This window comes from Triticum aestivum, chromosome 2A, assembly GCF_018294505.1.
Source record: "Triticum aestivum cultivar Chinese Spring chromosome 2A, IWGSC CS RefSeq v2.1, whole genome shotgun sequence".
Taxonomy (NCBI): Eukaryota; Viridiplantae; Streptophyta; class Magnoliopsida; order Poales; family Poaceae; genus Triticum; species Triticum aestivum.
Genome location: NC_057797.1, coordinates 71,791,389 through 71,863,477, shown reverse-complemented (window position 1 = coordinate 71,863,477; position 72,089 = coordinate 71,791,389). Strand labels below are relative to the sequence as shown.

Sequence of the window (72,089 nt, the reverse complement as noted above, 5' to 3'; positions counted from 1 at the left end):
TAACCCAGACATAGTGAGTATGTGCTCACTGACAGAACTGTTTTCCTCCATCTTACAGCTGAAGAACTTGTCGGAGACTTCATATCTCTCGACCCGGGCATGAGCTTGAAAAACCATTTTCAGCTCTTCGAACATCTCATATGCTCCGTGTCTCTCAAAACGCTTTTGGAGCCCCGGCTCTAAGCTGTAAAGCATGCCGCACTAAACGAGGGAGTAATCATCGGTACGTGTCTGCCAAGCGTTCATAACGTCTTGTTCTGCAGGGAGAGCAGGTGCTTCACCTAGCGGTGCTTGTAGGACATCATCTTTCTTGGCAGCTATGAGGATGATCCTCAGGTTCCGGACCCAGTCCGTATAGTTGTTGCCATCGTCTTTCAGCTTGGTTTTCTCTAGGAACGCGTTGAAGTTGAGGACAACATTGACATATTGTAAATATTTTAGACTAAGTTCATAATAATTAAGTTCATCTATTTAATGAACTCCCACTCAGATAGACATCCCTCCAGTCATCTAAGTATAACATGATCCGAGTTAACTAGGCCGTGTCCGATCATCACGTGAGACGGACTAGCCAACATCGGTGAAGATCTTCATGTTGATCGTATCTTCTATACGACTCATGCTCGACCTTTCGGTCTTCTGTGTTCAGAGGCCATGTCTGTACATGCTAGGCTCGTCAAGTCAACCTAAGTGTTTGCATGTGTAAATCTGTCTTACACCCATTGTATGTGAACGTTGGAATCTATCACACCCGATCATCACTTGGTGCTTCGAAACAACGAACCGTCACAACGGTGCACAGTTAGGGGGAACACTTTCTTGAAATTATTTATGAGGGATCATCTTATTTACTACCGTCGTTCTAAGTAAACAAGATGCAAAAACATGATAAACATCACATGCAATCATCAAATAATAATAGTGACATGATATGGCCAATATCACATAGCTCCTTTGATCTCCATCTTGGGGCTCCATGATCATCTTGTCACCGGCATGACACCATGATCTCCATCATCGTGTCTCCATGAAGTTGCTCGCCAACTATTACTTCTACTACTATGGCTAACACGTTTAGCAATAAAGTAAAGTAATTTACATGGCGTTTCTCAATGACACGCAGGTCATACAAAAAATAAAGACAACTCCTATGGCTCCTGCCGGTTGTCATACTCATCGACATGCAAGTCGTGATTCCTATTACAATAGCATGAACATCTCATACATCACATATATAACATTCATCATTCATCACAACTTTGGCCATGTCACATCACAAAACACTTGCTGCAAAAACAAGTTAGACGTCCTCTAATTGTTGTTGCAAGTTTTACGTGGCTGCAATAGGGTTTTAGCAAGAACGTTTTCTTACCTACGTGAAAGACACAACGTGATTTGTCAACTTCTATTTACCCTTCATAAGGACCCTTTTCATCGAATCCGCTCCAACTAAAGTGGGAGAGACAGACACCCGCCAGCCACCTTATGCAACTAGTGCATGTCAGTCGGTGGAACCGGTCTCACGTAAGCGTACGTGTAAGGTTGGTCCGGGCCGCTTCATCCCACAATACTGCTGAAGCAAAATAAGACTAGTAGCGGCAAGAAAGTTGACAACATCTACGCCCACAACAAATTGTGTTCTACTCGTGCAAAGAGAACTACGCATAGACCTAGCTCATGATGCCACTATTGGGGAACGTTGCAGAAAACAAAAAAAATTCTACGGTTTCACCAAGATCCATCTATGAGTTCATCTAGCAATGAGTGATCAGATGCATCTACATACCTTTGTAGATCGCGAGCGGAAGCATTCAAAGAACGGGGATGAGGGAGTCGTACTCGACGTGATCCAAATCACCGGAGATCCTAGCGCCGAACGGACGGCACCTCCGCGTTCAACACACGTACGGTTAGCATGACGTCTCCTCCTTCTTGATCCAGCAAGGGGGAAGATCTAGCAGAATGACGGCGTGGTGGTGGATGCAGCAGTCACCGCAGCAGGGCTTCGCCGTTCTTCTGCGAGAGGGAGAGGTGTAGCAGGGGAGAGGGAGGCGCCAAGAGTCAAGGGTGCGGCTGCCCCTCCCTCCCCCCTTTTTATATAGGCCCCTAGGGGGGTGCGCCGGCCCTAGGAGATGGGATCTCCTAGGGGGGCGGCGGCCAAGGGGTGGAGTGCCCCCCAAGCCAGGTGGGGCACCCCCCCCACCCTAGGGTTCCCAACCCTAGGCGCATGGGGTGGGCCAAAGGGGGCGCACCAGCCCACTATGGGCTGGTTCCCCTCCCCACTTCAGCCCATGGGGCCCTCCGAGATGGGTGGCCCCACCCGGTGGACCCCCGGGACCCATCCAGTGGTCCCGGTACAATACCGGTGACCCCCGAAACTCTCCTGATGGCCGAAACTGCACTTCCTATATATAATTCTTCACCTCTGGACCATTCCGGAACTCCTCGTGACGTCCGGGATCTCATCCAGGACTCCAAACAACTTTCGAGTTACTGCATATTCATATCTCTACAACCCTAGCGTCACCGAACCTTAAGTGTGTAGACCCTACGGGTTTGGGAGACATGTAGACATGACCGAGATGGCTCTCCGGTCAATAACCAACACCGGGACCTGGATACCCATGTTGGCTCCCACATGCTCCTCGATGATCTCATCGGATGAACCACGATGTCAAGGATTCAAGCAACCCCGTATACAATTCCCTTTGTCAATCGGTACGTTACTTGCCCGAGATTCGATCGTCGGTATCTCAATACCTCGTTCAATCTCGTTACCAGCAAGTCACTTTACTCGTACCGTAATGCATGATCCCGTGACCAGACAATTGGTCACATTGAGCTCATTATGATGATGCATTATCGAGTGGGCCCAGAGATACCTCTCCGTTATACGGAGTGACAAATCCCAGTCTTGATCCGTGTCAACCCAACAGACACTTTTGGAGATACCCGTAGTATACCTTTATAGTCACCCAGTTGCGTTGTGACGTTTGGTACACCCAAAGCACTCCTACGGCATCCGGGAGTTACACGATCTCATGGTCTAAGGAAAAGATACTTGACATTGGAAAAACTCTAGCAAACGAACTATACGATCGTGTGCTATGTTTAAGATTGGGTCTTGTCCATCACATCATTCTCCTAATGATGTGATCTCGTTATCAATGACATCCAATGTCCATAGTCAGGAAACCATGACTATCTGTTGATCAACGAGCTAGTTAACTAGAGGCTTACTAGGGACATGTTGGTGTCTATGTATTCACACATGTATTACGATTTCCGGATAACACAATTATAGCATGAATAAAAGACAATTATCATGAACAAGGAAATATAATAATAATCCTTTTATTATTGCCTCTAGGGCATATTTCCAACACATAAGCCTTGGAGTGACATTTCCGTAGGATTTGTCCCTGTTCATGCTTAGGTACACAACGTATAATAATACTATCTACTCCTTCTTTATAAAGATGTGGGTCATCCCAAAAGTAATGTCTTAATCATAGAAGAATTTGTTTTCTTTTGTTGGTAAGTAAAGCTAGGTGGTAAATATTTAGCAACAATGTAATTAGCATAGTCAGCATACCAAGGAGTACTATTAGCAACATTTATTGCAGCTAACTGCTCATCAAGAAAACTATCATCAATAGGTAGTGGGTCATCAAGCACATTTCAAGCCTAGACAAATTATCAGCTACGGGGTTCTCAGCTCCTTTTCTATCAATGATATGTAAATGAAATTCTTGTAACAAGAGAACCCAACGAATAAGTCTAGATTTAGCATCTTTCTTTTCCGTAAGATATTTAATAGCAGCATGGTCTGTGTGAACAGTTACTTTGCAATCAACAATATAAGGTCTAAATTTATCACAAGCAAACACAACTGCTAAGAATTATTTTTCAGTAGTAGCATAATTTCTTTGGGCACTGGCTAGATTTTTACTAGCATAATGAATAACATTAAGTTTCTTATCAACTCTTTGTCCTAGAACAGCACCAACAGCATAAGCACTAGCATCATACATAATTTCAAAAGGCAAGTTCCAATCAGGTGGTTGAACAATAGGTGCAGATATTAAAGCTTTCTTGAGTGTTTCAAAGGCTTCAAGACAATCATAATCAAAAACAAAAGTAATATCCTTTTGCAAAAGATTAGTAACAGGCCTAGAATTTTTTGAGAAGTCTTTGATAAATCTCCTATAGAAACCAGCATGATCTAGGAAATTACGAATACCTTTGATGTCCTTAGGACATGGCATTTTCTCAATTGCATCAACCTTAGCTTGGTCCACTTCAATACCTCTTTCAGAAATTTTCTGACCCAAGACAATACCTTCATTAACCATAAAGTGGCACTTCTCCCAATTCAAGACAATATTTGTTTGTTCACATCTCTGCAAAACTTGCTCAAGATTGCTTAAACAATCATCAAAAGACTTCCCATAAACAGAAAAGTCATCCATGAAAACCTCAACAATATTTTCACAAAAGTCAGAGAATATAGCAGTCATACATCTTTGAAAAGTAGCAGGTGCATTACATAAACCAAAAGGCATACGTCTATAAGCATAAGTTCCAAAGGGACAAGTAAAAGTAGTCTTTTCTTGATCAGGTTGAGAAACAGGTATTTGTGAAAAGCTAGAGTATCCATCTAGGAAGCAAAAGTGTGTGTGTGCTTAGATAATATTTCAAGCATTTGATCAATAGAAGGCAAGGGGTAATGATCATTTCTAGTTTCTTTGTTTAATTTTCTGTAATCAATTACCATTCTATAGCCTATAACAATTCTTTGTGGAATAAGTTCATTCCTATCATTAGGAACAACAGTAATACCTCCTTTCTTAGGGACACAATGAACAGGACTTACCCATCTACTATCAGCTATAGGATAGATTATACCTGCTTCCAGAAGTTTTAAGATTTCCGTTCGTACCACTTCCTTCATTTTTGGATTCAACCGACGTTGGTGATCAACAACGGGTTTAGCATCAAGTTCCATATTAATTTTGCGCTGACATAGAGTGGGACTAATGCCCTTTAAATCATCAAGAGTACATCCAATAGCAGCCCAGTGCTTCCTTAGAACTTTCAATAATCTTTCTTCTTCATGTTCTGAAAGGTTAGCACTAATAATAACAGGATATATCTTCTTTTCATCGAGATAAGCATATTTCAAAGTGTCTGGCAATTGTTTTAATTCAAACACAGGATCACCTTTAGGCGGAGGAGGACCTCCTAGAGTTTCAATAGGCAGATTGTGTTTAAGGAGAGGACGTTGTTCAAAGAAAACCTTATCTATTTCATTTCTTTCATGCATATGTAAATCATTTTCATGGTCTAGCAAATATTGTTCTAAAGGATCAGTAGGTGGAACAGCAATAGAAGCAAGACCAATTAATTCATCCTTACTAGGCAATTATTTTTCATGATGATTTCTACTAAACTTGGAAAAATTAAACTCATGAGACTCATCACCAAAGCTAGCACCGACAGTTTGTTTCTTACAATCTATCTTAGCATTAACTGTATTCAAGAAAGGTTTACCAAAGATAATGGGACAAAAGTCATCTTGTGGGAAACCAAGAACAAGAAAATCAATAGGGTATTTTATTTTCCCACACAAGACCTCAACATCTCTAACAATCCCAATTGGTGATATAGTGTCTCTATTAGCAAGTTTAATAGTAACATCTATTTCTTCTATCTCAGCAGGTGCTATGTCTTTCATGATTTCTTCATATAAAGTGTAAGGAATAGCACTCACACTAGCACCCATGTCACATAAACCATGATAACGGTGATCTCCTATTTTAACTGAAATAACAGGCATGCCAACAACATGTCTATGTTTATCTCTTTTATCAGGTTTAGCAATTCTAGTAGCTTCTTCACAGAAGTAAATAACATGCCCATCCATATCTTCTTCCAGGAGATCTTTAACCATAGCAATACTAGGTTCAACTTTGATTTGTTCATCAGGTTTAGGTGTTCTAATATAGCTTTTGTTAACCAGAGTTGAAAGTTTAGCATGTTCCCTAATCCTAACAGGGAAAGGTGGTTTCTCAAGATAAGCAGAAGGAACAACTGGATCAACATTATAAAGTATAGTTTCTTCTTTAACTGGTATTGGTTCTTTAATTTCTTCTTTAATAGGTGGGTGATATTTAAACCACTTCTCCTTAGGGAGTTCAACATGAGTAGCAAATGATTCACAAAAGGAGGCTGCTATCTTAGAGTTAAGTCCATATTTAGTGCTAAACTTTTGAAAAGCATCATTATCCATAAAAGATTTAACACAATCATACTTAAGTTTAATACCTGACTCTTTACCTTCATCGAGTTCCCAATCTTCAGAGTTGCGTTTAATTCTTTCCAAAAGATCCCACCGGAATTCAATAGTCTTCTTCATAAATGAACCAGCACAAGAAGTATCAAGCATGGTTTGATCATCATGAGAAAGCCGAGTATAAAAATTTTGGATAATAATTTCTCTTGAGAGCTCATGATTGGGGCATGCATATAACATTGACTTAAGCCTCTCCCAATCTAGAATGATACTTTCTCCTTCACGAGGCCAAAAATTATATATATATATATATAATTCCGATCACGATGAACTAGATGTTGGGGAACGCAGTATTTCAAAAAAATTCCTACGATCATGCAATATCTATCTAGGAGATGCATAGCAACGAGAGGGGAGAGTGTGTCTACGTACCCTCGTAGACCGAAAGCGGAAGTGTTTAGTAACGCGGTTAATGTAGTCGAACGTCTTCGTGATCCAACCGATCAAGTACCAAACGCACGACACATCCGTGATCTGCACATGTTTAGCTCGGTGATGTCCCTCGAACTCTAGATCCAGCTGAGGCCGATGGAGAGTTTCGTCAGCACGACGGCATGGTGACGGTGATGATGAAGTTACCGATGCAGGGCTTCGCCTAAGCACTAAGACAATATGATCGAGGTGGGAATCTGTGGAGGGGGCACCGCACATGGCTAAGAAATCAACTTGTGTGTCTATGGTGTGCCCCCTCCCCCATATATAAAGGAGGGGAGGAGGGGGCCGGCCGGCCTCAAGGTGCACGCCCCAAGGGGGGAATCCTACACCTACTAGGAGTAGTTTCCCCCCTTTCCTTGTCCAACAAGGAGGGGAAGGAAGGAGGAAGGGGAGAGAAGGAAGGAGGGGGGTGCCACCCCACCCCTTTTCCAATTCGGACTGGGGGCGTGCGCTACCTCCCTGCCGGCCCTCTCTCCTCTAAGGCCCATGGTGGCCCATTAACTTCCCGGGGGGTTCCAGTAACCCTCCAGCACTTTGGTTTTATCCGAAACTCCCCGGAACACTTCCGGTGTTCGAATAGCATGGTCCAATATATCAATATTTATGTCTCGACCATTTCGAGACTCCTCGTCATGTATATGCTCACATCCGAGACTCCGAACAACATTTGGTACATCAAATCACCTAGCTCATAATGCATATCGTCATCGAACGTTAAGCGTGCGGACCCTATGGGTTCGAGAACTATGTAGACATGACCGACACTCATCTCCGGTCAATAACCAATAGCGGAACCTGGATGCTCATATTGGTCCTACATATTCTACGAAGATCTTTATCGATTAAACCACATAACAACATACGTTGTTCCCTTTGTCATCGGTATGTTACTTTCCCGAGATTCGATCATCGGTATCATCATACCTAGTTCAATCTGGTCACCGGAAAGTCTCTTTAGTCGTTCCGTAATACATCACCCCGTGACTAACTCATTAATCACATTGCTTGCAAGGCTCATAGTGATGTGCATTACCGAGAGGGCCCAGAGATACCTCTTCGATAATCGGAGTGACAAAATCCTAATCTCGATCTATGCCAACTCAACAAACACCATCAGAGACACCTGTAGAGCATCTTTATAATCACCCAGTTACGTTGTGACGTTTGATAGAACACTAAGTGTTCCTCTGGTATTCGGAAGTTGCATAATCTCATAGTCATAGGAACATGTATAAGTCATGAAGAAAGCAATAGCAGTAACTAAACGATCATAGTGCTAAGCTAACGAATGGGTCTTGTCCATCACATCATTCTCTAATGATGTGACCCCGTTCATCAAATGACAACACATGTCTATGGCTAGGAAACTTAACCATCTTTGATCAATGAGCTAGTATAGTAGAGGCATAATAGGGACACTCTATTTGTCTATGTATTCACACATGTACCAAGTTTTCGGTTAATACAATTCTAGCATGAATAATAAACATTTATCATGATATAAGGAAATATAAATAACAACTTTATTATTGCCTCTAGGGCATATTTCCTTGATGAAAGATCGTGGATGTCGCCTAGAGGGGGGGTGAATAGGCATTTTAAAATAATTACGGTTTAGGCTTGAACAAATGCGGAATAAACCTAGCGGTTAATTTGCCAAGCACAAAACCTAAAACAACTAGGCTCACCTATGTGCACCAACAACTTATGCTAAGAAAGATAAGCAACTATGTGATAGCAAGATATATGACAAGAAACAATATGGCTATCACAAAGTAAAGTGCATAAGTAAAGGGCTCGGGTAAGAGATAACCGAGGCACGAGGAGACGACGATGTATCCCGAAGTTCACACCCTTGCGGATGCTAATCTCCGTTTGGAGCGGTGTGGAGGCACAATGCTCCCCAAGAAGCCACTAGGGCCACCATAATCTCCTCATGCTCTCGCACAATGCAAGATGCCGTGATTCCATTAAGGGACCCTTGAGGGCGGTCACCGGACCCGTACAAATGGCAACCCTTGGGGGCGGTTACCGAACCCGTACACTTTGGCAACCCTTGGGGGCGGTCACCGGTACTCATCAAATTGCTCGGGGCGATCTCCACAACCTAATTGGAGACCCCGACGCTTGCCCGGAGCTTTGCACCACAATGATTGAGCTCCGAACACCAACAACCGTCTAGGGCGCCCAAGCACCCAAGAGGAACAAGCTCAAGGGTACCAAGCACCCAAGAGTAATAAGCTTCTCAACTTGTAACTTCCACGTATCACGTGGAGAACTCAAACCGATGCACCAAATGCAATGGCAAGGGCACACGGAGTGCCCAAGTCCTTCTCTCTCAAATCCCACCGAAGCAACTAATGCTAGGGAGGAAAATGAGAGGAATAACAAGGAAGAGAACACCAAGAACTCCAAGATCTAGATCCAAGGGGTTCCCCTCACATAGAGGAGAGAGTGATTGGTGGAAATGTGGATCTAGATCTCTCTCTTTTCCCTCAAAAACTAGCAAGAATCCATGGAGGGATTGAGAGTTAGCAAGCTCGAAGAAGGTCAACAATGGGGGAAGAACACGAGCTCGAAGGATAAGGTTCATTGGGGAAGAAGACCCCCTTTTATAGGAGGGGAAAAATCCAACCGTTATGTGCTCAGCCCGCACACGAGCGGTACTACCGCTCAGACAAAAGAAACAGGGAAAAGGAGCAACAAAACATGAACCTTGGGGCGGTAGTACCGCAGGAGACAGCGGTACTACCGCTCCCTTCGGCGGTACTGCCGCGCAGAACGAAGGGGAAAGGGAAAGAGGGAACCGGGTGGTACTACCGTGGAGGAAGGGCGGTACTGCCACTAAGGAGCGGTACTGCCGCACTACTGCCGCAGCGAGGTACCGCACAATCCAACACAGAAAAAGACCCCTCGAATCGACGCGGTAGGGACCTGGTAAGCCAACGGTAGTACTGCTGCGGAGTCACCGCCGGTACTACCGCTGCGGAGCGGTACTGCCGCTTGTGACTCCTCAGCGGTACTACCGCTGGGACCCTGACAAAAACCACACTCAAGAAAACCAGAACTGCCATAACTTCTGCATATGAGCTCCGAATTGAGCAAACTCAAGCTTGTTGGAAACAAGACGACGAGTAGCATCAAAACAGCGAGAAGAACTGGCAAAACCTCCAACATCGAAAACATCATAGAAGATGCAAGCGAGGTCCGTTTTCGATGAACTCAAGCTTGTCAACAAGATGACCGTAAGCTCTAAGACTCACAAAGAGAACCAAACAAGAACCAAGAAAGATGATGCAAGGATGCAATGGTTTGAGCTCTCAACGAGCGATACAATCAAGCTACTCATTGAGAGCCCCCCTTGATAGTATGGCAATCGATCCTATAACCCGGTCTCCCAACTACCATCATGAGATCGGTAAAATAGAAAACCTATCAAGGGCAAACCTTTGCCTTGCACATGGTCCACTTGAGCTAGATGATGACGATCTTGACTCCCTCAAGTTGGACCACCCTTCTTGATTGTGTTGGCTCGATGAAGACTAGTTGATTGCTCCCCCATACTCCACTATGGGTGAGCCTTTCTTCCGCACATCTTCACAAGTCCATTGTCACCACAATGGACGGCAAGCTTCAAGCATTTGATCTCTTCATGATGCTCCACTTGAACTTGCACCGCAACCTTTCTTGATTGTGTTGAGTCGATGAAGACTAGTTGATTGCTCCCCCATACTCTACTATGGGCGAGCTACTCTTCCGCACATCTTCACAGGTCCATTGTCACCACAAAGGACAACAAGCTTCAAGCATTTGATCTCTTCGTGGTGCTCCACTTGAACTTGCACACCGCAACCTAACCCCACAAAGAACCCTCACGAAGACCATGGGTTAGTACACAAAGCGTAATTGACAATGCTTACCATACCATGGGATCACTTGATCCCTCTCGGTACATCTTCTACACTTTGTGGGTTGATCATCTTGATTCACTCTTTAACTTAGTCTTGATCAACCTCTCACAAGACCAATCTTTAGGTAATTCCTTGAATAGCACCTTGGTCGACACAAACTCTCCTTGAAACCAACACATGTACTCCAAGAAAAACCTATGGACAAAACCTTCAAATATAACTCAAGGAAACCATTAGTCCATAGAGATTGTCATCAATTACCAAAACCAAACATGGGGACACCGCATGTTCTTTCACTTCAGTCTCCCACTTGCACTAGAGTCAATAATCTAGATTGCACAGGAATGATTCTAACACCCATGGAGTCTTGGTGCTGATCATGTTTTGCTCGTGAGAGAGGCTTAGTCAATGGGTCTGCAACATTCAAATCCGTATGTATCTTGCAAATCTCTATGTCTCGCTCCTTGACTTGATCACGGATGGAATTGAAGCGTCTCTTGGTGTGTTTGGTTCTCTTGTGAAATCTGGATTCCTTCGCTAAGGAAATTGCTCTAGTATTGTCACAAAAGATTTTCATTGGACCCGATGCACTACGTATTACACCTAGATCGGATATGAACTCATTCATCCAGACTCCTTCATTTTCTGCATCGATGTATCCGGTTTGTGACTTAGAGTCATCCGGATCAGTGTCAAAGCTTGCATCGACGTAACCGTTTATGACGAGCTCTTTGTCACCTCCATAAACGAGAAACATATCCTTAGTCCTTTTCAGGTATTTCAGGATGTTCTTGACCGCTGTCCAGTGATCCACTCCTGGATTACTTTGGTACCTCCCTGCTAAACTAATAGCAAGGCACACATCGTGTCTGGTACACAACATTGCATACATGATAGAACCTATGGCTGAGGCATAGGGAATGACTTTCATTTTCTCTCTATCTTCTGCGGTGGTCGGGCATTGAGTCTGACTCAACTTCACACCTTGTAACACAGGCAAGAACCCTTTCTTTGCTTGATCCATTTTGAACTTCTTCAAAACTTTCTCAAGGTATGTGCTTTGTGAAATTCAAATTAAGCGTCTTGATCTATCTCCATAGATCTTGATGCCCAATATATAGGCAGCTTCACCGAGGTCTTTCATTGTAAAATTCTTATTCAAGTATCCTTTTATGCTATTCAGAAATTCAGTATCATTTTTGATCAACAATACGCCATCCACATATAATATCAGAAATGCTATAGAGCTCCCACTCACTTTCTTGTAAATACAGGCTTCTCCAAAAGTTTGTATAAAACCATATGCTTTGATCACACTATCAAAGCGTATATTCCAACTCTGAGATGCTTGCACCAGTACATAAATGGACCGCTGGAGCTTGCACACTTTGTTAGCACCTTTAGGATCGACAAAACCTTCTGGTTGCATCATATACAATTCTTATTTAAGATATCCATTAAGGAATGCAGTTTTGACATCCATTTGCCAAATTTCATAATCATAAAATGCGGCAATTGCTAACATGATTCAGACGGACTTAAGCATCGCTACGGGTGAGAAGGTCTCATCGTAGTCAACTCCTTGAACTTGTTGAAAACCTTTCGCAACAAGTCAAGCTTTGTAGACAGTAACATTACCATCAGCGTCAGTCTTCTTCTTGAAGATCCATTTATTCTCTATGGCTTGCCGATCATCGGGCAAGTCATCCAAAGTCTAGACTTTGCTCTCATACATGGATCCCATCCCAGATTTCATGGCCTCAAGCCATTTTGTGGAATCTGGGTTCATCATCGCTTCCTCATAGTTCGTAGGTTCGTCATGGTCAAGTAACATGACCTCCAGAACAGGATTACTGTACCACTCTGGTGCGGATCTTACTCTGGTTGACCTACAAGGTTCGGTAGTAACTTGATCAGAAGTATCATGATCATCATCATTAGCTTCCTCACTAATTGTTGTAGGAATCACTGGAATTGATTTCTGTGATGAACTACTTTCCAGTATGGGAGAAGGTATAGTTACCTCATCAAGTTCTACTTTCCTCCCACCCACTTCTTTCGAGAGAAACTCCTTCTCTAGAAAGGATCCATTCTTAGCAACGAATATCTTGCCTTCAAATCTATGATAGATGGTGTACCCAACAGTCTCCTTTGGGTATCCTATGAAGACACATTTCTCCGATTTGGGTTCGAGCTTATCAGGTTGAAGCTTTTTCACATAAGCATCGTAGCCCCAAACTTTAAGAAACGACAAGTTGGGTTTCTTGCCAAACCACAGTTCATATGGTGTCGTCTCAACGGATTTCGGTGGTGCCCTATTTAACGTGAATACAGCCTTCTCTAAAGCATAACCCCAAAACGATAGCGGTAAATCAGTAAGAGACTTCATAGATCGCACCATATCTAATAAAGTGCGGTTACGACGTTCGGACACACCATTACGTTGTGGTGTTCTAGGTGGCGTGAGTTGTGAAACTATTCCGCATTGTTTCAAATGGAGACCAAGATCATAACTCAAATATTCACCTCCACGATCAGATCGTAGAAACTTAATTTTCTTTTTACGATGATTTTCCAATTCACTCTGAAATTCTTTGAACTTTTCAAATGTTTCAGACTTATGTTTCATCAAGTAGACATACCCATATCTGCTCAAATCATCTATGAAGGTCAGAAAATAATGATACCCACCACGAGCATCAACACTCATTGGACCGCATACGTCAGTATGTATTATTTCCAATAAGTCTATTGCTTGTTCCATTGTTTCGGAGAACGGAGTCTTAGTCATCTTGCCCATGAGGCATGGTTCGCAAGCATCAAGTGATTCATAATCAAGTGATTTCAAAAGCCCATCAGCATGGAGTTTCTTCATGCACTTTACACCAATATGACCTAAATGGCAGTGCCACAAATAAGTTGCACTATCATTATTAAACTTATATCTTTTGGCTTCAATACTATGAATATGTGTATCACTACTATCGAGATTTAATAAAAAAAATAGACCACTCATCAAGGGTGCATGACCATAAAAGATATTACTCATATAAATAGAGCAACCATTATTCTCTGATTTAAATGAATAATCGTCTCGCATCAAACAAGATCCAGATATAATGTTCATGCTTAACGCTGGCAACAAATAACAATTATTCAGGTCTAATACTAATCCTGAAGGTAGATGTAGAGGTAGCGTGCCGACGGCGATCACATCGACTTTGGAACCATTTCCCATGCGCATCGTCACCTCGTCCTTAGCCAATCTTTGCTTAATCCGTAGCCCCTATTTCGAGTTGCAAATATTAGCAACAGAACCAGTATCAAATACCCAGGCGCTACTGCGAGCATTAGTAAGGTACACATCAATAACATGTATATCAAATATACCTTTCACTTTGCCATCCTTCTTATCCACCAAATACTTGGGGCAGTTCCGCTTTCAGTGACCAGTCCCTTTGCAGTAGAAGCACTCAGTCTCAGTCTTAGGTCCAGACTTGGGCTTCCTCACTTGAGCAGCAACTTGCTTGCCGTTCTTCTTGAAGTTCCCCTTCTTCCCTTTTCCCTTTTTCTTGAAATTACTGGTCTTGTTAACCATCAACACTTGATGCCCCTTCTTGATTTCTACCTCCGCGGCTTTTAGCATCGCGAAGAGCTCGGGAATGGTCTTATCCATCCCTTGCATATTAGTTCATCACGAAGCTTTTGTAGCTTGGTGGCAGTGATTGAAGAACTCTGTCAATGACACTATCATCAGGAAGATTAACTCCCAGTTGAGTCAAGTGGTTGTGGTACCCAGACATTCTGAGTATATGTTCACTGACAGAACTATTCTCCTCCATCTTGCAGCTGTAGAACTTATTGGAGACTTCATATCTCTCAATCCGGGCATTTGCTTGCAATATTAACTTCAACTCCTGGAACACCTCATATGCTCCATGACGTTCAAAACGGTGTTGAAGTCCCGATTCTAAGCCGTAAAGCATGGCACAATGAACTATCGAGTAGTCATCAGCTTTGTTCTGCTAGACGTTCATAACATCTGGTGTTGCTCCTGCAGCGGGCTTTGCACCTAGCGGTGCTTCCAAGACGTAATTCTTCTGTGCAGCAATGAGGCTAATCCTCAAGTTACGGACCCAGTCCATGTAGTTGCTACCATCATCTTTCAACTTAGCTTTCTCTAGGAACGCATTAAAATTCAAAGGAACAGTAGCACGGGCCATTTATCTACAACAACATAGACATGCAAAATACTATCAGGTATTAAGTTCATGATAAATTAAAGTTAAATTAATCATATTACTTAAGAACTCCCACTTAGATAGACATCCCTCTAATCATCTAAGTGATCACGTGATCCATATCAAATAAACCATGTCCGATCATCATGTGAGATGGAGTAGTTTTCAATGGTGAACATCACTATGTTGATCATATCTACTATATGATTCACGCTCGACCTTTCGGTCTCAGTGTTCAGAGGCCATATCTGCATATGCTAGGCTCGTCAAGTTTAACCCGAGTATTCTGCGTGTGCAAAACTGGCTTGCACCCTTTGTATGTGAACATAGAGCTTATCACACCTAATCATCACGTGGTGTCTCGGCACGACGAACTGTAGCAATGGTGCATACTCAGGGAGAACACTTATACCTTGAAATTTAGTGAGAGATCATCTTATAATGCTACCGCCAAATTAAGCAAAATAAGATGCATAAAGGATAAACATCACATGCAATCAAAACAAGTGATATGATATGGCCATCATCATCTTGTGCCTTTGATCTCCATCTCCAAAGCACCGTCATGATCACCATCTTCACTGGCTTGACACCTTGATCTCCATCGCAGCATCTTTGTCGTCTCGCCAACTATTGCTTCTACGACTATCGCTACCGCTTAGTGATAAAGTGAAGCAATTACATGGTGAATGCATTTCATACAATAAAGCGACAACCATATGGCTCCTGCCAGTTGCCGATAACTGTGTTACAAAACATGATCATCTCATAACAATTTATATAATCACGTCTTGACCATATCACATTACAACATGCCCTACAAAAACAAGTTAGACGTCCTCTACTTTGTTGTTGCAAGTTTTACGTGGCTGCTACGGGCTTAGAAATAACCATTCTTACCTACGCATCAAAAACCACAACGATTTTTCATCAAGTGTGATGTTTTAACCTTCAACAAGGACTAGGCGTAGTCACACTCGATTCAACTAAAGCTGGAGAAACAGACACCCACTAGCCACCTGTGTGCAAAGCACGGCGGTAGAACCAGTCTCATGAACGCGGTCATGTAATGTCGGTCCGGGCTGCTTCATCCAACAATGCCGCCGAATCAAAGTATGACATGCTGGTAAGCAGTATGACTATTATCGCCCACAACTCTTTGTGTTCTATTCATGCATATAACATCTACGCATAGACCTGGCTTTGATGCCACTGTTGGGGAACGTAGTATTTCAAAAAAATTCATACGATCACGCAAGATCTATCTAGGAGATGCATGGTAACAAGAGGGGAGAGTGTATCTACGTACCATCATAGACCGAAAGCGGAAGTGTTTAGTAACACGGTTGATGTAGTCGAACGTCTTTGTGATCCAACCGATCAAGTACCGAACGCATGGCACCTCCGCAGTCTGCACACGTTCAACTCGGTGACGTCCCTCGAACTCTAGATCCAACTGAGGTTGAGGGAGAGTTTCGTCAGCACGATGGCGTGGTGACGGTGATGATGAAGTTACCGACGTAGGGCTTCGCCTAAGCACTATGACAATATGACCGAGGTGGAAATCTGTGGAGGGGCACCGCACACGGCTAAGAAATCAACTTATGTGTCTATGGGGTGCCCCCCTCCCTCGTATATAAAGGAGGGGAGGAGGGGGCCGGCCGGCCTCAAGGGGCGCGCCCCAAGGAGGGAATCCTACTCCTACTAGGAGTAGGTTCCCCCTTTCCTAGTCCAACAAGGAGGGGAAGGAAGGAGGAAGGGGAGAGAAGGAAGGAGGGGGCGCCGCTCCCACCCCTTGTCCAATTCCGACTGGGGGGCGCGCGCCACCTCCTGGTCGGCCCTCTCTCCTCTAAGGCCCATGGTGGCCCATTAACTTCCCGGGGGGGTCCGGTAACCCTCCGGCACTCCGGTTTTATCCGAAACTCTCCGGAACACTTCCAGTGTCCGAATAACATGGTCCAATATATCAATCTTTATGTCTCGACCATTTCGAGACTCCTCGTCATGTCCATGATCACATCCGAGACTCCGAACAACATTCCGTACATCAAATCACATAACTCATAATGCATATCATCATCGAACGTTAAGCGTGCGGACCCTACGAGTTCGAGAACTATGTAGACATGACCGAGACTCATCTCCGGTCAATAACCAATAGCGGAACCTGGATGCTCATATTAGTTCCTACATATTCTATGAAGATCTTTATCGGTCAAACCGCATAACAACATATGTTGTTCCCTTTGTCATCGGTATGTTACTTGCCCGAGATTCGATCGTCGGTATCATCATACCTAGTTCAATCTCATCACCGGCAAGTCTCTTTACTCGTTCCGTAATGCATCACCCCGTGACTAACTCATTAGTCACATTGCTTGCAAGGCTCATAGTGATGTGCATTACCGAGAGGGCCCAGAGATACCTCTCCGACAACCGGAATGACAAATCCTAATCTCGATCTATGCCAACTCAACAAACACCATCAAAGACACCTGTAGAGCATCTTTATAATCTCCCAGTTACGTTGTGACGTTTGATAGTACACTAAGTGTTCCTCCGGTATTCAGGAGTTGCATAATATTATAGTCATAGGAACATGTATAAGTCATGAAGAAAGCAATAGCAATAAACTAAACGATCATAGTGCTAAGCTAATTGATGGGTCTTGTCCATCACATCATTCTATAATTATGTGATCCCGTTCATCAAATGACAACACATGTCTATGGCTAGGAAACTTAACCATCTTTGATCAATGAGCTAGTCTAGTAGAGGCATACTAGGGACACTCTGTTTGTCTATGTATTCACACAAGTACCGAGTTTCCGATTAATACAATTCTAGCATGAATAATAAACATTTATCATGATATAAGGAAATATAAATAACAACTTTATTATTGCCTCTAGGGCATATTTCCTTCACTAGATGCATAGGATAATTTTTTTGGTGGAACTCCAATTTCAAACGATTCCAATTCCATGATCCAATATCATCACATAGCCTATATCATGCCAATTCTTTTCCCTTCAAATATAAAGGGAAAACCTTTTTCATAACTTGATCCCTAGGTAAACCTGCAATCTTAAACAATCCACAAATTTGTTCTACATATATCAAGTGCATATTAGGATGTTCGTTTCCATCTCCTGCATACGGATTAGCTAGTGATAACCCACAAGTATAGGGGATCGCAACAGTTTTCGAGGGTAGAGTATTCAACCCAAATTTGTTGATTTGACACAAGGGGAGCCAAAGAATATTCTCAAGTATTAGCAGCTGAGTTGTCAATTCAACCACACCTGGAAACTTAGTATCTGCAGCAAAATGTTTAGTAGCAAAGTAATATGATAGTGGTGATAACGGTAACAAAGTAAAGACAACAAAAGTAATGTTTTTGGTATTTTTGTAGTGATTGTAATAGTAGCAACGGAAAAGTAAATAAGCGTAAACCAGTATATGGAAAACTCGTAGGCACCGGATCAATGATGGATAATTATGCCGGATGTGGTTCATCATGTAACAGTCATAACATAGGGTGACACAGAACTAGCTCCAGTTCATCAATATAATGTAGGCATGTATTCCGTAAATAGTCATACGTGCTTATGGAAAAGAACTTGCATGACATCTTTTGTCCTACCCTCCCGTGGCAGCGGGGTCCTATTGGAAACTAAGGGATATTAAGGCCTCCTTTTAATAGAGAACCGGAACAAAGCATTAACACATAGTGAATACATGAACTCCTCAAACTATGGTCATCACCGGGAGTGGTCCCGATTATTGTCACTTCGGGGTTGCCGGATCATAACACATAGTAGGTGACTATAGACTTGCAAGATAGGATCTAGAACTCACATATATTCATGAAAACATAATAGGTTCAGATCTGAAATCATGGCACTCGGGCCCTAGTGACAAGCATTAAGCATAGCAAAGTCATAGCAACATCAATCTCAGAACATAGTGGATACTAGGGATCAAACCCTAACAAAACTAACTCGATTACATGATAAATCTCATCCAACCCATCACCGTCCAGCAAGCCTACGATGCAATTACTCACGCACGGCGGTGAGCATCATGAAATTGGTGATGGAGGATGGTTGATGATGACGACGGCGACGAATCCCCCTCTCCGGAGCCCCGAACGGACTCCAGATCAGCCCTCCCGAGAGAGATTAGGGCTTGGCGGCGGCTCCGTATCGTAAAACGCGATGAAACTTTCTCTCTGATTTTTTTCTCCTCGAAAGCCAATATATGGAGTTGGAGTTGGCGTCGGAGGGCCACCAGGGGGCCCACGAGGTAGGGGGCGCGCCCAGGGGGAGGGGCGCGCCCCCACCCTCGTGGACAGGGTGTGGGCCCCCTGGTCTTCATCTTTGGCGAGGATTTTTTATTATTTATTCTAAGATATTCCGTGGAGTTTCAGGTCATTCCGAGAACTTTTGTTTTCTGCACATAAAACAACACCATGGCAATTCTGCTGAAAACAGCGTCAGTCCGGGTTAGTTCCATTCAAATCATACAAGTTAGAGTCCAAAACAAGGGCAAAAGTGTTTGGAAAAGTAGATACGACGGAGACGTATCAACTCCCCCAAGCTTAAACCCTTGCTTGTCCTCAAGCAATTCAGTTGACAAACTGAAAGAGAAAAAGAAAAACTTTTACAAACTCTGTTTGCTCTTGTTGTTGTAAACATGAAAAGCCAGCATTCAAGTTTCAGCAATTATTATGAACTAACCATACTCACAATAACACGTAGGTCTCACAATTACTCATATCAATAGCATAATCAGCTAGCGAGCCATAATAATAAAACTCGGATGACAACACTTTCTCAAAATAATCATAACATGATATAACAAAATGGTATCTCGCTAGCCCTTTCTGAGACCGCAAAACATAAATGCAGAGCACCTTTAAAGATCAAGGACTGACTAAACATTGTAATTCATGGTAAAAGAGATCCAGTCAAGTCATACCCAATATAAACCAATCATAATGAATGCAAACGACAGTGTGCTCTCCAGCGGGTGCTTTTTAATAAGAAGGGTGATGACTCAACATAAAAGTAAATAGATAGGCCCTTCGCAGAGGGAAGCAGGGATTTGTAGAGGTGCCAGAGCTCGATTTTTGAAATAGAGATAAATAATATTTTGAGCGGCATACTTTCACTGTCAACGTAACAACTATGAGATGGCTGTATCTTCCATACTACATGCATTATAGGCAGTTCCCAAACAGAATGGTAAAGGTTTATACTCCCCCTCCTCCACAAGCATCAATCCATGGCTTGCTCGAAACAACGAGTGCCTCCAACATTCAACGGGTCCCAGGGGGAGTTTTGTTTAATTATTTTGATTTGCTTTGATCTTTTTGGATCATGGGACTGGGCATCCCGGTTACCGGCCCTTTCTCGTGAATGAGGAGCGGAGTCCACTCCTCTTGAGAATAACCCACCTAGCATGGAAGATATAGGCAGCCATAGTTGCACATGAGCTGCTCGAGCATACAAAACAGAATTTCATTGGAAGGTTTGGAGTTTGGCACATACAAATTTACTTGGAACGGCAGGTAGATACCGCATATAGGAAGGTATAGTGGACTCATATGGAACAACTTTGGGGTTTAAGGAGTTTGGATGCACAAGCAGTATTCCCGCTTAGTACAGGTGAAGGCTAGCAAAAGACTGGGAAGCGACCAACTGAGAGAGCGACAACAGTCGTAAACATGCATTAAAATTAATTCACACCGAATATAAGCATGAGTAGGATATAATCCACCATGAACATAAATATCATGAAGGCTATGTTGATTTGATTCAACTACATGCGTGAACATGTGCCAAGTCGAGTCACTCAATTCATTTAAAGGAGGATACCATCCTATCATACCACATCATAATCATCTCAATAGCATGTTGGCACGCAAGGTTAACCATTATAACTCATAGCTAATCAAGCATGGCACAAGCAACTATAATCTCTAAATGTCATTGCAAATATGTTTACTTCATAATAGCTGAATCAGGAACGATGAATCATCATATTTACAAAAACAAGAGAGGTCGAGTTCATACCAGCTTTTCTCATCCCAATGAGTCCATCATATATCATCATTATTGCCTTTCACTTGCACGACCGAACGGTGTGTATAATAATAAGAGTGCACATGCATTGGACTAAGATGGAATCTGCAAGCAATCAACTCAAGAGAGAAGACAAGTAATATGGGCTCTAAGTTAAATAAACAATCATGCATATAAGAGCCACTAAGCATTTTCAATATAGTCTTCTCGACCCCCAAAGAAAGGAAAAGAAAAAATAAAAACTATTTACATAGAAAAGCTCCCAACAAGCAAAAGAAGGACGGGAAATATTTTTGGGTTTTCTTTTTAATTCTACTACAAGCATGGAAAGTAGACTAACACTAATTTTTTTTGTTTTTTCTTAAGGTTTATCAAACACACAAGAAGAAAGCTAGAAAAATAAATTTAAACTAACATGGATATTACAATGAAAGAGTATGAGCACCGACATCTAGCAATGAGTGTGAACATGAATGTAATGTCGGTGGGAAATACGTACTCCCCCAAGCTTAGGCTTTTGGCCTAAGTTGGTCTATTGCCAGGGATAACCTGGCTGATATCCGTAGGTGAAGCTGGGGTCGTACTGCGATGAAGAATAGTTGGGATCATAATGTGATGAAGAGGACTCTGACTGCCACTGGCTGGCAACCGCCTCAGGATCCCAAGAATAAACAGACATTCGTGGAGGCTCCGGTTCCGAGGCTGGTGCAGGATTCCGATAGGCTTGAACAACCGCCCACGGAACAATGTAAGTACCTGCAGACAAGTTAAACAAAGAGGGAGCAGGCAAAGTAATAGTCTCAGGGTGATGTTTATCAAAGTACAATTTATATTTAAGCGCCCTTTCGCGATTCTTAACAAGAAAATCATGCGCTACCATACTCTTATAATCTAAATAAGCACGGGGCAGCGCTGTTTCTTCTTTCTCCTCATGCCTAATAGGTATTTCAAAATGTTCAGCTAGGCGTGAAGCATAAATGCCTCCAAAGATGGGGCCCTTAGTACGGTTCATACTCAACCGTCTAGCAACAATTCCACCCATACTAACAGAGTTATTGCGGTATAAACCATGGAGCAAAATAATAATATCAGGAATACTAAGGTTCCCACAGTTCCCGCGACCAATCAAGCAACGACTAGCAAATAAGGCAAAGTAGCGTAAAACAGGGAAATGTATGCTAGTAATTCTTGCATCAGAAACCTTCCTGGTTTCTCCCACAGTGATAGTGTCAATATAAGCTTCCACTTCATTACGGTGTGGTTCATCTAAAGAACCCTCGAAAGGTATTTTGCAAACCTCGCAAAATGCAGCTAATGTCATCTCCCTAGCAACATCATATAAATGGAACTCTACTGTTGGAGGTGATTTCTTAGGGAAAAAGTAGAAGTTCTGCACAAAAGTATTTGTGAGTAAGAGATACTGATGACGTTGGTCGCGGAGGAAGTTGGTGAGGCCGGCGTTCTCAATCAATAGATAGAAATCTTCATAAATCCCGGCACTCCTCAAGAAGTCATCGGAAGGCCATTCACACGGCCGGACCTCCGCGATACGAGGCAGATTAAATTTGGGCTTCTGTTCTTCTTCCTTTTGTTTCTCCTTAGAACTTCGGCTCGACGAGCCCCTCAAAAGTCTCTTCATTATTTCTGAAACAATCTGAAATTTTTAGTAACTTCAAACAAAGTGAACCAACTTCAATAAGATTGATAGCAACTACTCATACAAGTGCCTAGAGCATATATCAAGCATTAGAACTACTTGGAACCATATATATTTGACATGCAAGCTCAAGAACATGGTCACCTATGCAGCACAAATTTGCAATGAATAAAGCACTAGAACAAAAACTAATTGGACCAATGGAGGAGTCACATACCAAGGAACAATCTCCCCAAGCAGTTTTGCGAGAGGTGCTTTGAGCAAGGAGATCGAAAATCGCAGCAAAAGTTGCTGGAACACGAGCTTGAGTTGGTTTTTCGGGTTTGTGCGAGACAGAGGAAGAAGATGGGTGCAGGAATAAGTGGAGGAGGGCCACCGTGGGCCCACGAGGCAGGGGGCGCGCCCAGGGGGTAGGGCGCGCCCTCCACCCTCGTGACCAGGTGGCAGCTCCCCCCGCGGTAATTTTTGCACTAAAAATCCTTAAATATTCCCGAAAAAATCATATTAAATTGGCATGGCATTCTGAGGACTTTTATTTTCGGGATATTTTTATATTGCACGGATAAGTCAGGAAACAGACAGAAAAATACTATTTTACTTTATTTCTACTAAAGAACAGAAAATATAAAGAGGGTACAGAAGGTTGTGCTTCTAGTTTCATCCATCTCATGCTCATCAAAAAGAATCCACTAACAAGGTTGATCAAGTCTTGTTAACAAACTCATTCCGATAATCATGGAACCGGAGAAATTTCGAATAACACTATGTTACCTCAACGGGGATATGGACATCCCCAACAATAAGTATATCATATTTCTTTTTGACAGTAGGAAGAGGAAATTCAAAACCTCCAAATATAATCGATGGAATTTTTCCAATAGAGTTGACACTATAAACTTGAGGTTGTTTCCTCGGAAAGTGCACCGTATGCTCATTACCATTAACATGAAAAGTGACATTGCCTTTGTTGCAATCAATAACAGCCCCTGCAGTATTAAGGAAAGGTCTTCCAAGAATAATAGACATACTATCATCCTCGGGAATATCAAGAATAACAAAGTCCGTTAAAATAGTAACGTTTGCAACCACAACAGGTACATCCTCACAAATACCGACAGGTATAGCAGTTGATTTATCAGCCATTTGCAAAGATATTTCAGTAGGTGTCAACTTATTCAAGTCAAGTCTACGATATAAAGAGAGAGGCATAACACTAACACCGGCTCCAAGATCACATAAAGCAGTTTTAACATAATTTCTTTTAATGGAGCATGGTATAGTAGGTACTCCTGGATCTCCAAGTTTCTTTGGTATTCCACCCTTAAAAGTGTAATTAGCAAGCATGGTGGAAATTTCAGCCTCCGGTATCTTTCTTTTATTAGTAATGATATCCTTCATATACTTAGCATAAGGATTTGTTTTGAGCACATCAGTCAATCGCATACGCAAAAAGATAGGTCTAATCATTTCAGCAAAGCGCTCAAAATCCTCATCATCCTTTTTCTTGGATGGTTTCGGAGGAAAAGGCATGGGTTTCTGAACCCATGGTTCTCTTTCTTTACCATGTTTCCTAGCAACGAAGTCTCTTTTATCATAACGTTGATTCTTTGATTGTGGGTTATCAAGATCAACAGCAGGTTCAACTTCTACATCATTATCATTACTAGGTTGAGCATCATCATGAACATCATCATTAACATTTTCACTAGGTTCATGTTCATTACCAGATTGTGTTTCAGCATCAGACATAGAGATATCATTTGGATTATCAGGTGGTTCAGCAATAGGTTCACTAGAAGTTTGCACAGTTCTATCATTTTTCTTTTTCTTCCTTTTAGAAGAACTAGGTGCATCAATATTATTTCTTTGAGAATCTTGCTCGATTCTCTTAGGGTGGCCTTCAGGATACAAAGGTTCCTGAGTCATTCTACCAGTTCTAGTAGCCACTCTAACAGCATAATCATTTTTCTTACTATTCATTTCATCAAGCATTTCTTTCTGAGCTTTAAGTACTTGTTCTACTTGAGTGGTAACCATAGAAGCATGTTTGCTAACAAGTTTAAGTTCACCTCTAATATTATCCATATAATCACTCAAGCGTTTAATCATAAAGGTATTCTGCTTTAATTGTCTACCAAAATAAGCATTAAAGTCATCTTGCTTAAACATAAAGTCATCAAACTCATCCAAGCACTGACTAGCAATTTTAGTAGGAGGGACTTCAACTTTATCATATCTATAGAGAGAATTTACCTTTACTACCTGTGTCGGGATATCGGGAGGTTCTTCAGTAAATAAGTAATTGAGATCATATACTTCTTCAACAGGCGGTAAATTAAGACCATGTATTTCTTCAATAGGAGGTAAATTCTTAACATCTTCAGCTTTAATACCTTTTTCTTTCATAGATTTCTTTGCCTCTTGCATATCTTCGGGACTGAGAAATAGAACACCTCTCTTCTTCGGAGTTGGTTTAGGAATAGGCTCAGTAATTGGCTCAGGAGCTGGCTCAGGAGTTGGCTCGGGAGGTGGCTCAGGAGGTGCCCAATTATTTTCATTTGCCAACATATTATTCAATAAAATTTCAGCGTCATCCGGTGTTCTTTCCCTGAAAAGAGAACCAGCACAACTATCCAGGTAATCTCTGGAAGCATCAGTTAGTCCATTATAAAAGATATCAAATATTTCAGGTTTCTTAAGAGGATGATCAGGCAAAGCATTAAGTAACTTGAGAAGCCTCCCCCAAGCTTGTGGGAGACTCTCTTCTTCAATTTGCACAAAATTGTATATTTCCCTCAAAGCAGCTTGTTTCTTATGAGCAGGGAAATATTTAGCAGAGAAGTAATAAATCATATCCTGGGGACTTTGCACACAGGCAGGATCAAGAGAATTAAACCATTTCTTAGCATCACCCTTTAATGAGAACGGAAATATTTTGAGTATATAAAAGTGGCGCGATCTCAGATTATTAGTAAACAGGGCAGCTATTTCATCTAACTTACGAAGATGTGCCACAACAGTTTCAGATTCATAGCCATAAAAAGGATCAGATTCAACCAAAGTAATTATATCTGGATCAACAGTAATATCATAATAATCCTGATCAGGAACACAGATAGGTGAAGTAGCAAAAGCAGGGTCGGGTCTCATCCTACCTCTAAAAGATTCCTTACTCCACTTAATTAGTAACCTCTTACGTTCAGGTTTATCCGGACAAGCAAGAATAGCTTCATAAGATTCATTATTAAAAAGATAACCCTCAGGAATAACAGGCATAGGTTCATCATCACTAACATCATCGTGTTCAGGTTCACTAATTTCTCTTTCTCTAGACTTAGAAATTTGCTCATCTAGAAATTCACCAAGTGGCACAGTAGTATCAAGCATAGAAGTAGTTTCATCATAAGTATCATGCATAGCAGAAGTGGCATCATCAATAACATGCGACATATCAGAATTCATAGCAGTAGTAGGTTTAGGTGTCGCTAGCTTACTCATAACAGAAGGTGAATCAAGTGCAGAGCTAGATGGCAGTTCCTTACCTCCCCTCGTAGTTGAGGGATAAATTTTTGTCTTAGCGTCTTTCAAGTTCTTCATAGTGTCCAGCAGATATAAATCCCAAGTGACTCAAAGAATAGAGCTATGCTCCCCGGCAACGGCGCCAGAAAAAGGTCTTGATAACCCACAAGTATAGGGGATCGCAACAGTTTTCGAGGGTAGAGTATTCAACCCAAATTTGTTGATTCGACACAAGGGGAGCCAAAGAATATTCTCAAGTATTAGCAGCTGAGTTGTCAATTCAACCACACCTGGAAACTTAGTATCTGCAGCAAAGTGTTTAGTAGCAAAGTAATATGATAGTGGTGGTAACGGTAACAAAGTAAAGACAGCAAAAGTAATGTTTTTGGTATTTTTGTAGTGATTGTAACAGTAGCAACGGAAAAGTAAATAAGCGTAAACCAGTATATGGAAAACTCGTAGGCACCGGATCAATGATGGATAATTATGCCGGATGTGGTTCATCATGTAACAGTCATAACATAGGGTGACACAGAACTAGCTCCAGTTCATCAATATAATGTAGGCATGTATTCCGTAAATAGTCATACGTGCTTATGGAAAAGAACTTGCATGACATCTTTTGTCCTACCCTCCCGTGGCAGCGGGGTCCTATTGGAAACTAAGGGATATTAAGGCCTCCTTTTAATAGAGAACCGGAACAAAGCATTAACACATAGTGAATACATGAACTCCTCAAACTATGGTCATCACCGGGAGTGGTCCCGATTATTGTCACTTCGGGGTTGCCGGATCATAACACATAGTAGGTGACTATAGACTTGCAAGATAGGATCTAGAACTCACATATATTCATGAAAACATAATAGGTTCAGATCTGAAATCATGGCACTCGGGCCCTAGTGACAAGCATTAAGCATAGCAAAGTCATAGCAACATCAATCTCAGAACATAGTGGATACTAGGGATCAAACCCTAACAAAACTAACTCGATTACATGATAAATCTCATCCAACCCATCACCGTCCAGCAAGCCTACGATGCAATTACTCACGCACGGCGGTGAGCATCATGAAATTGGTGATGGAGGATGGTTGATGATGACGACGGCGACGAATCCCCCTCTCCGGAGCCCCGAACGGACTCCAGATCAGCCCTCCCGAGAGAGATTAGGGCTTGGCGGCGGCTCCGTATCGTAAAACGCGATGAAACTTTCTCTCTGATTTTTTTCTCCTCGAAAGCCAATATATGGAGTTGGAGTTGGCGTCGGAGGGCCACCAGGGGGCCCACGAGGTAGGGGGGCGCGCCCAGGGGGGAGGGGCGCGCCCCCCACCCTCGTGGACAGTGTGTGGGCCCCCTGGTCTTCATCTTTGGCGAGGATTTTTTATTATTTATTCTAAGATATTCCGTGGAGTTTCAGGTCATTCCGAGAACTTTTGTTTTCTGCACATAAAACAACACCATGGCAATTCTGCTGAAAACAGCGTCAGTCCGGGTTAGTTCCATTCAAATCATACAAGTTAGAGTCCAAAACAAGGGCAAAAGTGTTTGGAAAAGTAGATACGACGGAGACGTATCAGCTAGCAGTTGTTCTATCATACCTGAAGGAATTTCATATTCAATATTTTCAGTAGGTGCAGTAGGTTGAGGGGTTGCTAATTGTGGTTCCGGACGAGGTGAAGATACCCCGAACAAACCCCTCAAAGGATTGTTTTCCATAGTAACAAGTGACAATAAATTTCAGCACACTATATAAATGTTTCCTTACCAAAGGCGCTTCACTCTCCGGCAACGACGCCAGAAAATAGCCTTTATGACCCACAAGTATAGGGGGTCAATTGTAGCTCTTTTTCATAAGTAAGAGTGTCAAACCCAACGAGAAGTAGAAGGAAATGACAAGTGGTTTTCAGTAAGGTATCATCTGCAAGTGCTGAAATTGTAAGTAGCGAGTAGTTTGATAGCAAGATAATTTTGCAATGAGCAAGTAACGATAATAGTAACAAAAGGGCAGCAAGGTAGCCCAATCCCTTTGAGGCAAAGGATAGGCCAAAACGGTCTCTTATGATAAGCAAAGCATTCTTGAGGGTACACGGGAATTTCATCTAGTCACTTTCCTCATGTTGGTTTAATTCGTGTTCGCTACTTTGATAATTTGATATGTGGGTGGATCGGTGCTTAGGTGTTGTTCTCACTTGAACAAACCTCCTACTTATGATTAACCCTCCCGCAAGCATCCGCAACTATGAGAAAAGTATTAAGAATAAATTCTAACCATAGCATTAAACTTTTGGATCCAACCGGTCCCTTACGAAATAGCGCATAAACTGGGGTTTAAGCTTCTGTCACTCTCGCAACCCACCATCTAATTGCTACTCCACAATGCATTCCCTTAGGCCCAAATATGGTGAAGTGTCATGTAGTCGACGTTCACATGACACCACTAAGGGAATAACAACATACATACTATCAAAATATCGAACACATATCAAGTTCACATGATTACTTGCAACATGATTTCTCCCGTGACCTCAAGAGCAAAAGTAACTACTCACAAATGATAAACATGTTCATGATCAGAGGAGTATTAAATAGCATAATGGATCTGAACATATAATTTTCCACCAAATAAACCATATAGTAATCAACTACAAGATGTAATCAACACTACTAGTCACCCACAAGTACCAATCTATAGTTCCGGTAACAAGATTGAACACAAGAGATGAACTAGGGTTTGAGAGGAGATGGTGTTGTTGAAGATGTTGATGTAGATTACCCTATCCAAGATGGGAGAGTTGTTGGTGATGACGATGACGATGATTTCCCCCTCCGGGAGGGAAGTTCCCCTGGCGGAATCGCTCCACCGGAGGGCAAAAGTGCTCCTACCCAAGTTCCGCCTCGAGGCGGCGACGCTTCGTCCCGAAAGTCCTCCCCTTATTTTTTTTCTAGGTCAAAATGACTTATATACCAGAATATGGGCACCGGAGGTGGGCCGAGGAGGCCACAACCCACTTGGGCGCGCCAGGCGCGCCTAGGTGGGTTGTGCCCACCTGGTGGCCCCCCTATGGTGTTTATTGGCTCTAGTATATATTTCTTAAATAATCCATAAAAAATCTCCATGAAGTTTCAGCTCATTTGGAGTTGTGCAGAATATGTGGCCCGACGTAGCTTTTCCAGGTCCAGATTTCCAGCTGCCGGAATTCTCCCTCTTGGTGTGTTCCTTGCAAATTATGAGAGAAAAGGCATTAGAATTACTCCAAAAAGCATTATTATGGATAAAAACATTGTAAATAACAGTAAGAAAACATGATGCAAAATGGACGTATCAGGGCCACGACCAACGCTTGTACCCCGGCCACCACGACCGCGGCCTGTTCCAGTCCCCCCATTATCAAGAATGAAGTCACCCCATTCTAACTTTGATTCATCGTGTTCACCAGTACCGCACTCTTCATGCCAATGGCCTAGCAGGCCGCAATTCCCACAAAAAGTAGGCAACTTCTCATACTGAATTTGATACCATGTCTGCTTTGTTTCTCTGGTGATTGAGACAAATCGAAACAGCTTCTTTGTCACATCGATTTTGACTCGTACCCTGACAAATTCTCCCACATAGCATGTTGGGAGCGTTATCCGAACAACAAGAATCTCTCCCATAGGTCGGCACATCCCGCATATCACCACATCAAGAAGTAGGTTATCAAGGAGGCGTAAAACTCTAGCCCATACAACTATTTTATCAAAGACCACTGATCTAGGGTTTTCAAACCCATCATACTCCTCCAGAATAACAGCATGGTACCTGAAAAACTAGGGCCCCATGGTCATCGCCTTGTTCCAATCAGCAAGACAACCAAATTGGACAGTGAAAAGGTTATCCTCAACCTTCCTCCAGACCACCTCTCTTGCCGGATTCCACGTCGATCTCATATCTGAGTAAAGGGCGGTGGGACTAAACCATCTAGTTGTGTGAACCCTAGCAATCACTAGCCATTTGTTCACTGCCGACGGCTCAACGATCTTCTCTTCCACACAAACCCATCTCCCTCTTGTTCATGCAGGTTCAGCCGATCTACCAGATCTTCCATGCACTCCTTCTTCGACATGCTCCCTGAGCCACCCATGCATTCCATCGCCACAGCAGAGACTTTCGTGCGAACCCTAGACACCATGTTCCAGTCCTGGGGAGGCAATCAACCGAGCGAAGACGAGGCCACAAGGGGATCCGACGGAGGGGAAAATGACAACTTACATGTTCATCGGAAAGTTTGACAAGGAACTAGCTAGCTAGAGAGTGGGATTTGCTCCTCCAACGATGGAGAGATATTCTTAGGGCCCTCTTGGTGTGAAGGCATCCATCATTGTCTGGCCAGACACAGGTGACTTTGTCACAGGGATGCCGGAACACGACAACGGGAAAGAAGAACAAAACTGGTAACGAGGATTTCAGTATATGAGCATGTGATGACTCAGGAGGATAGTGACACATCCTAGGTTTTGTGACGTATCGCGAAGCAAAGGGAACATCACATGATAACCAAAGGTTGACTCGAATATCATTCGTGTGCTCATATGGACGTCCACGGTTCCGGAAATTGAACAAAAAAGTTTGCCAATTCAAAAAATGTTCAAGAATTTAGAAAAATGTCCTAAAAATCCAGAAATTGTTCGTAAATTACAAAATACTTTATTGATTCATAAAATATTCATTGATTCAAAAAATGATCATGCATTTCAGAAACTGTTCGTTAAATAAAAAATGTTCATGAATTTCAAAAATTGTCCCATCAATTTCGAAAAGAATGTTCGTCGATTCTAAAAACATTGTTCAAAAAATGTCCATAGTTTCATAAAAATATTTACAAATAGTAATGTTCATGAATTCAAAAAATGTCCATGATTTTAAAAAATGTTCATGGTTTCAAATATGTTCATGAGTTTAAAAAATGTTCATGATTTAAAAAAATTGTTCATGATTTCACGAAAATATTCGCAAATTCGAAAAAATGTGCAGAAAAAATAAAAAGGAAGAAAAAAGGGGAAATAAGAATGAAAAAAAGAAAAAAGAAAAATACAGAAAAGAAAGACGAAAGACAAAAGAAAAGAAAAATGTGCAGAAAAAATAAAAAGAAAGAAAAAATGGAAAAAGAAGAATGAAAAAAATAAAAAAAATACAGAAAAGAAAGACGGAAGACAAAAGAAAAGGAAAAAAAGAAGGAAAAACGAAAAAACCTGTTGAGGGAAGGACTGGTGAGGAAGAAATCCGAGTGATGGCTCCCCCACCTTCCTTCTCCCTGGCGACTCCCCTGGCGACCACCGCGGCGATCCATGGCTCCTCCACCTTTTGATCATCTACGATGGCGACTCCCACCTTGGATTCCTCTTTGGGATCTGGGTTTGCTGCTCAGGTCAGAGCTAGATTCTCCACTCCTGTTGATTGCTCGGATCCATGCCATGCTTTCATCTAGTTGTCTCCTTTAGCCGCTCCACGTTCCCTCTCACGATTGTTAATGTTGGCCATGCACTTCATGCATGCCTTGGTGGATCTCCCCCTGGTTTTCATATTTCTCATCTTCGTGGGCATGTTTTCAAATTTTCTGTTATATCTAAGGATGTAGGATTTATGATCTACAAGCTACGTTCTTTCACATGCCCTCAATTCCGATGTTTTTTCCACCTTTGGGGTTTTGGGGGTTCTGCTTGGATCCGTGAATTTAACTATTGGCTCCAATAACTTGATGAGGAATGGACCACCGTCTCTCGTTCACCTCCACGACGCATCCTCTCCGGTGCTAACCTTACTCCGATCGGTCACCGTCCAACTCCGGCAGCCCTCACCACTAACGGCCGCGCGTCTTCCTCGGATCGGGCGCCGAACTCCCGCCAACCACCACCTGCCAATGCAAATTCAAACACGCCCATCTCCAGCGCAGCCCACCCCGCCACCCCATCAGTCCAGCCCATTAACCAACTAGTTACCACTGAGCCCTCTGCTCCATCTAGCCCATGTTGCACCTCTAACGCTACTCAGCCCAATACCACTCTGGCTCCAACGCGTGTAGCGGCCCACCTCCTTTTTTGCAGCAAATGTTTATCTTATGGACACCGCCGATTATCTTGCAAAAATCAAATCCGCTGCCGGAGCTGCTATCGTTATGGTCATCTATCTCGTTTTTGCCTCTATCTCCGGAACAAACTCCAAGTGTATCGGGTTAAATCGCAACCACCTACCAAACCGCCTGCCGATACCAATAGCCAGGCCGATGACTCATCTCCCCAAAACCCCTCTGCCACCTTTTCACCCGTCAACTCGCCCTGCCAAACCATCTGCTCGCCCTCATTACCCTGTTCTGCTCCATCCACCTTCTCGCTTGCACCGCCCACCTCCTCCACCGCCATGGCCACATACCCATGTGACCCGCTTCCTCTTCTCCCTCCTGGCACCGATGTGATGGAAGCCAACGGGAATCGCCGCCATCGTACCTACCACTTTCTTGGTGGCGAACCCTTGGTTCAATCTGGGGACTGGGCCATCATCTTCCTGGCCCCGCCACCGGACCCCGCCCAGTTTGAGAAGGATGCCATGCTGATCCGCCACTTCCTCGACCACGAGCGTGGCTTCCTCATTGCAGAGGTCTCACGCTGTGGCATGGGAGCCGCCTTCGTCTGCTTCGCCCATGCCTGCGACATCGACACTGCCATCGCCAACAGCCCGTACTTCGTCGGCGACTCCGTCCTTCGTGTTCTTCGACATGACAGAGGTATCAACCACCGTGACTGCACCTTTACCCATGATGCCTGGATTATGATGGTCAACTTCCCCCTGGAGGCATGGCGTCCGGATAAAGGTAGAGAGTCTGTTGCGGGTTTTGGTAAATTTCTAGTTTGGAACAGAGATCTATCGAATCGTGCCCGTATTCTGATCAAAGTGCGTGTGCCTGATCTTCTTGAGATTCCTGTGAGCCACGTTATTTGTGAGAGTCTGGATAATTTCGGTCACGGTCAATCTTGGACCTGTGCAGTTTACATTCTATAGGCCGATCTTCTTGGGGCCATGGGTGGTGATGAGGTTCCCATCACCCCGGATGGTGTTCTGCACCCCATGCCTCATGCTCCATTTGGAGGTATTTGGCACGATGCTGACTTTATGGATGATAACCACCATGCTGCACATGCTGCACCTGCTGCTCACCATGCTCCTGATGATATGGATGAACCTATAGTGCACCCCCCCCCCGCTATGTCCCGAGCACCATGAACCCCCTATGCAACCGGCTATTGAGGCCACAGATTGCTTTGTTGTGCTTCAAGACATGATGTCAAAAATCATGGCCACCGCACCGACCATTTTGGAGCAACTTGCAGACACTACAGTTATAAGTACTCGATGCCAGATCATCAATGTGGAAGAAGAACATGGCACTGTCAAGAAGTGTTTGCTAACTGTCACCACTGAAGCTCTTCCAACTCCTGCTGCATCCTCTGTTGTCATTGTTGAATATGTTGATGAAGTATAGCCTGTTATGCATGACCCCCTGGATATATCCACCGTCCAGCAGCACCACGAGTATGCTCTCTCTGATTCAGCAAGCCCTGCCCAAGAGATCTTTGCTTCTATGCAACATCCACAGATGGTTACTAGCTCTGATGCTCCTATTCCTGCTTTGATGTTATCACCTGCTGTCAACAAAAGAAAGAAGGTTAATGCCCCGCTGGACGTCCAGGATCTTCGTCGCAGCCGTCGACTTGCTGGTCTCAGTGTTGGTTTCAAGGATCAAGCTGCTGCTAATAAAGCCAAGAAGATGACCAACTGCAAGAAGAACCTATCAGCTGACTTTTAATTTGAGCTCAAGGACCCACAGGCAGCGCCCCCACCAGAACTCCCACTAGCTACCATTCAGGCAATTGCCACTATGCAGTGTCAGATACCTCCTGAGGAGGTCTCTGGAAGTCTCCTGAACTCTACTGCAGAACATGAATAATTTAGTTTTTTATGCAGTTGGGTTTATAATACCAAGCCCAGTTATGGATCTAGGCCATTAGCTATCCATGGAAGTTTATCTTGCTTATGTTACCCATATGTGGAACTTTAATTTCTGGTTTGTAAGGAGCTATGCTCCATTGTGTGGCACTATGGTTTGAAGAACTTTATTTGCTTATCAGCTTTATTTATGAGGTGTCTGAATGGTTATGTTATGAATGATATCCTATTATGCATGTTGAAATGGAAATCTGTTGTTGGAGCTTGCTTAGCACATCAGCCTCATGATCTATCAGTTTTTTCAGAGATGATTAAATCACTCTCTGCTCATGACCCATATACCAATCAGTTACTCTATGAATAGGCATTGGAATATACTTAATTGGAATGTAAGAGGAATAAATTCACAAACTAGATGGAATGATCTGCGTGCAAGAATTGATGAAAGCAATTATGGCATTATTTGTATCCAGGAAACAAAAGGAGACAATTTTGACCTGCCATACTTGAGAAATTTCTCACCCAGGAGATATAATCAATTTGCCTACAGCCCATCTGCTGGCCTATCTGGTGGCATCATAACTATATGGAATGGCAGTCTTTTCTCTGGGACTGTGATTGACCAGTCTAACTTTCAGATCACTGTCAAACTAACCTACAACTTATCAGGCAATGTATTCCATATTACAAATGTGTATGGCCCATGCAGTAATTAATCCAAGGCTGACTTTTTTCATTGGTTGGACACTATTGATGCTTCCAATATGGACAACTGGATGCTAGTTGGGGATTTTGATCTTATCAGAAGCCCACTGGACAGAAACAGACCTGGTGGTGATACAAATAACATGCTAATGTTCAACAGCTTGATTCAGCAGCTGGACCTAGTGGAGGTCCCCCTCAAAGGCAGGAGTTTTACATGGTCCAATATGCAAGACTTTCCTCTGTTAGAAAAGATTGACTGGATTTTCACTTCTGCAAATTGGACTATTTCCTTCCCCAATACCTTAGCTCATCCTCTTGCCAGAGTGACATCAGATCATGTTCCTATCCATATCCAAATTGGCAGTGACATACCCAAAGCATCCATTTTCAGATTTGAAAATTATTGGCTTGAATTTGATGGCTTTTTTATGAAACTGTGGTGCAATGCTGGAACAGAAATCACCAGCTCAACAACTCTGCCAAGGATGTATCTGCCAAGTTTAAATGTCTCAGACTTGGCCTAAAAAATGGAGTAAAAATCTATCCAGACTTAATACCACCATTGCTGCATGCAACTATGTTCTTACATTATTGGATGGAATTGAGGAGCAAAGACAACTATATATTATGGAGGCCAACTTCAGGAAATACTGAGAAAACATACCAGCAAATTACTTGAGGCTAAAAGAATATATTGGAAATCCAGGTTCAAGATGAGGAGTGTTAGACTTGATGATGAAAATACTGATTTCTTTCATGCCGTGGCCACACAAAGTTTCAGAAAAAATTGCATTGCCTCCATTCTCAATGAAGATGGCATTTATTGTCAAAATCATGACCATAAGGCTGCAATTATTTGGCAATCATACAAGGACAGGCTGGGTAAATCCATCAATCCTACTATACTATTCAATCTGGATGAATTAATACAGCATCATGACCTATCTGCACTTGATGCTCCTTTTTTACTGTGGATGAAATTGAAAAGGTTGCCAAATAATTCCCTACTGACAAAGCACCTGGCCCTGATGGTTTTAATGGTATGTTCTTAAAAAAATGCTGGAATATTATAAAACAAGATTTCTATACTATGATCTGGGATTTCTTTGAAGGAAATTGTGACATCCAGAGTATTAACACTTCCTACATTACCCTCATTCCACAAGTTGCCAATCCAGAAAGTATGAATGATTTCAGACCAATCTCTCTGGTTAGCTTGCCTCTCAAACTTTTTACAAAGCTATTGGCAAACATGGCCTAAAATATCATTACATCTGTTATTCATCAAAACAAATATGGGTTCATTAAAGGCAGAAATATTCAAGACTGTTTGGGATATGCATTTGAATATCTTCATCTCTGTCATCAATAAAAAAAACCATTATCATCCTCAAACTTGATTTTGAAAAGGCATTTGATAAGATTGAATACAAGGCCATTGTTGCTATGCTTAAAGCCAAAGGTTTTGGACCAAGGTGGATTAATTGGGTATCCAAAATTCTTAACTCTGCTTCTTTTGCTGTATTACTCAATGGAGTTGCAGGGAAAAAAATTATGTGCAAAAGAGGAGGCAGACAAGGAGATCCATATTCTCCCCTACTATTTGTTTTAGCAGCTGACCTATTACAGTCAGTAATAAATGCTGCTTGGGCTAATGGGGAATTAACACTACCTATTAATCATACATATGGACAAGATTATCCAATCATTCAGTATGCTGATGACACTCTTATGATTATGCCAGCTGATGTTGACCAAATAATTCATCTCAAATATCTATTAAACCTATTCAGCCTCTCAACTAGTCTTTTTGTGAACTACAGCAAATCTTCCATGATCCCCATCAATATTGACTAGCAGACTATATCTGATTTGGCTGACTCTTTTGGATGTAAGGTTGAAAGTTTACCTTTCACATATCTTGGACTACCCCTTGGCACCACCAAACCATCTTCTCATGATCTTATCCCTGTTATCTCAAAAATTGACAAGAGGCTGTCTGGAATTGCCAGATTTATGAACCATTCTGGTAGGCTAACATATGTTAACTCAGTTTTTGCTTCCATGCCCATATTTGCTATGTGCTCCCTTAAAGTACATTGCACCATCCTGGATCATGTGGATAAATCTAGCAGGAATTTCTTATGGTATGGCAATGACATTAACAAAAGAGGAAAGTGCCTTGCCTGCTGGGAAATGATATGTAAACCCAAAGACGAAGGAGGTTTGGGAGTGCTCAACCTCAGAATCCAGAATCAAGCTCTCCTTATTAAGCACTTGTATAAGTTCTTCAATAGGGCTGATATTCCCTGGGTTAATCTGGTCTGGAATGCCTACTATGATTCTAATGCAGTTCCAATTCCTGGTAATAAGAAAGGATCATTCTGGTGGAAGGATTGTCTGAAATTCTTGGATCTATTTAAATCTATGACCACCTATCAAGTCACGTCTGGCAATATTGCTATGCTTTGGAATGATAACTGGGATGGCAATGTCATGAAAATTAAATTCCCTGAGTTATACTCTTTCACCCTCCAGGAACATATTTCCATTAAGACTACCAAAAATATGGAAAACATATATGAGTTATATCAGCTTCCTTTATCAATTGTTGCACACCAACAACTTCACAGCTTGTCAGATCAATTTAACAATATTAGGGATCACAATGACAATGATAAGTGGATTTTCCAATGGGGCAACAGTACTCACATGACTAAGAAGATTTACAACTCTTTTATGGGACAACATGACACTACTGATCCCATTAAGTGGATCTGGAAAACCTGCTGCCTCCCCAGACATAAGTTTTTCTGCTGGTTGATGCTAAATGACAGAATTAACACATGTGAGCTACTTACCAGAAAATCTTTTCATTTGGACTCCACTTCTTGTGTTTTATGCAATGATGAAGACATGGAGGACAGAACCCACCTACTATTCTCATGCACTTTCAGTCAAAACTTCTGGTGGAATATTGACATTGAATGGAACACTGATCTACACATTCATGACATGATCTATGATGGCAAGCTGAGATATAACATACCATTCTTCATGGAGATTGTGACTGTAGGATGCTGGAGTTTATGGAATCAGAGAAATGGAATGATATTTGAAAATATACCATGCTCCATTGCATCATGCAAGTTTGATTTGATCAACACTTTCAAGCTCACCATGTTGAGAGCAAGCCTAGCCTTAAGGATGGCATGTCATCCTGAATAGACAACATTTGAATAATTTTATATTTTTATCTTTTCATTTCTCTTTTTTTCTATAACTCTATCACTCTGGTTGCTCTCCCAACAACCATTGTACTATGCACTTTTATCCATTATAATGAAAATGACACACAGTAGGGTTTTACCCTACTGTTTTATGGTCAAAAAAAGGAAGAAATCCGAAAATTTGCGACGCACCTCCGGACCAGCCGCCTCCTGCACGCACGCGGCGACGCGGGAGGGAAAACTGTCGCTCGCTGGCTGCCGGCGCTCGCGCCCACCAGCGACGATTCGCCGGCTCGCCGCTCCCCAGCGCCCGCGACGAGCTGCGGGCTGCCACGCTCCCGCCGCTGCCCGCGACGAGTCGCCGCGCGCCCGCGCCAGCGCACCCCTGCGACCTCCAGATCCAACCCCCACAAGAGTTAGAGTGAGTTCATTCCCTTTCCCTGCTGTATTCTTGATGCTTCCGTCGAGATCTAGTTGGTTAATGATTGTGCCATACTCCTTTCTGTTGGGAGTACATCTCTTGTTGCCACTAGCACTAGGTATAATTATGAAGGTACTGTCAGGATTCAGGAATGTGCAGTGTTGGTATTCTCAGATCATGTTACATCAGTTCAAGTTGTTGAGAGTTGACACCCAATTGAATAAATAATTGTCGACCATCTCAAACGCTACAGATATTAATCAGCTCATGCTGATGCTCAGATCTGTCCATGATATTGTGATAATAGCATGCATCACTACTAAAATTGTGTATATTTTTATCAAAGGGTCCAGGTGTTCTGCCTCTTTGAGTTGTACACTTGTATTATGATGATCAATTGCATCATCCCCAATCCCCCCGCCCCTCCTGATTACTGATCTGTGCTTTCCATGCTTTTATCCAGTACATGGCCAACAAAACAGTTGTAGACAATTTGCTGCTTTTACAATTTAATATGCAATATTATTTATCAAAAAATGTGTTCCTGAAAACATGCATTTTTCACTCGTTTGGTTCTTCAACTATGATTAACCTCCGTCACTCCTCTATTGTATGCTAAACAGTTAGAGCCTTTGTTAAGTGGTACTCCCTCCGTTCCATAATATAAGAACGTTTTTTACATTACACTAATGTGAAAAATGTTCTTATATTATGGGACGGAGGGAGTACTTATTATCAGTTTGTTTATGCACTGACGTTTTGATGCCACACTGATGTAAGTCCTCTACGGGTGTACCCACAGTTCATGCCCAAAGTAGTTGAATCTAACTGCTTAAATTTTTACACATCTGTGTGATGATCTGTATTTGTACTCCAGAACATATTTCTGTAGAATTTTGTTTATGGCATATGGCCTTTTGTGGGTTTAACTACCTCATGCAACAATCTGATAATTTGTCACCGAGATTTGTTTTTGTAAATGTATTTGTCCTAATTCGTATCATGTATATGCTCGGTAAATCTTAATTTTGTCTCCTTAATCATGATTTTGAATAATCTGACTAGTCTGCCTTCGTTTACTGATGAATCTGGAATTTGTTGCTCTAGTGGACAAGTGAATTTGTTTTCTGATCTTTTTTTTGGTTTGTGTGTGTGTTTCAATTACGGTTTGCACCAGCGGATTTGACAGTGTGTTCTAGGTTATTGAATTGCTGCCATTTGGTAGATGAGATGTTATACGTAAGTAGTGTTCAGTCTTAACAAACGAATGTCAACTGTGTTGCATAACCAGCAAATTGTTGCATGTGTAATATTGTATTCCTTTTTAGTTTTATATATGCTAAACTATAATGTATTCTCGTTTAGTTGTTTATTTCTGTAGCTGTTTCTATTTACTTTTATACCTTGGTTGAGGTACAGTTAATTTGAATTGATTTTTACTAAGTTGTTCTGCTTAGTTTTTTTTTCAGTTCTGACTTGGTGTTTTTATCCTTGTCATTATTCCTGCTGAATTTCCTTCTATATTTACGATCTACTTCCTCTGTTCCAGAGTATAAGACCTCTTGGCTAGCTAGAGCAGCTAGCCAAAACATCTTATATTGTGGAGTATTTGACCATTGTACCTTTTTTATATGTAAAATGTTCCATGACAGGTTCCGCAACATCGGACCGACACATTGAAGAAATGGCAAAGGCATTCTACATTATAGTGGCTGCAGTCTTGCTATGCCTCTTCTCTGTTGCAACGGTCTTGCTATGCCCCTTGTGTGCTGCAACGTCCATGCCACATGCATCTTCTAAATCATACAAGGAGTACATCGTCTACATCCAGAGGCCACCTCCAGAAGCTGATATCATGGACAACGGCGCGCGCAACAGCTGGTTCCAGTCTTTCCTCCCTAGCAACCTAACTGACTCGGGTAAACCATGCATGGTCACCACTTTCGATACCATAATTCACGACTTCGTCGCCTGGTTAACCGAGGCTGAGCTGGAGGTCATGTCCAAAAAGCCCGGTGTTAGCCGCTGGACCGAGGTTGAAATGATGGAATTGACCCAGGTTGGGATGAGGAATACACTGCAGGCAGGGTCGGGCTATGGGTGGTGATTGATAATTATAAGTTGACCTGGTTTCTAGCTAGGGTGGAGAGTAAAGGATTAAACGGGCTGTAGTATTTCGATATCTAGCTTGCCTATGTCGTCTTAATGTCAATTTCACATATGAACTGAATCTGTGTTGAATTTTTAAAATCCCCTCTTGATGTGATGTCGGTTTGCGGAGCGGCAGGGATGTGGGTGGGTTGGCCAATGGGTCAACCACCAACCAGTGGATATGGATGTCAACGAACACTCAAAAGTTATCATGGGATGGGAATTCAACAGTGAATAAGCTAACGTTGATGAAAGAAACACTCAATTTTTTTGGACATATCGTGTCTAACAGAATAACACAGAATGGAGAAACACTAGCGCATATCGACAAACACTCAAAGCTCCTCGACACACAAGATGCTAAGGACTAAGCAAGTCCACCCATGTTGTGCAACCATGGACAAACAGCTAGCTGAACCAAGGAACATCCATGGATACAGGCTCTGACGGTACATCACAGTTCGTCATCACAAGGCATACGTTGAACGTGTCGAACGCATCCGGTTTCCTAGAAAAATGATCGCCAGCTGGAACGAGTCGTTGGATCATTCAATTTGGATCGAATGTCTCCTCACTTCCATACTTTTGCTCCAAAGGAAGGCGGTCTCAGGAAAACTAGGGAGGAGCTAACCTCTCACATTCATCATCACGTACTGACTGTTGCACCAGCCGATTTGTCTGAGTCAAGCTATATAAGACGGAGTCGTCGCACCCAAACCCTAGCCCTCCCAGTTGTGTCCCAATTTTTCCAGCACCGTGCCCGATTAGTCCCGGTCCATGAACGGTAGGCCAGCATGATGAGTACCCTCTAATCCAGGACACCGTAAGTAACCCCTAACCTAGTCTTCAAGCCGAGGATGTCAATCCTTCCCCCGATGTAGTGGTTCCTTCTTCGTTCTTCGCTTCATAGGTGAGTTCCTGACATCTCAGTTCCGAATAGATCTTTGGTCCGAGGTCCTTTATGCCAAAGTTAATTCCTTGCAGGCGAAGCATGCTCCTCCGAGGACCTTTACTGGTTTCTGGCAACTTGGGGGCCCCACACCTCAACATGTCCAATCAGGAGGGTCGTAAGAGGGCCTATGTTCCGCTTAGGGACATATTTTTTTCTATCTTCTTTCCTTGATTCGCGTACCTGCTCAAGGTACGACGCCCGGGAAACATGCAGATTAATCACCAAGGACTCAATCATCCCACGGTGGCACGACTCATCACTATGCATATCTCTACTCCTAATGGAGCAGTTGGTAGTCTCCGCCGATCAATTTTCGTCCCACCATTTTCGTCTGGTTTTTTTCGTCGGTTAACCTTCGTCACATCCCCGCTGCCACGCCTTCGTCCACCGGTTTACGAAAGAAAAAAAATAGCCCAGCCACCCCGCAGTCCCGCACGACCTTGCCTCCTCGATCCCACCTCGACATCCATCTCGCCGCCACCTCCTGCTCCGCCCCGCCGTGCGCCGCCCGCCGCCACCGTGCCTGCGCCGCCGTCCTTCCTATCGACTCCGCTGTCCGAATCCCGCCGCCGCCCCACCTGCGTCCCTCCCCAAACTTTGCATCATCCTCCGCGATCCAGATCTAGATCCCACCCCCCGCCCACCCCGCCCCATGGGGGGCTGCCACGCCAAGCCGCGCACCCGCCACGCCGACGGCGCCTCCCGCCGCCGCCCGCGCCGGCCACGCCGCCTCCACCCTCCTCCACGGCGCCCGCCACGCCGGCCTCCAAGAAGCACTGAACGACGTCCCCCTTCTTCCCCTTCTCCACGCCCAGCCCCAGCCCGGCGCACCACTTCTTCTCCTCCTCCTCGGCGGCCTCCCCCAGGGCCTTCTCCTCCTCCTCGGCGGCCTCCCCCAGGGCCTCCTCCAAGTGAGTTCTTGCTTCCTGAATCCTGATGGTTTGCTTATCTAATCATTTATGCAGTATGCTTGCAATCTGTGCTTGTTCAGACGCCGCGGATCCCCACGGACGCCGCGGCAGGGCATGGTCGCGTTAATCGCATGGAGGGTCGCGTCGAGGAAAGCGACGACCTCGCAGGCATCGGGTCAAGCGGCTGGCCCTTCTTACGCGATGGCGCCGTTCTTTTCTTCCCCGACAGAGATTGGTGCCGCCATGGCCGCATCATGGATTTTGTCTGCGTGCCATCCGTGCCCCTCTGACGATGCCCTGCATCGCCACTGATTTGGGAGTCTGTTATTTTTTTTTTGCGCTGGATCCTGATTTGGGCGGGATTTTTTTCCCAGGCATTGAGAGCGCGCTGGACAGCGGGAACTGTCGCGTCAAGGAGGACGCTATGGACGGTGGATCCTGGGCACTGCACGTTGCTGTCGGCCACGGGAGGATGCCATACCCTTTGGGCGCAACAAACTCTTGGCCATAGCCTCTTCCGCTTTTCACAACAAGTTAATTCTCTCTACACTGGCATTAGTACTATTCAGTAATCACTGCTCTAGGCTTCTGAATAAATTTTTATATGAGATCTAGCCGGTAACCGTGCAGGCTTTTGTCTAAAGTTTTTTCTTTTGCAATTTGGAATATATAGTAAGTTTGAATATCACATAAATGGTTGGCATCTAATTTTCCATCATGTTATTTACGCATAAGACTTGTATCTCCTTTCTACTGACTAATGGTGAATAGACTCCTTTTGTCAATTAAGAAAATTCAGAGATGATAATGATTGTAGCTTGCATTGCATGTACGGTGGTGTACCTCTTGAGTTGGAGAATATCTTAGAATTCATTGACTTGCAGCTATGGCAATGACCAATACAGTTTTTTCGTTTTCTTTTTCGTTCCCACGTTCTGGTTGGTGCTGGTGTAGATTTTCTTCTTCAATAAAATACATAGAAGCAAATCAGACTGGTCGCAAATATCATGCTACTTCACCAGAAATTATGTTTTCCAACTGAAATCATTTTTGTTTACTAGGCGCTAGCTATCCCTGACAACAAGGTAAGAGACATGTTGTTTCCAACTCACCCTTAGTTACAGTTGAGATACTTGCACAAAAGACGTCTGCAAATGTTTTATTTTCTTAACATTGTTTTATCATATGCTTTCATAATTTCATCAGGAAAGAGATGCATATGAGAGGAAGAGAGCCTCCCCCAAGCTCTGTCTAGGCGATGCACGGGAAATTTGGAAATTTGGAAACTATCAAGGAGATGTCGAATGATGAATATACTCAGATACTGAGACACATTCTAAAACGTGTTTACGCAGGTTAGTCCTGATCATCCTTATTTTTAAACCCGAAACATTCTTTATTATTGCCGGGTTCTCTATAATCCCATGTTTGCGAAGTCAATTGCTTAGTTTGATTGAGAGTACTTAAGTTAATGCGCATGTTTACTTTTCTAGATCATATATTAATTGGTTGGACTCTTCATGTACACTAAATTTGAAACTCATTATGATTCGGAAGTCCTGATAGCTTGTGACATAATTGATGTATTTTATAAGTCATGCAATTTGTTGTTAGCAACATGTACCTGCAGATTTGGGGTAATTTCCATTTCAACATTGTTTTTGTTCTGACATTCTGGATCATACTAACATACTTTGGAGAGATGTCCCAGATTTATTTTTTTGAATTTCACTAATTTCTTTCCATGGCTTCAGATTCACCAGTGCGTTCGTTACTGCCATTTTGAGTTACTATTGGTGCCTATGATTTGGATCATTAACAGTTCAATTTGTTTAGGTGATGGGGCTGCTGCCAACTTGGGCCCGCTCAAGAACGGCGACTCTACAGGAGGGAGGTGGAGTCGCGGAAGCTCCTGTGCTATTGGGAGCGACGGTTCCACAATGAGCCGGTCTTTCGTCACCGACGAGTTGGAGGATGTCCAAGGCCGGAAGTGTTCGTCACCACTGAGCCGCGGTAAGTAAGGAATTTTCCAGAGAGTGGTGGATGAATTTTTTTCTCCAAATGGTGGTGGATCTATGCATGTCTGTATTTTCATGGCCTTTTTGTGCTTGATCCATCCATTTTACATTATAAATGATTGTATCGGCTGCTGCAGCGATGATGGATTGTATTGTATCAAACCTTCTGGTTAACTGATGTCGGAGCCATGGAATAAATGCTAGCATCCAATCAGGATTTAAAAGCGAAAGCATGATCTTAGTTTAGTTATGTGCGTAAAAAAGCTCATGTACATATGTGACTTAAATATGTAGCTGCAGTCTCACACAAAGGAAGAGAGAAGATAAATTGATGTCAATGAATTGTGAATGGAAATAAAAACACCAGACTGAATTATGTACTCTTTTTTCCTAGCTTAAATTATTTATTGAGATTGTACTACACCCTGTTATTCTAATTTTATACACTTCTTTCTTGCCCAAAAATATATTAATTGGTTCTTAGCTTTCTAAAACTCAGGAATATTTTATCTTTCTCATACATTTTAATTCATTTTATGCAGGCTGAGATAATACTGACGCGATGTCCAGATTTGGATGTCTCATCTCTGAACATTTGAAACGCCGAGTACTCCATGAAAGCTTGCCTAGCCCTTTTGCGCAATTTTATATCTTTGGACGTTTGCACTTCCGCGGCTCTAGACATGAGCTTCCTTATATGGTAAGAAAATGCTGGTCGAGAGCTCCATTCAGCTTGTGGAAATAAATAATCTCCCATATTTATTAAATTTGCTTGCTTTGGCATGTCACTTTATCTATATTTGAAATAGAATATTCTTTGATATGTAATTTTAGGAAATAGTTGGTTTTCAATCTTTTTTGCTTGAGATTCAGAAGATCCAAAACTGCCTGATACAATGGCTACTCTAATCAATAAAATGAGTTACATATATATTCAGAAACTATGTTGATCAGGCTACTTATATGCATTGGAAAACCATTAGGTTCCTTGTTGCATTAACATTGACATCCACAGTTACTTCTCTGTACATATCTATAATGTAGATAAAATGTATATCCTCTAGCTCTCATGTGTTTTAGTCTCTCTTTTTTCTTTATGTTGTATCACCAATGATGAGAGAGAGAGGGGCCATGGAGAGGGAGAGAGAGAGGTCTAAATGATTGTAGCCGTACCAGTTTCATGTTTCCATGTATGAAATTATACTAGATAGAAAACAGTAACTTTGTGTGGGTTGTTTATACTAAATACTTCTAACATAATAATCTACATGTATCAATTGTTTATGCCCATTATTTGCGTACACACTATACCATAGTATTTTAGTAGTGCACCCTATAAAAAAGCATCAATGCATATGATCCCTTATATCTCACTTCTTGCTTTACATGTGATTTTCTACCTTCAAAAGGTAACATGAGCATCTTGATTTCCTATCTGTTTAGACACATATTTCTTTCAGGGGTTATTTTTTAAACATCCACAACTCCTGCCTCTTACTTAATACACAACATTCCTAAAGCTTCCCAAAGATAGTACATGTTTAAAACAGTTTACGTCTTTTAGTTTTACAAGCTCCCTAAAACTAAACCTCTGTGGAATAGGTGTGCCTGCCTGCTTTAAAATGTGAGCTACTCATATAGATATTTTTTTCCTCATCATTCTTAAGTATTTCTTCTAAATTGATGTGAAATTTTGTGCATTCCCTTACTTAATACACAACTCCTGCCTCTTACTTAATACACAACATTCCTAAAGCTTCCCAAAGATAGTACATGTTTAAAACAGTTTACGTCTTTTAGTTTTACAAGCTCCCTAAAACTAAACCTCTGTGGAATAGGTGTGCCTGCCTGCTTTAAAATGTGAGCTATTCATATAGATATTTTTTTCCTCATCATTCTTAAGTATTTCCTCTAAATTGATGTGAAATTTTGTGCATTCCCTTTTTTGTTCGTGCATTCCTTTTTTCAATTATCTTGGATCCTTGTCAGAATTGACCCATATTGTAGAATAGATATAAAAAGCCGGTTGACATTTATATACTATTCAATCAACCTTATCTTATTCTAAAGAATATGTGTGTCGGTTTTGATTGTTGTTTTATCTTCTCCTTTTTTAGCAAGTATCTAATGCATATACATGAGTTCATATTAATTATCTTATTCACATTCACATACGAATATATTCATGATATTTTTTTTGCATTGTAGAGTGCTAGCGCGCTACATTGCAGAGAAAGCTTTGAGAAAATGCTTTGTTCGGATGATAGACAAGAATAATCAATCCTCATTCCAAGGTTAGATTTGTACTTCCTTCCCAATTCTTCTTTACAAAGGACCAATCCTCTTACTTTATCCATTCATGTTGTCTTAATTTGGTTCCTTCATAGAAAAACATTTTCTCATTTCAATCTTTCTTCATTTGGTATGAGTATGGCACATGCTCTTAATTTTTTTTTGACTATTCTTGGTTGATTAATGGTTGGTGTATTGCCTTCCACTTTGGATTATTCTCAATCCTCTTGCTTAGGCTATGTGTACCATTCTGTCACATGCCGCCATTGATCTGAGCAAAAATTAGTGTAGATGAACTGAGCTATTTTATTGTAAGTTGTGTACAGAACTTCATGGGAAAATAATCATGTAGTTAATGTTTTATGCCACATATATCCAGATAGGTGAATCCTCGCAAGTTGGTCCCAGTATCTAAATAGGATTGTGCCAACCTAGAGCCTTTTCAGATTGTAGCAACTCTGTTTGGGGTTTCCTTCTACCTAATCAAGGCTCATTCCAGTTTGCTTTGCCCTTATCTCCTTTCTGTCATAAATTCTTCACCTATTCAAGAAGCTCATTTTTTGTTAGTTGGAACAACTAAAAAAAATCATATCATTCTTGTTGTGACTGATCAATAGAATGAAAGGTCCGCAAAGTGTGCACTCACAAAAGCCATGTACTGTAGGCCATGTGTGAATACCTTGAAAGCTTTTTCATTGAGGCCATAATTTCAAATTATACCATCCTTTAAGAAACATTCAATCACAACAAGAGGAAATGCAGTCCATTGGCGGTCTGAAGTTCTGAACTTTGATCTCTCTATTTGAATAGTTGTTATTATTTTGTCTGTAGGCCATGAGCAAAGAATCTGGAGAGTGCCTGACGTTCCTCAACTTTTCTTATGTTCCAAATTCACTATTAGTGTTGATCATCTTCAAAGAACATAAAACAGTATGGCAGGATTAAGATTATAATTTGTGCTCATATTTTTTTTTCAAAATTCACTGCTTAATTAATTTTGTTTTAGAAGATTGAGAGAAGAGTGTAAATACATATGAACGTCATATTGATTTAAGAGTTATAGCAACACACCTGCGTCTAACTATATATAAATATCTCTATATATTCGATAGCAATACAGGTGTAGTGGTAGTAATAATGGAGACATCGTACTAACTATCCGTCAACGAGCGAGTGTTTGAATTGTTGTTGATGTGCGTTGTACATGGGCTTGGCCACTTGGATCATGAGATGAGATCAACGGACTAAATGCTTGTTTATTTGTGTTGTTCTTAATTTAACTCTATGGCAGGTTGCGAGCCGGCTGCGCCATCAACGACGCTGGCGAGTTTGGATTAGAAATGCGAAGATGAGAAGATAGTTGGGGAGGAAGAAGGTATAAAATCGACAATATCGTCTGATGTGCGTGCGGATCCTAATGGTACATGTTTGACGCGATCGGTGCTAACCTAATAAGATATATGCGGTGGCGCGAGGTGGGGCGGCAATGAGGCGGTTGTGCTGCATGAGGCAGCCAAGTCCAAGGCTGCACCGGGGAGGCTCCTGTTGGGGCGACGCATGGGCGGCAGCCACCCCCAAGACCCTGTTAGCATAATGTCATAACGATATATTAATATTGATTGTTGTGCAAAGGAGAAGGTTATTGTTTGTAGTTATATTAGTTTATTTCCTCAATATACAATGACCTGGCTTATTCTGTGTCCAAGAGGAAGGAAAAATATATTTCTAGGTGTCATGTGACTTACCTTTTAAAAGGAATAATCTCATGCTATTCAGGCTTCACTATTTGCTTCACAGAACTATTGTAGCCATAAAAAGAAAGGCCATCATGGAGTATATATAACATCGTTTTTCTATTATTTCTCAACTCTATGTTCCTCAAATAAGAAGTCCTATTTTAGAAGCCGAGTTGATGAAATTTGTTCCATAAGATATATGCGGTAATTTGGGATGAACCCAAATATCTCCCTTTCCTTCAAAAAATTATCCCTGGAAATATCTGTTTTGAGTAAACATTTCTTTATCTTAGGCATGTTTCAACTGCTAACCAAGCCCGGTCACAATCACATGTTTAGTGCGTTGATTCTGCCAATGTCACAATATTGGAATAACCGACATGTGTGAGTCATCTATAATCTATGAGATGGCCAAATGGACAAGATTGTTTGGAGTTGAACAAGATTCTTAGTATAATTGTGCAAGGTAGGGGGGAGAAAACACGGATTGGTGGACAGTGGGAGGAAGGAAGCAAATTGTCACGTGGTGGCCGAGAAGATGGAGGAGAGGAAGGCGATAATGAGACACATTTGTCTACCACATGAGGCCGAGAAAATGGAGAGGAAGGCGATAATGAGACACATTTGTCTACCACATGAGGCCGAGAAAATGGAGGAGAGGAAGGCGATAATGAGACACATTTGTCTACCACATGACGACCATGAAGTATCATCCCATGTGGATAGTCAATGACTCCAATGTCACACAACATTTTTCTTTGTAGACTTTGTTAGCATGTGGCAACGCATGGGCATTGAACTCAGATTCATTACCATGGTTTGATGGATCAGGAAATTTAGTAGCATTAATTGCAGTGATGAATATCATATATCCATAAACCTTTTTTTTGCAGCAGAACATGGTCATGATGAACAGGACAGATTTTTAAAATGCCCGTGGCAACGCACGGGCATTCTACTAGTAAAGCTAGAGTCAAGGTGAATCATCTTTTACCATTCCTTCATCTCCCTTGCCCCGGCGCAATCACCCCTTCCCTTTCCGATTCCAGAGCCTTAACCACAATGGCAAATATTTCCGGTGTTGGAAAACGTAGTAGAAAACAAAACAAAAATGTCTTGCGATCACGATTTGAGGAACACGGATTTGGATCAAATCAACCAACTTTGAGTTGCATTGAAAGAAGAGTTGGTGTAGATCGTTCTTGAAGTCCCTCGAACCGTCCACGACGATCCTTCAAACAAAAGACCGAAAGCACGACCTCTCTACAAATTGCAAGCGTACAAGCTTCATGATCCGGCAGCGCTTCGCCATCCAGAGCTAATCGGCACCGGGAAATTAAAGGAGGGAGAAGAGAACCTCATGTGGCTTCTCTGTTACGAGGATTAGGATCTAGTCTGATCAAATTGAACTAGAGAGGGGCGCAGAGGCAAAGGAACTTGTGTACCCTCTAGGGGGCGTCCCCTACCCACCATGATTTTTTCAAACTTCTACATCAAATTTTATGAAATAAAAGCATGTGTCCACTCCTTGGAGGGGCTATATATATACATACATACAACTAACTAAAGAAATCCCCGTTGTGTCCTCAGACAGTAACCACCAACATATTGGAGGACAGCAACCGTGCGAGGAAGCAAAAAGACCAGCCCAGTGCACCCCTGTTCTCTTCAGATTGCTGATTCCATTGCAAGCAAACTGTAACGGAGGATGCGCTAATTTTCGTGCTCAATTCTAATACGCCCAACATATTGGGGGAGGAGGGAGTACTTAATAACTAATATAAAAGGGCATACTCGATTAATCACACAAATCCGAAAAGTAATCTTAAGTAGTATACTTAACACATAATTCCCCAACAGAAGGATATACTGTATGAAACTACGACAATTCAAGAGAAATCCGGCATAACGGAGGCGCTGAATAGAGGTTACACAGGCCTTAGCACATGATCTGATCACTGGCACACCATTCCTTCTGAAACAATACATGCATCTAAGCTTAGCATGTAGTACTAACATAGTTCTCGTCAGAGCCGGTCCGATCGAATTTTGTGCTCATCTGCGACAATGGAAGAGAGGATGAAAATCAGCGACGACATTGCCACCAAATCACGAAGAAACTCTCCAGTCCAGGCTCGATATCTCGAGAATAATAAAAACAGCCAGCGTACCTGGGACTTGGTTCAGCGCATCCTTGCGCAGCCGAATCATCTGTGCAATGAACTGCCTCGTGTGCTTCGTCGCAGGGCAGACTATCTGCTCCAGAATCTGCAGGGGATAACAACAGCAGCAGCAATAAGAAGCGCGGAACCCGGGCATTCAGAGCGACATGCGTTTGGGGAATAAAATAGAAGGCCTGGAGCGATCGAATGGCTTGTTTCATAACTAGATGTAGATATCTGTACGTACCTCGCATGGTTTGAACAGTAAACCCCTCGCCCAAACCTTCCGCTCCGGAAGAGACAGTTTCTGCTCAAACCTGCGGTAAGCAGCCTCTGCGTCGACGTCGGGGCTGTGCTTCGGTTTACCGTCTTCGAGCAGTACATCGTTTACGGCGTCTAGAGTGTCGACGAATAAGATGTGGCTGATCGCAGCCAAACCTCCGAGAGCGTCGAGATAATAACAGAGGGTTGCCGTGTTGGTCTTCCCATGGTAGACGTCCTCGGCGGTTTTCATGAAGGTGGAAGCATAGATCCGAACCATCTGTGTTTTGTGAAATCGTGAGTAATTCAATGCATATAGCAGAGGGAAAAAACAGAGTACAGAAATGACCCATCCTTAATCAAAATATAATGCTAAAGCATGCACTTTTGTAATACATTATTGAAAGTTCAAGGACCCCACAAGCAATTTACTCCTAGACACATAAAAACATTTCCTTATGGATACAAAAAACATTAAGTACCTGCTCCGTTGTATTCACGGAAATTTCACTTGGCCGCTTGAGCCTGTAAGATGCACTATACTGAACGCACGGAAAATAGTTAACTGCGAGGACACAATGAAAGGAAAAAAAGGTACACACCAAGTAGTTATAAGAGAGTTGCGGAAAAATATGAAATTACCACGATATTTTTAGCCAAATCCAGAGCGTCACCAGCCTGGATGCACAGTTCCTGAGACAGGGCGGTTTCCACATGCTACAAGTTTCACCCAATTAACAAACAATCAGTGAAAGTTGCGTACACCTCTAGAGCCAGATCCTTAACTGTAGCACACACTAAGACATCTTTGCTTCTTTTCTAAAACATCAAGGAAGCTTCCAAAGGAGCAGATGTATAAAAACACAATTTTGCATTTAGATTAGCACCAAGTATCTTACGAAATAATCGCAGCCGTTCGTTGACAACGCCATAGTGCTGTGAATACATCTTTAAACCCAAAACCTAAATACTAACGATGAGTAATGTAATGATTCATCTGTGTTCCGACACACCAACCTCATTTATAACAACATGTCTGGTTTGCTATGATTCATCTGTGTTCCGACACACCAACCTTAATACAACCTCCGACCCATACTAAGTGTCGCAGTTTTGCACTAAGGTTGAACCAACCTCAGTTCAAAACTGCAACACTTATTTTGGATCGCAGGGAGTAGTATTTAGCTTCCAAAGTACTGTACCAGTTATCCCCTGACTCAATGTATAATAGCACAATTTTAAAAGTTAGATTAGCACTATGTATCTTAATAAACAATTGGAACTGTTCGTTGACAACACCAAAATGATGATAATACGTTTTTAAACCCAAAAACTAAATATTGATGATCAATAATGTAATGACTCATCAATGTCCGTGACCCACCAACCTCAGTTGAGGTGATATAAAATCAAGTTTTCTGTTGCTTCAACTTTCACTTTTTCTGTTTACATGGATTCCACACACATACTTGATATTATTTATAAGAAGGGAGGAAGACTGGAGTGGACAAATGTCATTATATATACTAGAAATCATAAGTAGTTCATTCAAAAGAAACATTAAGGCCCAAGATCAGATAAGCTAATCCAATGATCCACATGCAAGACAATTGGGTTCCTAATGATGTCAAGTGTTTCATATCTATAAATACGTTGTTGCGTAAATCAATCAAGAATTTTAAATCAAAGTGTTCATGCTAAAGTCTTACAGAAGTTAGGTCGGTTTAAAAAAAACACAGCAGCGGAATTTTTTCCCCAACTCATATACTTTTAGTCAATACTTAATATTGAGTTGGGAATGTAAAATCATTTTATTGAATTCCTATTGATACTTTTTTTCATTCCTTTGACAGATCTTTACACTATAGTTAGATGTTGCTTGCACATGTACTACTTGTATTCCACAAAAATAGGGTATCGGTATCACAAATGAAAGAAACAAAATGGCAATGCTTCTGGCTTATCTGCCCATAATACAAAGTTATTTTCTATAAACTAGAATCTGAAAGAACAGCTCCATAAATTTGATTGAACATGCAAGAAAGAAAACTACCAGAATGCACAAGAAAGAATATTTCCGTAAATTATAACAAACATGCAATAAAGATAACTAACCAAAATGCTTGGATTGGAAGAAATCATCTCCCGAATATACTTATATATTTTCCACTTCTCGTTGTAGAACATCTCATCAGTCTGATCCGTTGAAAAAGAACACATTAGTTCCATACTGAGATTATGAATCATTTCTATTAAATCTCAAAAGAACATTTGTTTTCTAACTTTCAGAAAGAGTTAATTATTCATAAAGTGGACTAGGTCACTAACAAGGATATAAATACATTTCTATCAATATTCAGGATACTAGCTTTGTTATATGTCGGAACTAGTGCTGACTATTGGTAAGTACTTGAAGAAGAGATAATGATGGACATGCTAACTCCTAGATCCTGTTGTAACTAGGAGATAACTTACCTAGTTTGGTAGGAGGTCGACTCATAGCACATCATACCAAAGAGCAAAGATTGAAGACTTGTTTCCCAAGAAGATATCTCTAGATAAGGGCTCGACCCCTGCCGAAGGCTAAAGCCATTCTCGCAAGACCTAGCTAATTTGTAGATGCAATATAATTCGTGTACTCTTTAAAACCCTCATATCAATATAAACTGGTGGTGGGACGCCATTACCCTTTTTGGGAGCCTGATCCTGGGTAAACACCGTGTCTTTGTTGTCCCCGACAACACCCCCTCAAGATCCTACCCCATCTCAACCCTCTTTCACAACACACAACACCATCATAATATCGGAGGAAATTCAACGTCGACACTGTCCATAATTACAGAAAAGGAACATGGTTGGGACTTCTCGAATAGATACCCCCCTTCACCCAAAGCTTTAGACTGGAAGCAAATAATGCTACAAGGATAAGATGATCAAATCATGACATGTACATTACCAGCTATTGTGATGTTTATGTACAAGTGCAGAAACCCTTGTACTCTCAAGCAATGTAAAGAAATGGGAAGTAGGAGGGTCATTAGACTTCCTTAAGGCGGCATGAAGCTGCCGCAATCTTGTGTCTCAACAACACATGTTGTGCTATTAGTTTGTTCCGACATAATCTCATACAGCGGCGGTGCCAGCACCAAAAAGCTGTGGGTTCAAATGCACTAAACTCTTTAAAATGTCCTAGTTTTTTGCACAAATATTAATAGAAATAGGCTTGCAATCAAAAAAGCTGTGGGGTCAGCTGACCCCACAGCTTACACATGGAATCGCCACTGATCTCATATGCACAATCAATGGATAGATTGCTGATAGAAAGTTTTATTAATTTCCATCGTTCTTTAGTTGTTTAACCAACAAGGCAGAAATAAAAACTTATGATGCTCCTACTATGAACTTAAAAAGTCCGAGGCGCACCCACAATATATGTGCACACAACACTCACACCACTACATATGTGCGCATACCCTCTACACGCTGTGACTAGTATGAAATTTAACAACACCATTGTTGGATTGAATGATTGTTTGTGCTGCAAGATTTGATCACTTATAAAACGATAAAACAACATGCCTGCTGTCTGTGCATAAATTCAATCTACATGTCATTTCCCTTCAAATTATGGTACAGTATGTTAGCTTTGTGACCAAGACCGGAATTAAGTTCAATAAAATAGTAGCCAGATATATGAACTGAGCCACCATTGTTCAGTTGCCGAAGATAAATAACAAAAGCAGCTACATCCTAAAACAAAATTTAAATATGGGCAAACTAACCATATCTCTTTTTTTGTAAGGAAGACCCTTCTTTGCTGCATACTCCTCTTTGAACTTCTCGAGTTCTGCATAAATCTCTTCGGCGTTCACCATCTGCACCGAAGCAAACATAGAAATGTTATAAAGAAAAAGGAAAGAAACAGTACATAGAAACAATTTTGTGAAGTAAAACAATGATAACTTTAGACATCAGGAATTCAGGATCATCACAAACAACAAAATAAGCACTCATCTTTAGTAGCACCAAGGCACATTCACTCTACTTTGTGTGACAAAGGCCCAAAAGAAAAAACACAAGAGAAGGGAAACAATTGTGTTACTTCATTATTTTCTACCATATTAAGAATTAATCTTGTTATATACCAAAGAGATGCAAGCATGGAAGAGCAAGAAGTCAATTTGAGTTTGATGCATTGCTTGTATGAAAGACAGTATGGCACAGTTCGGCTGTGATCTGTCTAGGTTGGTTAATGTAGCGGGTCGGTCCATGTAGCACCGTCCCTATAGCCTATATAAGAGGCACCCCAATATGTATTACCTCCGTCCCGAATTACTTGTCAAATCTAAGACAAATAATTCGGGACGGAGAGTAGAAAGAATGTAAGCTTGCCCTATTGACAAACCTACAGAGCTTCATACTACTCCTGTGCGCATGTGTGTCAGTGTGCGTGATCCTGGTGAGAGATCCTAGTGGTTCTAACATGCTATAGGCAGGGATTGAATCCCAGCAACTCTTGCCCCCTACTCATATCACACTGAAACTCCATTAAGTAGGGTAGCAGTAGTTTTAAAATGTTTAAATGTAGGATTAGATGGCCATTTAACACGATTAAGCTACTGAGTTGGTCTATTATAGAGAAGGAGAAAAGAACAGGGGAAGAAGTCCCAGTACATTACAAACAACGATCAAGCGACCCAAAAAACAGAGGAACCGGCCCAGGCCAGCACCAGACCACCAAAGTCGGGCAGCACAAAAGCAGCATTATAACTGAAGAACACTCCCCATTAACCTACTGGCTAAAGCTGGATGAAAAAATTTGGTGGAAAAAAGTTCCGGCAGTCGCTATTTCCTCTCTCAAGATTGCCCAAACCACCAAGATACAAGGCGATCTGGTATCACCTCACGCTGCCCTGAACGAAGGGAAGCACACAGACACAACTTGGGCAAACGGGAAGGTTAGCCCACAGGAACATGTTGTTCCAGAAGAGGAGAACGATTCGACGGCACAACCCATGAACACAAAATTCAATCCTCGGGTAGGGCATGCACCAAGATTTTAACCTGTGTGATGTGATGTGGTTCTCCAGATTCCGCAAAAAAAAAAAGTGATGTGGTTCTCCAGGAATTATGTATGCTAGCCGAATAAAGCAAGAACAAAAAAAATCTAGTATAGGAGCAGCTGAAAGCCTGAAATTTACTGTTAACTTGCGAAAGCGCAGTAGGAGGTTTCAATTAGAACTTGAATATTCCCTTAGGTCACAGCAGCAACCAATGTAGGAGTAGTAAAATTTCAGGAAAAACCCCCTCATGTCAGGTCCTGGCAGTACTAGTACTAGGTAAAGGGAGAAATTACGGCTAATTACTTAGCAGGACTCATTCACCTTGGGGTTTTCCTCCTCGTCGCCGCCGTCCCCCTCCGGGTCTGCGGGCGGGTCGGGCTGATCCGCGGCGCCCTTGCTGGCGCGTACCACGTGCTTGAGCGTCGGGCTGCCGCGCCGGCGCAGCGAGGGGACGGGCAGGGTCCAGCGCAGCGACGAGCTGCCAATGCTGCCGGCGACGGAGACGGACGGCGCCAGAGCGACGCGGGCGCAAGGTAGGAGGGCGGCCATGGACAGCTCTCCGGTGATCATGGACGGCCGGAGTCTCGCGGCCGCTGGGGTTTGGGGACCGACCTTAATGCCTCTGTTGTGTTTTGCGCTTCCTTTCTCGTGGACGCTGATTTTTCGTCAACAGAAACAGAGGTACGGAGAAGGTGAAGTATGTTTTCCGAGGGAGATGCCCAAAAACGGACACGCCGACTACTGGTTTGGGCATGCCAAGGGCAGTGGCCCTCTGCTTCATGTCAGGGGCGATTCTACCGGGGGGCTTTAACAGGCTCAAGCCCCCCTCCAGCACTGTAAAATTTGTTTTTACTACTAGTTTTAAGGCCCAGCCCAACTACTTGCAGGCCCAATCCAACACATATTTACATGACCCAGACAGCCCAGCCCGCCCTTCATTTTTTTCTAGATTCGCCACTGCTTCATGTCCTTGAAAGTAATGTTAATGGTCAGATTAATTTCTGCCCTTTCTTAGTTACCAATTTGCACCTCCCAATCCTAGCCGTCATCACAAACTAATTTGTGATCGTATGGTTAGAAGAACAATGGTATTCTCTACACATTAGAGCTCAAATCCTCGGCTTGACATTGGTGTTGGTATTTTCCTGAATTTATTTCAGGGCTTTTGATGATATGTGTTTATTAGTAGGAGGCGACGTTCGTGCATTCTTAGAGATGAGTGTGTGCGCGTTTGTCTGTACTAGGTAAATTAATGTATCATAGAGCCCTGCTGAGCATTTGTGTTCACACCACCTCATGCCACGCGCATCATCACTTAAAACCCTACAACTCTTTTGAAGAGAGTGCATACTTTCAAAATAGACAAACCATCACGAAATAAAAAGAGTAGAAGAGATAGGAGATCCAGAAAAAATTTGCTTCACGTAGATCCATATTGGCTCGCTCCCCTGACGAGATTCACATCCATATCGCTGGAGGACTACACGATGATAGAGAATTCCATACTTGAGAGACAGGGATTTGCAATGCTCTTTTCATTCTTTATTACGTAGATCCAGAACTGGCTAACATCTTGTTGTGATGATTTACGATGATATCATAATTATTTCCTTTTATTTAATCTTTGTGATTGATTGAGATCTTTTCTCATGTGCGAGTAGCCCACCTTGGGTGTGGAAGATGTAGAGCTTGGTAAGGATTGGTTGTGTTTAATGTTCATTTGATATTTGCATGGTTATATTGAAGATTGGTTGTGCGGTTGTTTATCCTTGAACTACAATATCTATGTGACTAAGCACGTATTGTCTAGCACTTCCGTGACCTTCTTGTGATATGTGTTGGTATGTATGAGGTATGAAGATGACATAAGGAGCACGGAAAGCCACAACACTTAAGCTGTTGGTCTGATTTATTGATCTTAATAGCTAAGTAGACCATTGACGATGCTAACGGTAGGCGGGACAATAATGTTAAACAAGTCTGATCATGGGAGTTCGGCTATCAAAGGGTGACCCTTTTACCAAACATCCAAGACAAAGAGTAATATCACACTACTATTTGACCAAAGGCATTTCAACTACTTATCATGAACTGAACCCTCATGCGTCTAACAATCTTATCATAGGGAAACACCATTTACTTTTCTCGTAGCTTTAATTACTTTAGTGCAATATAATTTGTTCTACGGAACAAAGAATGAAATGAGCATTACAAATCCCTGTCTCTCGAGTATGGAATTCTCTCTATGGTTGTGTAGTTCTCCAGCAATATGCGTGGGAATCTCACCTAAGTCCAGTGACACCCTAAGTGCGACGAAACGCCAACAATAACGCTCGTGTGGATTTCTTGTGGGATCAACATAAACTTTGTAGTGCTGTGAGAAATCCCTACGACTCTGTCACCTCGCACGGCCACACACGGGTAGACCACTTCCACGCCAACTATTTCACCGCGGTAAGCCGTACGATCTCGGCACCGACGGTCCAGATCGCATATCACCAAGCAGGCCAAACAAGTCACCCGCACACAAAGCCTCACTCACTCCTTATCCGCTCCACCGAAGCAAGAAAAAAACCAACGGAAAATCTCGGCTCGAGCGGCTGCAGAGAATGGCGCCGGCCGCCGTCGCCGCCGCGGCCTTCCCCTTCCGCCTCTTCTCCGCCGAGGCCGCCCGCCGGACCGCGAAGGGCGGCCGGGGCAAGCGCGGCTCCGCCAGGCCCGTCAAGTCCCCTCCGCTTCCCCCCGCCTTGTCGTCCGCGAACGTCATCGGCCGCAGCGCGACCACGTTCACCCGCCTCCCTCTCCGCGACGCCGCCCCCGAGTCCGCGGAGGTCCCCCTCGAGCGGTTCCCGACCGCGCCGGGCAGCCCCGAGCGCGCAGCCCCCGCATTGCCGCGCGGGATTGTCCAGCGGTTGGGCGTGGAGCAGGACGACGAGGATGAGGATGGAGAGGTGGGCCTCGGCCGCCGTGGGGATACCGCCGTCCGCCGGCTGCCTCTGCGAGACTCGAAGGGTGGCGGCGAGCGGGCCGCAGTCGGGCAATTCGATGCGCGCGCGGCCAGGAGGGGCCTGAATAATGGTCGCGCCATCTCGCGTCAAATGGTCGAACACCCTGGGGACGAGGAGGAGGAGGAGGAGGAGTTCGTCGTCACCCGCTTGGACATCTTCGAGGGCAGTAAGGGGAGGAAAGCTCGGGCTGTTCCGCCCGAGGAGCTCGACGAGGACGATGGCGCCGTCGTGTTCGACCCGGACTACGGCGTCGACAGCGACGACGAAGACGACGAGGAATTCGTCACGGCGGCAAACGAGTGGTCTCCAGCAGGCGACGCGATTGCAAGCGCGAAGCTCGACGAGCTGGAGTACGACGGGGAGGACGACGACGACGCGGAGGTTGTGGTGTACCACCCAGACGACGACGAGGAAGAGTTGGAGGAGGAGGAGGTCGGCGTGTTTGAGGGCAGCGCCCACGACGACGACGAAGGGGAGGAAGCGGAGGGGGAGGTGAAGGAGAAGGGGGTGCCCGCCGTGATGCGGTGCTTCGACACGGCCAGGATATACTCCAAGGCCGGCGACGGCGGCAACGGCGTGGTGGCCTTCCGGCGCGAGAAGTACGTGCCGCACGGCGGGCCGTCGGGCGGCGACGGCGGCCGCGGGGGCAACGTGTACGTGGAGGTGGACGGGGACATGAACTCGCTGCTGCCGTTCCGCAAGTCGCTGCACTACCGCGCCGGCCGTGGCGCGCACGGCCAGGGGTCGCAGATGGCCGGAGCCAAGGGCGAGGACGTCGTGGTGAAGGTGCCGCCTGGAACGGTGGTCCGGTCGGCCGCCGGCGACATAGAGCTCCTCGAGCTGATGAAGCCCGGGCAGCGAGCGCTGCTCCTCCCCGGTGGCCGCGGCGGCCGTGGCAACGCCGCGTTCAAGACGGGGACAAACAAGGTGCCCAGGATTGCAGAGAAGGGGGAGAAAGGCCCTGAAATGTATGCTATCTCTCCCTTCATCAAAGATTATTTATGCTTCAGCTTCATTGTTTGTTTAATTGTCGACGCAATCTCTGACAAATGATTAGCACCTGGACATTGGATTAGGGATCTTAGATTAGGAAGAAAATATTGTTATTAGTGAAATCATACCAATGATGAATCCAATTCTGGTCAAAATGTGGTTTCAGTTGCCTTTAGGAATAGCCTTACCAGTTGCCAATTATTGTTAGCCACATATATAATTACTTGATATTGTCAATGTCCTGTCCAGAATTCCTCAATTCCTGGTGCACTCATCCTATCTGCAAGTTCAATCGCCAACGGCGATCGGGCCATGGATAAAAAATGTCTGGGGCAGCAGAATAAGTACTGCTCACAGTTTCATTTGCTTACCCTTTGCTGATAATGAGCAGAGCTGTATCCACAGCTTCTAGCCAAGACACTAAAAAGAACAAACAACCTGATGTCCATCAACTGCCATTCATGTTGTACCGCAGGCTAAAGTATGATATTATTTGGAACACTCAGAAATTGGACAGAGACTGCTTGGGCCAGGGGCGGAGCCAGAAAATTTGGCCAATGGGTTCACTGATTATCTCACTCTGAGAATTAATTTGGTATTAATTAATTAAGTGTAAAGTTTAATTTTGAACTATATTAGAACAAGAGTCTTTTTGACAAATTCTTACAAAAAGAGTGTAACAAACAGAATATGATGTTGATTATCATATATAGATTAAATTTAGAGCTAAAGATTGCAAGACATACCAGTTGGATGAAATTATAAAATCACTTATTTTTAGAAAATAACTTCATAGCTTCATAGCTTCATGGTCAGCTTCTCATCTTGCTGAAAATATTGAGAAAAAATGACAAGTTAATTTGACAAATTCAAAGTAAGTACCATCAAGCGAAAGAAGCATGTAAAGCCACTCACATTTTAGTGTGTAGCTTTTCGATCTTTCATTATCATGCAAAGATCAAACACATCATATGGCAGTAATTTATCTGTCAATTGAAAACTTTGAGAGATTATTTGCAGTAGCGGCATTCGATGTACTGCTTAATTACATCTAACGGATGGCCTAGAAGTGCCAGCATCGTTATCAATTTCTTTTTGAGAAATATTATTGCATACCATAGTATGACCAACCAAAGTTCAGGGGAAAATAATCAGAAAACTAGGGTAAAAGGTAATACCACACAGCAGGGACGGAGTGATCTGATTACGTTCAGTTTGGACTTCAATTGCCAGCCACCGCCGACGGTCGACTTACTGTTCTTGGCTTGCCGCCGGAGGCTGCCGATCTGGCGCCGCGATGGGGGGAACATGGAGATGAAACACCGAGGGGCCGGGTTGGGAACCGAACTGGGGGGAAACGATAAGCGGCGGCGTGTTGCGTACATCATGGATGGTATGGAATCGTGCGGTCAACTGTCGAGCCTGCTGCGTGGATTGTATCGTATGGTATTGGGCTCTTTTGTTTTGAGAAATACCTGTAGGCTTTTTGTTGGGCTTTTCATCATGTTATAACAAATTTACAATGGGCTAAGAGGCTTCTTGCTCGTGCGTACTAGCAGCTTTGATGGGTTCAAGCGTGCATTTGTATTGGGTTCAAGCAAGTGAATGCGTATATACATGGACGTGACGAGCAAAGATCGTTGGGTTCAAGTGAACCCAACGCCTACACGCTGGCTTCGCCACTGGCTTGGGCGCACTGCTATGTAATATCACCACAGTTGAAATATTGTGTATTTGCATATATGCATGATGGAAAAAGAGAAGCTTCTTCTACCATGCAAATTCTGTAGGGATATTAGCGTGCTATAAAGTCATCAAAGTGAAATCAAACTCCACAATGAGGATTGAAGGTCATCGCAGTGAACAACTTTAGCCTTAGTAATTGTCCAGGAAAGATTTAGTTCTAATCATGATTAAAACCTGAATCTTGAGATCACGTACTGTCACAACCTGATGTTCCTGTTCTACCTTTTTATCAGAATCCCCTAGTTTCATTGCTTGATTATTTGTAATGGGTCTAATCTAGCTCTGCTTTTGCTAACATTATGTCCTTTCTGGGATCGCTGGTAGGTGGCTTGATTTGGAGCTAAAGTTGGTTGCTGATGTGGGAATTGTAGGAGCTCCAAATGCTGGAAAGAGCACTCTTTTGAGTGCTATTAGTGCTGCCAAGCCAACTATAGCCAACTACCCCTTTACCACATTGCTACCAAATCTTGGAGTAGTCTCATTAGATTTTGATGCTACGATGGTAGTTGCAGACCTTCCTGGCTTGCTGGAAGGTGCTCATCGTGGGTATGGTTTGGGCCATGAGTTTTTAAGACACAGTGAGAGATGTTCAGTCTTGGTATGTTCTTTTTCCTGCATCCTCCCTTACTACTGAACTATATTTGAGTGCATATCACTTACGTTATTGATATAAAATATCTCTTATGTTTAAGGTTTTTTAATGCGCGAATTTTATGAGATTGGAAATCTATGTATGGCTTGCTGACTTTTTTTTCTTCTGTGTTTGTGATCTTAGGTGCATGTAGTTGATGGTTCAGGAGAACAACCAGAATATGAGTACGAGGCTGTCCGTTTGGAACTGGAGTTATTTAGCCCAGCTTTGGTTGACAAACCTTATATAGTGGTGTACAATAAGATGGATCTTCCAGAGGCATCTGACAGATGGAATTCGTTCAGGGAAAAGCTACAGGCTCAAGGTTTTGAACCTTACTGCATTAGTGCATTAAACAGACAAGGAACACAAGATGTTGTTTATTCTGCCTACAAGATTCTACAGAAAGAGAGGCGAAGGGTGAAAGAAGTCGAAGGTGCTTTACACCTTATATTTGCTGTTTGTCAGATTACAGATGTAGCCAGTAGTCTGGGTTTCCAATTTAGATGTTTTTCTTGATACTGTATGTTTTGTGCAGAATGGAATAACACTCAAAATCTGAATCATGTGGCCGATGCAATAAAACGGGAAAGGAGTTCTGCCATGAATGATTTTGAGATTGTTCATGACAAGGGCGCAAATACATGGACTGTTGTTGGAGCCGGAATTGAACGGTTTGTTCAGATGACCAATTGGGAGTAAGTACCTTATTTTTCAGTGTTATTCTTAGCAAGCTCATCTGCAAGAGTTATTATTTTTCAGACTACATTGGTTGTTAGTTATCCGCATTGATCTCTCTTTACTCTTTAGCATAATAAATTATGCAGTGGCTGTAACACAGTTTTGGATTTCCCCACTGAAGTTTGAATAGATTAATCAGCTCATCTGTACATTTCCGCACGGAGATTTCTGTATCTGTTTCCATAATACTATATTTGAACAAAAGGCTGTTAGCAGCAATATACAAATAAGATGGTTCTTTCTTGATAATGTAAACCTGAGATATCTTTTGGTGAATTGAAATCTTTAACCCTTTTTTTGTAATTTATTTATGACTGGAAAGGCTAGTTTAAGAATAATCTCCGCAAGCATTTATCTCATGTCTTTGTCACCTTTGTTATTCCAAGCTTGTTCTAAACTGTTTGTCGATGCAAATAAATTTTTACACTTCAGAAACAGTGCAGTGTGCAAAGTCTGGCTGGGCAGTTGTATCTCATATTGATAGATTTACATTTAAATTTTGAATAATTTTTTCGATTGATCGAAATTCCCAAGTAACCCCTTCTCCTGATGCAGTTACACGGAGTCCTTGAAAAGATTCCAGCATGTTTTGGAGGCATGCGGTGTCAACAAAACTCTTGTCAAACTTGGAGTTAAGGAGGGCGATACGGTAGTTATTGGTGAGGTATGTATGCCTAGCCCTTCTTTCTGGCCAGTGACAGAACTTTGAGACAACGCAAATGGATATATCAGATATAACTAGGTCCTTTCTCCACAGATGGAAATGTTTTGGAACGAAGAGCCCAAGCGGGTCGCGGCGAGGACGATGATCTCAAGAGAAGACGATGCTGTTAGATGGCCTAAATTCAGTTAGATGAGGCGATAATCCTCGACAGTGGCAGAGGTAAGTTCTGATGGAACTGTGCACGATCACGGTATGTGTAACAAACTGAACATCACAGTGACTTATCGCTCACAGGTGGACACATCAAGCGCAAGGGGAAAGGCAATTTCCCGTCCACGGTTCTGCCATCTCTGCGGCACGGGTAGCGGCTACTGGCAGCTGGTTTTCTCAGACACCGGGCACGATAGAGGCGCTCTGTTGAATCACTGGTCAGGCAGGTACATGACCACCGATCGGATTGATTTCGAACAGTTCTAGCTGGATAGCTGTGCAGAGCAGAGTTCTTGACTGGGTAGCAACTAGTTTTTGTTTTGTTGCTCCATTTTAGCATACATTGTAGTTGTAACATTGGGTGATCCCACCTCCAGTAATGAAATTTTGCAAACTGTGATTACTTTCATGCAAGTCATGTTCTAGTATGGTTGACTGTTGTTTCTCTCTCTGGTAACTAAAATCAAGACACTTGATTTCTGATAAATGATATGGGAGGGAGCTCTTTTTGTCCAAAACACAAAAAACTAACATGAGATCCATGGCATGCAGTGCAGGAACTTGACGGCAACGCGTCTAGCTAGTTTTAACAAACCTGTTTCATCATCTTGCGCTGAAGTCTTGCTACCAAGGTCTTGGTAATCCACTTTAACTGAGCAGTTCAGTTAGAAGGGATGCGGCACGCAAATTACCACAGGAGGGAGCAGTCCAACGCCAGGTGCAGCGCCGCTCCACTTTAACGCCAGGAGCCGTCCGACCAGCTCTCCCCAGTGCCACTCCACCATCCGCCTTGGCACGTACACCCTCCGACCCCCACACTTCAAAGTCTCCATCTAAATACGCTTGCCGATGCCTGATCGACGTGCAGCAGACTACAGAATAATCTCATTAATTCTGAATAATGAAAATTTTGCACGAGAAAGTATACACATGTCTGGGGGGTTTGGTTTCATTTTAGAATGAATTCCATTTTTTTACACCTAAGCTTCACGTTCGTGACAAGAAATACCCCGTTTAGTAGAGTTTTCACATTTTTATTCAATTTAAGCAAACTCGTTCATGAGTGCGTCTCTCCTTTCAATTTATAAGCAAACTCGTTGATGAGCATTTCTCTCCTTCCAGTAGCGGTGGACTCACCCGGCGACCTGCTCTCCGGTGGTTTGAATTCTGGTCATTGGTCGGGACGAAATCTTTACTCGGCTTGCCGATGCTGGCAGTGACGACTTCTGCGGATGACATATTCTCCTTGGGAGCGCTACCATGGTCCTGATCCAGGGCCGGGCGGGCAAAACCCAGGGCCCTATGCGAAACTAAAAATGGGGCCCTATCTCATTAAATAAATCTAAGGATCAACAGACTGATTATCGAATGACACCGGCGGTGCTTCTTTTCTAACCACACCATATCTGTCAATAAGTGCATGCGTTAATGTTTTGCAATTAGACAAACCATCTGACTCACCTAGTTTCGGTCCTGTCCAGTTGAACTGCTACACTGTGAGTGTGATCTTTGACCGAGGAGGTAAGAATCGATCTCTAACAAAGACACAAAGCACCAAGAGTTAATTGGGAAATTAGAAATTAGGAGTAGGAACCAAGCTACAAAGAAACTTTACCATTCATAAAGCACCTGGAGGCTAGAATCGGTCACAGATTGATCCGACGAGTCTAAAATTTGGGAAAGGAAACGAACAAGAAGGCAACAATGGCAACAGCCTGAATCCGATCGGTGAGGCGAAGGACATCTGTTTCCTGCAGGGTTTGGTTTGGTGTTGCGTGATCGCTTGGACGCCCGGATCGCCGACGCCCGACGCGACTGCAGAGTTTGGTTTGGTGTAGCGTGATCGCTCGGTCGCCTACGGCCCGGCACCGACAAGACTGCAGTTATGGACGGTTTCCAGATGGAGACGCTCCCGATTCCGTCTTCTCGATCGACTGCTGTAGGGCGTAGGCTGCGATCTCGTTTTCTTTTTTTGACGGAAGATCCGGTTTCCATCGATCGAGCAGTTTAGATCGAGCACCAGGCACGAGCGCTCGATGGCCTCCACTCACGCCCAGCTCGAGAGCCCAGTGGCCCCGTATGGTTTCGAGAGCCCAGTGGCCCCGTACTACAAAATTTGGGGCCCGCTAAAATTATGGGCCCTGTGCGGGTCGCACGTTTGGGACAACTATGGGCCCGACCCTGTCCTGATCATGTCCCTCCTCGAGTGTCGCGAGAAACCCTTACTTCGGTTCTCGTGGTGGCGGCATCACGACGCCGTTCCCTTCATGATGGTACGTTACTTGCCCGAGATTCGATCGTCGGTATCCCAATATCTCGTTCAATCTCGTTACCCGCAAGTCACTTTACTCGTTCCGTAATGCATGATCCCGTGACCAACTACTTAGTCACACTGAGCTCATTATGATGATGCATTACCAAGTGGGCCCAGAGATACCTCTCCGTCATATGGAGTGACAAATCCTAGTCTCGATTCATGCCAACCCAACAGACACTTTCGGAGACACCTGTAGTGCACCTTTATAGCCACCCAGTTATGTTGTGACATTTGGTACACCCAAAGCACTCCTACGGTATCCGGGAGTTGCACAATCTCATGGTCTAAGGAAATGATACTTGACACTTAGAAAAGCTCTAGCAGACGAACTACACGGTCTTGTGCTATGCTTAGGATTGGGTCTTGTCCATCACATCATTCTCCTAATGATGTGATCCCGTTACCAATGACATCCAGTGTCCATGGTTAGGAAACCGTAACCATCTATTGATCAACGAGCTAGTCAACTAGAGGCTCACTAGGTACATGTTGTGGTCTATGTATTCACACATGTATTGTGATTTCCAGATAACACAATTATAGCATGAACAATAGACAATTATCATGAACAAGGAAATATAATAATAACCATTTTATTATTGCCTCTAGGGCATATTTCCAACAGTCGCCCACTTGCACTAGAGTCAATAATCTAGTTACACTGTGATGAATCGAACACCCATAGAGTTCTGGTGTTGATCATGTTTTGCTCGAGGAAGAGGTTTAGTCAATAGATCTACGACATTCAGGTCCGTATGCACTTTACAAATATCTATGTCTCCATTTTGAACATTTTCATGAATGGAGTTGAAGCGAGGCTTGATATGCCTAGTCTTCCTGTGAAACCTGGGCTCCTTGGCAAGGGCAATAGCTCCAGTGTTGTCACAGAAGAGAGTCGTTGGGCCTGACGCATTGGGAATAACTCCTAGGTCGGTAATGAACTCTTCACCCAGATTGCTTCTTGTGCTGTCTCCGATGCTGCCATGTACTCCGCTTCACCTCTAGATCCTGCCATGACGCTTTGCTTGCAACTGCACCAGCTGACTGCCCCACCATTCAAAATATACACGTGTCCGGTTTGTGACTTAGAGTCATCCAGATCTGTGTCGAAGCTAGCATCGACGTAACCCTTTACGACGAGCCCTTCGTCACCTCCATAAACGAGAAACATATCCTTAGTCCTTTTCAGGTACTTCCGGATATTCTTGACCGCTGTCCAGTGTTCCATGCCGGGATTACTTTGGTACCTTCCTACCAAACTTACGACAAGGTTTACATCAGGTCTGGTACATAGCATGGCATACATAATAGACCCTATGGCCGAGGCATAGGGGACGACATTCATCTTTTCTCTATCTTCTGTCGTGGTCGGGCATTGAGCCGTGCTCAATCTCGTACCTTGCAACACAGGCAAGAACCCCTTCTTGGACTGATCCATATTGAACTTCTTCAATATCTTGTCAAGGTACGTACTCTGTGAAAGACCAATGAGGCGTCTCGATCTATCTCTATAGATCTTGATGCCTAATATATAAGCAGCTTCTCCAAGATCCTTCATTGAAAAACACTTGTTCAAGTAGGCCTTTATGATTTCCAAGAATTCTATATCATTTCCCATTAATAGTATGTCATCCACATATAATATGAGAAATGCTACAGAGCTCCCACTCACTTTCTTGTAAACACAGGCTTCTTCATAAGTCCGCGTAAACCCAAACGCTTTGATCATCTCATCAAATCGAATGTTCCAACTCCGAGATGCTTGCACCAGCCCATAGATTGAGCGTTGGAGCTTGCACACCTTGTCAACATTCTTAGGATTGACAAAACCTTCCGGCTGCATCATATACAATTTTTCCTTAAGGAAACCATTAAGGAATGCCATTTTGACGTCCAGTTGTCATATCTCATAATCATAGAATGCGGCAATTGCTAACATGATTTGGACGGACTTCAGCTTCGCTATGGGTGAGAAAGTCTCATCGTAGTCAACCCCTTGAACTTGTCGATAACCCTTAGCGATAAGCCGAGCCTTATAGATGGTCACATTACCATCCGCGTCTGTCTTCTTCTTAAAGATCCATTTATTTTCTATGGCTCGCCGATCATCGGGCAAGTCAGTCAAAGTCCATACTTTGTTTTCATACATGGATCCTATCTCGGATTTCATGGCTTCCAGCCATTTGTCGGAATCTGGGCCCGCCATCGCTTCTTCATAGTTCGAAGGTTCACCATTGTCCAACAACGTGTACTTGTGGACCTACGAAGTTCAGTAGCAACTTGATCTGAAGTTTCATGATCATCATCACTAACTTCCTCTCTAGTCGGTGCAGGCACCTCAGGAACATTTTCCTGAGCTGTGCCACTCTCCGGTTCAAGAGGCAATACTTCATCAAGTTCTACTTTCCTCCCACTTACTTCTTTCGAGATAAATTCTTTCTCTAGAAAGGATCCATTCTTGGCAACAAAGATCTTGCCTTCGGATCTGAGGTAGAAGGTATACCCAATAGTTTCTTTAGGGTATCCTATGAAGACACATTTTTCCGATTTGGGTTCGAGCTTTTCAGGTTGAAGTTTCTTCACGTAAGCATCGCATCCCCAAACTTTTAGAAACGACAGCTTAGGTTTCTTCCCAAACCATAATTCATACGGTGTCGTCTCAACGGATTTCGATGGAGCCCTATTTAAAGTGAATGTGGTAGTCTCTAAAGCATAGCCCCAAAATGACAGCGGTAGATCGGTAAGAGACATCATAGATCGCACCATATCTAATAGAGTGCGATTACGACGTTTGGACACACCATTACGTTGAGGTGTTCCAGGCGGCGTGAGTTGTGAAACTATTCCACATTTTCTTAAGTGCGTGCCAAATTCGTAACTCAAATATTCTCCCCCACGATCTGATCGTAAGAACTTGATTTTTCTGTCACGTTGATTCTCAACCTCACTCTGAAATTCCTTGAACTTTTCAAAGGTCTCAGACTTGTGTTTCATTAAGTAGACATACCCATATCTACTCAAGTCATCAGTGAGGGTGAGAACATAACGATAGCCACCGCGAGCCTCAACACTCATTGGACCGCACACATCAGTATGTATGATTTCCAATAAGTTGGTTGCTCGCTCCATTGTTTCGGAGAACGGAGTCTTGGTCATTTTGCCCATGAGGCATGGTTCACACGTGTCAAATGATTCATAATCAAGAGACTCCAAAAGTCCATCTGCATGGAGTTTCTTCATGCGTTTGACACCAATGTGACCAAGGCGGCAGTGCCACAAGTATGTGGGACTATCATTATCAACCTTACATCTTTTGGTATTCACACTATGAATATGTGTAACATCATGTTCGAGATTAAATAAGAATAAACCATTGACCAGCGGGGCATGACCATAAAACATATCTCTCATATAAATAGAACAACCATTATTCTCGGATTTAAATGAGTAGCCATCTCGTATTAAACGAGATCCTGATACAATGTTCATGCTCAAAGCTGGCACTAAATAACAATTATTGAGGTTTAAAACTAATCCCGTAGGTAAATGTAGAGGTAGCGTGCCGACGGCGATCACATCGACCTTGGAACCATTCCCGACGCGCATCGTCACCTCGTCCTTCGCCAGTCTCCGCTTATTCCGCAACTCCTGTTTTGAGTTACAAATATGAGCAACCGCACCGGTATCAAATACCCAGGAGCTACTACGAGTACTGGTAAGGTACACATCAATAACATGTATATCACACATACCTTTGGTGTTGCCGGCCTTCTTGTCCTCTAAGTACTTGGGGCGGTTCCGCTTCCAATGACCACTTCCCTTGCAATAAAAAACACTCAGTCTCGGGCTTGGGTCCATTCTTTGGCTTCTTCCCGGCAGCTTACTTATCGGGCGCGGAAACCCCCTTGTCGTCCTTCTTGAAGTTCTTTTTACCCTTGCCCTTCTTGAACTTAGTGGTTTTATTCACCATCAACACTTGATGTTCCTTTTTGATTTCCACCTCCGCTGATTTCAGCATTGAATATACCTCAGGAATGCTCTTTTCCATCCACTGCATATTGAAGTTCATCACAAAGCTCTTGTAGCTAGGTGGGAGCGACTGAAGGATTCTGTCAACGACCGCATCATCCGGGAGATTAACTCCCAGCTGAGACAAGCGGTTGTGCAACCCAGACATTTTGAGTATGTGCTCGCTGACGGAACTATTCTCCTCCATCTTACAACTGTAGAACTTGTCGGAGACTTCATATCTCTTGACCCGGGCATGAGCTTGGAAAACCATTTTCAGCTCTTGGAACATCTCATATGCTCCGTGTTGCTCAAAACGCTTCTGGAGCCCCGGTTCTAAGCTGTAAAGCATGCAGCACTGAACCAGGGAGTAATCATCAGCACGGGACTGCCAAGCGTTCATAACGTCTTGGTTTGCTGGGGGTGGTGCTTCACCTAGCGGTGCTTCAAGGACATATGCTTTCTTGGCAGCTATGAGGATGATCCTCAAGTTCCGGACCCAGTCCGTATAGTTGCTACCATCGTCTTTCAGCTTGGTTTTCTCCAGGAACACGTTGAAGTTGAGGACAACATTAGCGTGGGCCATTTGATCTACAAGACATATTGTAAAGATTTTAGACTAAGTTCATGATAATTAAGTTCATCTAATCAAATTATTTAATGAACTCCCACTCAAATAGACATCCCTCTAGTCATCTAAGTGATACATGATCCGATTCAACTAGGCCATGTCCGATCATCACGTGAGATGGACTAGTCATCATCGGTGAACATCTTCATGTTGATCGTATCTTCTACACGACTCATGTTCGACCTTTTGGTCTTCTGTGTTCCAAGGCCATGTCTGTACATGCTAGGCTCGTCAAGTCAACCTAATTGTTTTGCGTGTGTAAATCTGGCTTACACCCGTTGTATGCGAACTTTAGAACCTATCACACCCGATCATCACGTGGTGCTTCGGAACAACGGACCTTAGCAACGGTGCACAGTTAGGGGGAACACTTTCTTGAAATTATTGTGAGGGATCATCTTATTTGTGCTACCGTCGTTCTAAGCAAATAAGATGTAAAACATGATAAACATCACATGCAATCAAATAGTGACATGATATGGCCAATATCATTTTGCTCCTTTTTGATCTCCATCTTCGGGGCGCCATGATCATCGTCGTCACCGGTATGACACCATGATCTCCATCATCATGATCTCCATCATCGTGTCTTCATGAAGTTGTCTCGTCAACTATTACTTGTACTACTATGGCTAACGGTTAGCGATAAAGTAAAGTAATTACATGACGTATAAGTTGACACGCAGGTCATAAATAAATTAAGACAACTCCTATGGCTCCTGCCGGTTGTCATACTCATCGACATGCAAGTCGTGATTCCTATTACAAGAACATGATCAATCTCATACATCACATATATCATTCATCACATCCTTTTGGCCATATCACATCACACGACATATGCTACAAAAACAAGTTAGACGTCCTCTAATTGTTGTTGCAAGTTTTTACGTGGCTGCTATAGGTTTCTAGCAAGAACGTTTCTTACCTACGTCAAAACCACAACGTGATATGCCAATTTCTATTTAACCTTCATAAGAACTGAGGGAGTCCTGGATTAGGGGGTGTTCGGATAGCCGGACTATACCTTCAGCCGGACTCCTGGACTAT

General features: G+C 43.0%; 2 protein-coding genes and 1 long non-coding RNA gene across 6 annotated transcripts; 2 read left to right on the top strand and 1 right to left on the bottom strand.

Moving 5' to 3' along the window:
• Window positions 1-42,060: 42,060 nt before the first annotated feature.
• Window positions 42,061-48,752, top strand: LOC123187569 (uncharacterized). 4 transcript variants are annotated; one of them, XR_006494034.1, is made up of 7 exons: window positions 42,061-42,558; window positions 42,639-43,091; window positions 43,765-43,913; window positions 44,395-44,571; window positions 45,119-45,276; window positions 46,785-46,870; window positions 47,700-48,150. It is a non-coding gene; the product is annotated as an uncharacterized lncRNA (long non-coding RNA). The 4 variants fall into 4 exon arrangements; XR_006494032.1 differs by lacking the exon at window positions 47,700-48,150 and adding an exon at window positions 48,160-48,751 and having other exon boundaries at window positions 42,062-42,558; XR_006494033.1 differs by lacking the exon at window positions 47,700-48,150 and adding an exon at window positions 48,160-48,748 and having other exon boundaries at window positions 42,510-42,558; window positions 42,933-43,091.
• Window positions 48,753-50,380: 1,628 nt separating this feature from the next.
• LOC123187567 (uncharacterized) lies at window positions 50,381-56,829 on the bottom strand. The gene is made up of 8 exons (XM_044599471.1): window positions 56,412-56,829; window positions 54,810-54,902; window positions 53,143-53,223; window positions 51,670-51,744; window positions 51,510-51,569; window positions 51,014-51,307; window positions 50,776-50,872; window positions 50,381-50,663 (listed from the first exon to the last, which is right to left on the bottom strand). The coding sequence occupies exons 1-8, from the start codon at window positions 56,658-56,660 to the stop codon at window positions 50,632-50,634; spliced, it is 981 nt and encodes a 326-aa protein (XP_044455406.1). The 5' UTR covers window positions 56,661-56,829; the 3' UTR covers window positions 50,381-50,631.
• Window positions 56,830-58,637: 1,808 nt separating this feature from the next.
• LOC123187566 (probable GTP-binding protein OBGC1, chloroplastic) lies at window positions 58,638-64,492 on the top strand. The gene is made up of 7 exons (XM_044599470.1): window positions 58,638-60,066; window positions 62,162-62,435; window positions 62,613-62,904; window positions 63,007-63,166; window positions 63,765-63,873; window positions 63,967-64,092; window positions 64,168-64,492. The coding sequence occupies exons 1-6, from the start codon at window positions 58,700-58,702 to the stop codon at window positions 64,060-64,062; spliced, it is 2,298 nt and encodes a 765-aa protein (XP_044455405.1). The 5' UTR covers window positions 58,638-58,699; the 3' UTR covers window positions 64,063-64,092; window positions 64,168-64,492.
• The last annotated feature ends 7,597 nt before the right edge of the window (window positions 64,493-72,089 follow it).

What these genes read in the sequence shown, in the direction of transcription:
- LOC123187567 (XM_044599471.1), bottom strand. Translation starts at nt 56,660, where the DNA reads ATGATCACCGGAGAGCTGTCCATGGCCGCCCTCCTACCTTGCGCCCGC. An exon ending in CTTCCAATCCAAGCATTTTG is followed by an intron (nt 51,745 to 53,142) that starts GTTAGTTATCTT and finishes TGAAACTTGTAG; the next exon opens with CATGTGGAAACCGCCCTGTC. An exon ending in TGCGCTGAACCAAGTCCCAG is followed by an intron (nt 50,664 to 50,775) that starts GTACGCTGGCTG and finishes CCATTGTCGCAG; the next exon opens with ATGAGCACAAAATTCGATCG.
- LOC123187566 (XM_044599470.1), top strand. Translation starts at nt 58,700, where the DNA reads ATGGCGCCGGCCGCCGTCGCCGCCGCGGCCTTCCCCTTCCGCCTCTTC. An exon ending in GTTCAGATGACCAATTGGGA is followed by an intron (nt 63,167 to 63,764) that starts GTAAGTACCTTA and finishes CTCCTGATGCAG; the next exon opens with TTACACGGAGTCCTTGAAAA. An exon ending in ATACGGTAGTTATTGGTGAG is followed by an intron (nt 63,874 to 63,966) that starts GTATGTATGCCT and finishes CTTTCTCCACAG; the next exon opens with ATGGAAATGTTTTGGAACGA.